General features: G+C 34.5%; 3 protein-coding genes across 12 annotated transcripts; 1 reads left to right on the top strand and 2 right to left on the bottom strand.

Annotated features, from left to right (window-relative positions):
* Positions 1–19,582: 19,582 nt before the first annotated feature.
* Positions 19,583–21,158, top strand: LOC103494973 (probable ribonuclease P/MRP protein subunit POP5). Of its 2 annotated transcripts, none has more exons than XM_051083121.1 (3): positions 19,583–19,960; positions 20,049–20,181; positions 20,952–21,158. In XM_051083121.1, the coding sequence occupies exons 1-3, from the start codon at positions 19,853–19,855 to the stop codon at positions 21,098–21,100; spliced, it is 390 nt and encodes a 129-aa protein (XP_050939078.1). In that variant the 5' UTR covers positions 19,583–19,852; the 3' UTR covers positions 21,101–21,158. The 2 variants fall into 2 exon arrangements, with proteins under 2 accessions (XP_050939078.1, XP_050939079.1); XM_051083122.1 differs by having other exon boundaries at positions 19,584–19,960; positions 20,084–20,181.
* Positions 21,159–22,268: 1,110 nt separating this feature from the next.
* LOC103494974 (protein-tyrosine-phosphatase PTP1) lies at positions 22,269–36,137 on the bottom strand. Of its 5 annotated transcripts, none has more exons than XM_008456377.3 (9): positions 35,690–36,137; positions 34,788–34,884; positions 34,573–34,655; positions 34,285–34,425; positions 32,324–32,458; positions 24,043–24,188; positions 23,827–23,968; positions 22,816–22,896; positions 22,269–22,702 (listed from the first exon to the last, which is right to left on the bottom strand). In XM_008456377.3, exons 1-8 carry the CDS (start codon positions 35,876–35,878, stop codon positions 22,828–22,830), a joined length of 1,002 nt encoding a protein of 333 aa, XP_008454599.2. In that variant the 5' UTR covers positions 35,879–36,137; the 3' UTR covers positions 22,269–22,702; positions 22,816–22,827. The 5 variants fall into 5 exon arrangements, with proteins under 5 accessions (XP_008454599.2, XP_008454600.2, XP_008454603.2 ...); XM_008456378.3 differs by having other exon boundaries at positions 22,811–22,896; positions 35,690–36,135; XM_008456381.3 differs by having other exon boundaries at positions 22,269–22,694; positions 22,811–22,896; positions 35,690–36,135.
* Positions 36,138–51,951: 15,814 nt separating this feature from the next.
* Positions 51,952–54,513, bottom strand: LOC127148800 (uncharacterized). Of its 5 annotated transcripts, XR_007819929.1 has the most exons (4): positions 54,341–54,510; positions 53,853–54,069; positions 52,938–53,100; positions 51,952–52,781 (listed from the first exon to the last, which is right to left on the bottom strand). XR_007819929.1 is itself a non-coding variant. In XM_051083120.1 (3 exons), the coding sequence occupies exons 1-3, from the start codon at positions 53,044–53,046 to the stop codon at positions 52,292–52,294; spliced, it is 339 nt and encodes a 112-aa protein (XP_050939077.1). In that variant the 5' UTR covers positions 53,047–54,513; the 3' UTR covers positions 51,952–52,291. The 5 variants fall into 5 exon arrangements, 1 of the variants encoding a protein (XP_050939077.1); XR_007819931.1 differs by having other exon boundaries at positions 52,938–54,069; positions 54,202–54,513; XR_007819930.1 differs by lacking the exon at positions 52,938–53,100 and having other exon boundaries at positions 54,341–54,509.
* Positions 54,514–72,089: the final 17,576 nt, after the last annotated feature.

Here is a 72,089-nt window from a genome sequence, read left to right as displayed (position 1 = left end):
ATGTAAAACAGAGAGGAATATTGAAGAATTTTACGCTTACCATGAGATATCACACTTCTTTTTCATAGAGTTCACTCAACCTTGTGTGTTGAAAAACTGGAAATCGTGCCTATAAACAAAAGTATTGTGTACCCATGTAAGAGACAGAACGAGGATATAAATTTGAAAAAATTATTGACAGATAACTTTATAAAAAATAAGAAGAAGAAAAACTAGGGCTACACAATAAATCAACCAATTCAAACTATCTTACATTTGGAAATAAACAAAACATAAACTTAACGAATTACAAAATATGTAGATATAAAACATCAGATTAATTCCAACTTAGTTGTGTTTGTTGGGCTAGACATTGAATGTGGCGATTGTCCTTCAGCAACCTAAAATGTCAATAAAAGTAATAAAAAGGTAAGTAAAATTATTGAAATAAAGAACTAAGATAATGAATAGATCACAAAAAATCGCAACAAAGTTAAATAAAAAAATCAATATCTTTTTTATTCTTTAAATAGCCAAGTAAACTAAAAAAAGCCAAAGAGAAAAAATGTAAATGTTGCGTACATATTGATAATTACTACACGCATCATAAGAAAGAGAAAATATGAACAATGCCACAAATAATGCCAATTAAGAGAAGAATTAAACCAAAACTGTAATTTAAATAAAACCCTTGAAAAGACAGCAGCAACCAAAATTGAAATCTTAGAAGCATATACTTTAACTAAGCCAAAGACAAATACACATTAATATATTTTTTAAGAAATGCTTCAATCCAATTAAGATTTAAGTTCTTCAATATTGAGAGCCAAGTTGTAATACACTTAAATTTTTTGTATCAATGGCAGTATTCCAAGCAAAAGAAACAAGAACAGTTGTCAAAGTTTACAATCAACATCCATTTGTTGCAGTGCATAGAAGTGTAGATTATCTGAGCAGAAAAAAAAAATACATATAAAAATACGAGTATAGAAAAATGAAAAATCAACAATTGAAATAGAAAAAGAAACACTTCATTAAACTAATGAGGTATAAGTAACTATAATTATTAAACCTAAACACACAAAGAACAAAATATCCAACAACAAAAAAACGAATACAAAATTATCCATTTACCAACCTAGACAAATGTGACATGGCTATAGATATGAGGAAGCAGAGGAGTTAGATGCAGAAATATAACCTGCAACCAAAATCAAACACAATGCAATAGAAATGATCTCAAGCCTCAAGGTCGGATGGATTATGTTTAAACCTATGGGGCTTCCATTGAGTAATACTCAGGAAGTATAAACCTAAGTTTTATATCACAATGTCATTCTCAAAGACTTAATGTGTACTACATATAATTGAAATCAAGAAATTAGGTGAACAAAAAAAGAAAAGGAAAATAGAAGTTTTGCAATTGAGCTCAAGAAGTTCATTTCACTCACATTATGTCAACCTTCATTTATGGGGAATTTGTCTGCATTAAAAAACCTACTTCTTAAAATATGAATATTTCACTAGAGTTCAAAAGACATCAACAGTTCTTAGTGACTAGAAAATTTTAAAGAGAAGTTATAAAAAGAACATTACCAAACTATTCCTTTTTTGAATATTTTGCTCAATTGGTGGACAAAAACTAATGTTGAGTAAAAGACACTTAATAAAAAAAATGTAGGGTATTGACAACCAAGCAAAGAAACAAACACATACGAGAAAACCACCCAACTTCATAATGACACAAATGTGTCGGACTTCAACTCTAACTTTATTTCGGGCATTTCATCAAGCAGTATAAGAGCATACAGAAAACATTAACATTAACAACAACCTACAATGTTTTCTTTTTTTAGGTAGTGATCGAGATTCCAGAGGTTAACTTGCTGTAGCCAGTTAGTCAGTTTGTCTAGTAAGATGTGGGTTGTCTTTGTCCATTGACGATTGGTATAATGGTTTTAATTGTCAAGTTCAGTAGAGTTTGATTACAACAAGGATTTTAACTCACATAGTCTAAATATATAGGCTTAATTATATAAGAAGCTTAAAATTACAATTCTTTTACATAAAAGGCACATTGAGTCTCAAATTTACACAAAAGTAAGGTCGAAATGACCAATACTACCTATCATTATGATTAATATTATTAAAAAATGGAAGAAATTTGTAATAACACAGATATGGAAAAAAATGAAAATAGTTTTCTTATTTAGTTAATTTCAACTTCGACTTGTGTATTTATTATTCTTTTTAGTTTGGAGCATTTAATGTGAGATAATACATTATATTTCTTTAATTGTATGAAATTTGATTTATTTAATATGAGATAATACATATTTATTTTTTTAATTGTAAATATTTGGTTTATTTTTTATTTCCCATATAAATTCTAGGGAAACTTACATACATGTAACAAAATAACCAACTATTTACGACCCGTTTAACAAGTCCATTAAGGCAAATTATTTTTTTTCAGAATTCCTTATTTGCCCTTGATCTTTTATAACGATCTTTCAGATCTGGCGTTCTTCTTCTTCCCGATTTTTACATGATCGTCGTTTTCGAGTTATTCATCTCGTCGTTTATATATCTTTCATCTTGATCATTCTTTGCCTTCTTTATAATTTTCGACAACATTCGCTCTCATATAACATCGTTTCTCTTCTTGTGATTTTGGACAATCAAGATCGTCTATATTGCTCTGTTGTCTCAGTGATTTTGGTTTCGATGAGTATTCTAAATATTGTTTTTCTTTTAACTATTTAGTTGATTATAAAATTTCGTTGACAATTATATATTTCAGCGTGAAGATAGAATGTTTAGAATATGTATGTATTACTGTAAGACATCCTGTTTTTGGTTATAAAGATCGATGAAGATTTTGATTATTGTTTATATCGATTTAAGAATTTATATTTCAATAAGAATGTCATTTTTGTTTCTTGTTGTTTGTAAGAATTCAAAGTTTTTTTTTTCGTTTTGGACTTTTAAGAATCACTGTAAGAAATTTTTATTTCATTACGAAGATCGATAGTTTGAAGTTTTTCACGATAATTTTCATTGAATTACTTGATCGTTTACCTCTATCAACATCATCGTTTAGCAATATACAGACGATCGTTTTGTTATATGAACATGATCGTTCATCTTTATGAACACAAAGATTTTTAATATTTTGTATGATTAGCGTCCTTTAAATGATCGTGTATCAAAATCAATAGGATGGTTTAAACGATCAGTATCTTTAAACGATCGTGTATCAAAATCAATACGATAGTTTAAACGATTAGTGTCTTTAAACGATCATCTATAGCTTATTCCATACGATGATTTAATTTATTATATATGATCGTCTATTGTTATTAAACGATCGTTTAGTATTTATTAACTATTTTGCACGATCGTTTATTATTCTCTTACTACATCTAAATACTTAATTATATTTTCTTTTTTTCCAAATTAGAATGTACTCTATTCCTATTGTTTTTTTTATGGAGGTTAATGGAATGACTGCAATGTTTACGAGAATTACTCAGTGTCAGCTTTAATTCTTTGGTTGCTTTGACATGTGAACAACTTGAATTGGATGAATCAGTGGAATTATTTGTTTTACTTAATTTTGGTAAAACCAATGTTCAAATTGTGGTGGCAATAAAGAAGAACAATGATGTTGCTTGGTATTTAGCTTTTTCTAAAGATGCAACTAGTAGACATCCATTAGTTGCCCATGTAAGTAATAAAATGTTTGGGAATGTCTTCTTCATCTAGTAGTGTACGGGAGAATGTTGATATGTCACTGAATATATGTTTTTGTTCTTCTGTTTCAAATGATGAAGTTATAAGAGACATCTCTTATTATTTTGATTTGAAGGAAAAAAGTTTATTTGAAAGTAAAGAAGTGCTTTCAAAGTGTTTTTGCATAATAGCAATGAAGAATAATTTTCAATTTAGAACTACTATATCAAATTTGAGGTCTCTTGAATTTAGATGTCTGCAAGAAGGCTGCAAATGGTATGTAAAGGCATCTCGTTATAAGAAGATGATTTGTGGATGCTACGAAAATATACTGCTGACCATGATTGTTCATTGAGTATTGCCCAAAGTTCTCACATGCAAGCTTCTTCAATAGTAATTGTCAATTGTTTGATAGATGATTTTAGATTCATGTCTACTGATCGTTCCATTTCTAAAGAGATTGTGCATAAGGCTCGTACAAATCATGGAGTTAATATAAGTTACCAAAAAGCTTGAAGGGCGAAAGAACATATGATAAAGATATTACACGGTTTGAATCGTATGAATTGATTCCAAGATTTTTTGATAAATTGGTTGAATCTAACCCAAGTATGATCAGTTTTTTATATCAAATTTAAATTCATTTGCAGATAGATGTGGATAGACTAATATTACATTCTATATAGGCGATCTTTTACCTTTATCAACATCATCGTTTAGTAATACACAGACGATCGTTTTGTTATATGAACACGATTGTTCATCTTTATGAACACTTAAATTTTCAATATTTTGTATGATCAACGTCTTTAAACGATCGTGTATCAAAATCAATACGATGATTTAAACGATCGATGTCTTTAAACGATCGTTTATAGCTTATTCTATACGATGATTTAATTTATTATGTACGATCGTTTACTGTTATTAAACGATCGTTTAGTATTTATTAACTAATATTACAAGATATCTAGATAGACTAATATTAACATCTTTCATATTCTTTTTGTTCTTTTTTGTTTGTGCTGATTGAAATGTGTTTGTAATTATTATAAGTTTTGCTTTATGGCTTTTGGTGCATCAATTGAGGGGTGAAAATTTTGTGGATCTATTATTTCTGTTGATGGGACATTTTTCAAGTGTAAGTTTGGTGGCATTCTATTAACAGCATAATCACAAGATGGTAACAATCAAATCTTCCCTATTGCTTTTGCCATTGTAGATTCTAAAAATGATGTATTATGGACATGGTTTTTTAAGAAGATACGAGATAGTTTTTCAAAGCGGGCTAATTTAGTCATTGTTTCTTATAGGTATCTTAACATACTTAAAGGAGTTTTAAGAGTGTTTTCTGATGTTGAGTATTGTGTGTGCACAAAACATCTTTTAAGTAACTTGAAACTCCATTTTAAGGATCCACTACTTGATAAGTATTTTTTTAGCTATGTTTATGCCTACACTGTTGAAGAATTTGAGTACCACATGAGATGCATGGAGTCTGTTTGTCCAAATATCAAAGATTATCTTAGTAGTGTTGGTTTTGAGAAGTGGTCTCAGGCATATTCACGTAGACGAAGATATAAAATGATGACATCAAACTGTGCAGAAAGTGTAAATTCAGTGTTTAAAGATCTTAGAGAACTACCTATGGCTAAGATGCTTTGTTCAATTAGGGATGTATTGCAAAAGTGGTTTTATGAACGAAGTAAAGCTGCTTCTACAATGAATAGTCATTTGACTTCTTGGGCTAAGAACGTTCTGCGTTTAGAACATGAGAAGTCAAGAAGATTATTGGTAACATTTGTCTGTTCCTGTCTCAAATAGGCGCTGATTGATTGCTATCTATATATATCTGATGTATAGAGATATTGAAATCTATTTATTAATATTTTATTAATTGTCTTTATTTGTGTTATGTATTAGGTTGATCAAATAAGTATGATTGAATACCAAGTAACAGATGGAAATCAACAGTTTATTGTGAAGTTAAATGATGGATGTTGTAGTTGCCGAGCATGGGATGTTGAAGAAATTCCTTGTGCACATGCTCTTGCTGTTCTATGAATTCTTAATTTAGATATATATTCTTATGTATCTGAGTTTTATTATAGAGAAACACTATCAGTAATATATAATGGTTGTATTCAACCTGTTGGATCTCATTTTGATTGGAGAGTTATAGATTCTATAATGAAAATATTCCCTCCAGTCTTTAAACGGCAAGCTGGAAGACCAAGAAAACAAAGAATTCCATCTTTTGGCAAATTTATTAGTTCAACTAGATGTTCCAATTGTAATCGTAAAGGACATAATAGTAGACTTGTAAGCAAGGTTTGAAGAATTAATGAATATGCGTACTCTCTCTTTCATTATTATGTATACACGTTTGATATTAAATTTAATGGAGAGTTAAGATCGTTTAGACTTTACTAAACGATCGTTTAAAGATATATGCACAATCTTTTACATTAGTGTGATACATATAAACGATCGCTTAATATTATTCACATATACGTTTAGGAAATCGGTTTTGCTTAAGTGCATGGTGGTCCATGATATTTTACATGAGCGTTTATGGTCCATGATATTTAGATATTAGTGTTGTTTATATAAACGATCGCTTGAAAATATATATATAGGATCGCTTAATAAATATTATTCACATGTACGTTTAGAAAATCGTTTATGTGTATTAAGAAGATCGCTTAGACATTACTAAAAATCGCTTAAAGATATATAAACGATCGCTTAAATATGTATAAACGATCTTTTAGATTTTTCTACACGAATGTTTTTATATCTTTATACTATTGTTTAGTAATATCTATCTAAACAAGTACAAACATTTAGTCAAAAATCTAGTAAATATATATATTTTTAGTACAATTACTTTAGGTCGGAGAGATTCTATGGTTCAAATCTCCACCTCCTAATTTTGCACACAAACAAAATATGAAATTAAATCTCAAAATTCACGAATTATTTGATTGTATATACAAAAGTTTAGTAAATACAAACATTAAATTTAAAAGGTAAATACTGTACATGTATATTTAATAAAAGAATTTATTTGACTAAAGTTCTAATACATATTGTTGTCTAAATAATTTCATATTATCCATAGTCAGACGATCATGGTCAGCATTGGTTATAAGGCATTCAATAAATTTAGCACAAAAAATTCCACAATCTAATGAACGACAAGTCTGTAGTGTGGTGTTCAATCTCACTACTCTCCAAGGGCCATATTTGAAGCGTTTTGAATGCACATGTACTCCAACTGCAATTGCCAGTGAGGGGATGCATCGTGCAGACATTTCAAGAGTTGCATCAACAACTTTTTACTCAATGTAATTTAGTATTGAGTCGAACACGTAGATCTTGCACTCTTCATATTAGCTGCAACAGCCAACCAGTGTTTTTTTATGTTGATGCAGCTAATCAGGTATTTGGCATCTCCTCACCCTTCTTTGTCTTGGAAATCACCAACAGCAGAATTAAAGAAGTAATTCAAATCTGGATCTGTCCATAGTTCTAATTGTGCTATTATGTCAGTCCATTTAGCTTCCTGATTGTCTGCTGTGAACACATGATTCTGAAAAAGTCGTCGTTTTACTATGCAGTGTTCTTTATTTATTCCAGTCTTGAAGAACAAGTAAAAAAATTTAGTCAAAGTATAATTATGGAGTTTAACTTCTATAGAAAAAATAATAATAAAGAATAACTCACCATAAACGATGAATCTAGTACTCAAAAACTATTTTTGCAGAATTTCTTGTTTTGCAACATTTTGTTCTGCAAGTGGTACAACAACAAGTCCATGGTCTACAAAAAAAAAAAAATCAACGATCGTTTAGCGAATAGAAGGGACAGTTTAAGTGATCGTGTATTATATATAAACGAACGTTTACATATTCTTTTTCTTACTAAGCGATCGTGTATTATATGTAAACGATCATTTACCTTTTTCTTACTAAGTGATCGTATATTATATATAAATGATCGTTTACATATTCTTTTTCTTACTAAGTGATTGTGTATTATGTATAAACGATCATTTGGTTAGATAAAGTATATTTTACTCGATCGTGTAGTTTTATATGTAAAATGAAATTTGGAAAGAGTACTTGTGTCTCCTATTATCCATGTGTTTTCTTCAAGCTTTTTGAAAAATTCTTTTTTCCTTGTTGTGTACACCATTGTACTTTCTTCGTGAGTTGTCTTTCTAGATCTCTTCCAAATTAAGTATTCCTTCCACAATTTTGGACCCATTGGCCACACAGGATTATATCTATCTACATCTTACAATTTGACATCAGTAGATGTTGTGGGTGGATTAACTTGTAGATCTTGATCAGGCAACTTCTTTTCAGCTAATTTGCATAGCTTTCTCTTTTTCATTGGTTTAGGTTGTTCATTCATTTCCTATAATGCACAATATTAAGTAAGGAGAAAATAAAAAACAATAATAATTGATGCAAAGTACTTAAGAGTTCTTTTATATACATACCAATATAGATTCTAAACCAATTGTAGAACTTTGTTTTTCTATTACCAAAGTAACTGCTTCATCATTTTTTTGAATCTCAACTTGTTGTTCTGGTTTTTCCTATAATGTATGATATTAGACAAGTAACAAAATCTTAATTTAAAGAACTACACAACTGTTGTGTATACATACCAATTGAGATTCTATTTTTTCAGTTGAAGTAGATTGATGCACATGTTCCTCAGTTACTTGTTCCTTTTCTTTTTCTATCTCAATCGAAGTAACTAGTTGATCATTCTTTTGTATTTCCTATAATGAATAATATTAGACAAGTAACAAACTCTTAATTTAAAGAACTACACAACTGTCGTGTATACATACCAATTGAGATTCTATTTTTTCAGTTGAAGTAGATTGATGCATATGTTCCTCAATTACTTGTTCCTTTTCTTTTTCTATCTCAATCAAAGTAACTGGTTGATCATTCTTTTGTATTTCCTACAATGAATAATATTAGATAAGAAACAAACTCACAATTTAAAAGACTACACAGTTGTTGTGTATACATACCGGTTGACATTCTTTATTTATAATTGAAATTTGTAATAGTTGTTCCAATTGAGGTACTGCAAGATGTTGGAGAGTACTTGATGATGGTAGTATCTCACAAAATGGAAGAGGTTGGCTTATAAGTAGAAGGGTAGTAATCATTTCTGGCAGGTCTTTTTCTTTCTGACTTTGAGTATTTAGATTATCTGATATATCTCTTATAGTCAGTAGCAAGTCTGCATCCCTGTCGTCTATGCTTATATCACTACCAGATTTCTCTTGATGTTGCCTAAACAAAATGAGAAAAAAAATGAGAATAAGAAAAAATAAAATTGTTACTTATTTACAATGTAAGCAATTTTCAACAATATAAAGCAGTAAACAATGAATGAAAGGTTAACCTAAGTTTTCACGTTATGATCTTGAGTATGTTGTTCTTCAACATATGGCTGGTCATTGCTCATCATATCTTATCTATTCTAATGATCATCATTTTTGTCCATGTTGTCTTGATTAAATCAATCATGAAGATCATCTTGGAAGTGATGAGTATCATTGTTGCCTTGATTTTGATTTGAATTTTGATTCTAATAAATAAATAAAAATGAAAACAAAATTTTAAAAAAATGATTGCTAAACGATCGTGTATAAAAACATAAACGATGATGTATAATACCTAAACGATCGTGTAACTATGATAAACGATTATTGAAATTTGATAGGTGATCAAATATTTTAGTTACACGATCGTTTACTTAAACAACTAATAAACGAAATAATTTCTGAAAACAAAGTTTACCTGGAGCAATCTCTCCAGTATTTGTTTCATTTCAGACATCTCCAATGACTGCTTTCTGATTGTGCCATCCATCCTACCGACTATAGAAGTTAACGTGGATACATCATTATGAACTTTTTTGATGTCCTTCTTCAGTTTTTTTTGTAGGATTTTGAATGACTTTGTTGTGCTTTGTCATTGGATCTGTGGCTTTTCTTCTTGGTCATTGGATGCATTTCGCACTCATCAGCCACTGTTTGTCTTTTTTTGCTTCGGGGTGACAGTTGTGAGATGAGGTTGTCTACAAGTTCTTGTCCAATGATTGATTGTTTGTTGTATCTTCAGGAGTACTGTTATCATTGTTGTTAACATCTGGCATGGACTCATCGTCCTCCATTTTCATGTTATCATCCCCTCAAATTCGACTTTCCATGAAAGCTTTCTCTTAGGTTGATAGCTTGAGTTTAGCTTGAACAACAGTCTGCAATGATACAATCATAGAATTGTTAATACGTTGTATATCAAACAAGCTACTAAACGATCATTTATAAAATAATATGATACTCGATATGGTATTTGACATAAATGATATTGCATTAAGCTAAACGATTGTATATGTTCAATGAAAACGATTGTATAATTTTGTTAAACGATCGTGCAATTTCTTTAAACGATCGTGCAATTGTTTTAAATGATCGCTGAAAAGTTTTACTTACATTTTTACTGTCGAATATGTTCTTCTCCAACATCTTGAAAGATGGAGCTTGTGTGCAATTCCATCTTAGTATTCTAGGGATTGATCCCTTACTGTTTTTTGTGGCTAGGTTCTCACTTGCAGTTGAGAGTATTTCATAAACCCACACCTAAAACATTTAAACAAACATGTTAAACTTTGATGTTTAATTTGTATTTAATTAAAGTGTATAAAAAAATAAAAATTACCTGAAAAGCAAGTACGTAACCTTTTCTGTTGTAGTATGCCACGACTTTGGAACTTCTTGTCCTCTTTAACTCGTATGCTTCTTTTTTCCCTTGTAGAATTGTCTTCAAATTGTTGTGCAAACAAGCGTAGAAGAAAGTTTACCAATCGAAGTTCTTGAAAAAATTTTCATCATTAACTTTTCCCAAAATATTCATATCGAATTGTGTTTTTTATCCTTCCCGACCATCACAGTTTCGATAAAAAGGGTCAAGGAAACCTTCATAGCATCTTTATTATTTGTAAACTCGAAGTTTTTGAAGATTTTTTCAAGCTCCAAGCACATTATTATTTTCTTGTTCTCTGATCCAAAGAGAAGGGTTTGTAGGCGCTTATTATCATAGTCTTTCTCCAATGTTACACTGGTTGACCACAACCAGGTTATGATATTGAACTCATTTTGGGTGAAACAGACATTCTTCCCCAAAATAGAAAAACAGATTCCATTTGCGTTGGCTTCTTCAGGTATTTGCCTCAGTAAGAAGTGATGGATCAACATTGAAGACCATGTTGACATTCAGTAGTAGACCAAAAATTGATTTGTGGAACATCTTTAGTTGTTCCTTGGTCAGCTTATCTTTAATAAGACTGCCAATCTTGTGCACTTGGCATGAGACTGTGGCAGGAAAGTATTTGTTGGTTGGTACAACCATCCTGAAAATAATGATCATAATATATTTCGTTAGTACACAATCGTTTATAAAACATTAAACCTTAAACCCTAAAATTAAACTATCGTTTAATTGATGTAACAGATCGTTTAGTCCAAACAAAAAGATTGTTAGTACACGATCGTTTATAAAACATTAAACCTTAAACCCTAAAATTAAATTATCGTTTAATTGATGTAACAGATCGTTTAATCCAAAAAAAAAAAAACATTCGTCATATAATTAATCAGCAAGTAATGATAAATTGAAACATTTAATTATCTCTAGAATAAAAGTTTAAACAAATCTGAAACGCTTGAGAATAAGAATTTATCAACAGAATGATAGTTTTCAAGATAGAAGTGGAAACGTTTGAAATATAAAGAGGACGAAATGTAACATTATAGTACGAAAAGTTCAGCAACAAAATGGACTGAGTTATACTGAAACATACCTTTTGAAGTTGAAGAGAAAAACGGACTAAGAGAAAAATGGAATACGAAATCTTTCTAAGAAAACAAAGAAGAAGGCGAAGAGCTAAGTGATGAGTGCGTTTGTATATTGCGAAGTGATAGAAAATGAAGAAGGCGATATGTATATTATTGGTTTTTACCAAAGTGGCAATATTGTAAATTTGCGTGTCTTTTTTAAAATGTCGAATTGCATTCATTAACATATCAACGCGTATTTTTAAACTACATATGTAAACGATCATTTACGCTTATTTTTTAATATACATACATACATACATACATACATACACACACACACACATATATATATATATATAAACGATCGTGTAATTAAGTCAAGCGATCTTTTAGAAGATGTAAACGATTGCATTGTTAAATGATCGCATTGTTAAATGATGATGTTGTACAATTAGACGATCATGTAGGATATCATTTATAATATGTTGTTATACATTTTACATATCAACGATTTTATCATACAATTTACGCGATCGTGAAGTATATTATTTAAGCGACTGTGTAGTTATTTGATTAAAAGATAGTATTGATGAATATAAACGATCGTTGTAATAAATCTAATTGATCCATTTATACGTTTTACAGGATAGTGTAGGATATAATAGTGAAATGGAATACAAATTTCTCAAGTATAAAATAAAGAAATTTTCAAAAGTTAAACTTAGAAATTTTAAGCTTTACAAACACTGTAAATCATCTCTAAAATTTTGAGAAATTTGTAGGTCGAAGGATGGAGCAAAATATTCAATGCATTCTTGAGTTGACATTCTTTTTATTCTGTTTTCTTCTTATGTTGAGCTTGGTTATCTTCATATCAATTTTGAAACTTTTGTCTTTTTTTGCTGACCACCATTATTTTCCTTTTGCTTTTCTTCAATTTCTCTTTTGTTTCCACTTCTTCTGGTGCAGGCTTCTGACTGCTATCAGTGTCAATTTCTTCTTCAGTTTCGTTATTATCAATGTCATCTTCTTCTATCGACTTTTGTTTTCCTTTTGATGTATCTTTTGTATTTTCTTCCCCTTGTTTTTCTATTTTTTGTTCTTCAACGATTACAATATTTCTCAATTGAATCTGGCTTCATTTTGTTTTGTCTTCCTTGCTCGTATTTTCAACTTCTTTTTCTTTTTCTCCATATTCAACCGTTTGAATGTAAAAAGAGAATGTGCTGTCAAAATTATTGTGCAAGAAAATGTAGACAGTCGTGCAATATAAAGATTGTTTAAATATGTATATACGATTGTGGAAAATATATAAACGATCGTATAAAATATATACACGATCATGAAACCAGTTGAGTAGCAAAGAATTAAAATGTGTGAAATATATAAACGATCGTTTAATATAATCAAACGATTGTTTAACATAAATAAACGATCGTGTAATATAATTAAACGATCGTGAAACCAGTTGTATATTAAACAAATTAAAACTTGTGTCAATACGTGTGCTTTTAGTGTTCCTAAATAAATAGACCAGTTGTTCTTTTCATATTCTTCATCTATCTGCAAGCACATAAAGTAAGAATGTTCAACGACATCATGAAGAAAACACATCCAGACAGAGTTATACTTTAGTTGTTATTAAACCTGCGGCAATATTTGTGTTTTGGATGTTTCTAAATCTGTAGTTGCTATTGTTTCCAAGCTACTTTGTGTTTCCAAAATGACAGTTTCCTGTAAAGAAAAAGAAACAACATAATTGTGTTTTATTTGGAAATTAAGGAATATTAAACAAAACAAAGGAGTACATAATGAATAAGGCACTAACCGTAGGGCAATGTGTTGTTGCATACTTCACCATTGTATTAACATCTTCATCAAGAAGATCGAGGCTACAAGTAGAAGGTCTATTTTTGTCCATAACTTTTGTGTATGCAATTTCTTTCTCATTCTGTTGTTGTTGAAGTTTGGCTAATGGTGGTGGAACATTCAAGCTTCTCATAACCATTATATTGTTAACATGCTTTTTATATATTTTATTCCTTGTCTTAATAATATTTGTTATGTTTCTATTTTTTCTTGATTTTTTCTAATTTCTCTTATTTCATGTAAGATTTTATCTGTTTCATTGTTTCTTTCCATTTATTCCTCTTTTTTTTTTCTGTTGCTTTGCCTTTTCTTTTCTTTCTTGCCTCTCAATATTTTTGAAATATCTCAACGAATAGAGACGACGAAGAGAGAGACAACGGACAGAGACAACGATGATGGATAGAGAGACGACGGAAAGAGATGAAAGTGTCGGCGTCGTCGGTTGAACGGCAATCGTGAGAGGGAGGGTATCGCAGCAAAAGAGATGAGAAATCATCGTTTGAGGGTATCGCGCGCAGTCGTGTGAGGGGAAAAGAAGAAGAGAAATCGTTAAAGGCTCGAAGGAAAATATTTGGGCCGGACATAATTATTATTTTCTATTTCCTACTTTTTTTTTTGTTTTTTTTCTTCAATAGCTGAATTTAAAATGGGCTATCATCGACGGTTATTATATTAAAGTGTCTTTTGTTGTAGGAAAAATTTAGGAAAGAAACCTATTTTAAAGAAATGTTTTAAGGGAAAGTTAGGTAAATGTAACAAAACGCCAAAGTATTTACGGTCGTGTAACAAAATCCATAAATTTAGCCATTTTTTAAATATTTCAGGTTTGCCCTTCCATCTTTTTCTCTTTCATGCGATTTCTTTTCATCTTTCTTATTTTTCTCTTCGATTTCTTTCCATCGTATTTATTCTTTTCCTCTCTTTTTTTCTGTTGCAATTTATTTTCATCGTCTTTCTTCATTTCTGATTCTTTTTTATGTCGTTTAATCTTTCCATGTATTTCTTCTTTTTGCTCTTTTTTTTTCGTTGTGATTTATTTTCATCGTCTTTCTTCTTTTTCTTTTCTTTTACGTTGTTTAAATTTAGGTAACCAAATCTAAACGATCGTATATAAAAAAAAAAGCAAAATCTAAAAGATCGTGTATAAAGAATCTTGAAAAAAAATCATTTAGATTGAAGTAGCCAAATGTAAACGATCGTGTAAAAAAAGTACACAAAGATAGTGTAAGAAATGCTTTGGAAACACATAGCATGTGTGATTTTCAAGTTCTGCACTTTGGTAGAGTAGGCCCTAACACTATAATGTAAAGAAAAGATGAGTTGTTGAATCCCCTGACTTTTATCCACCTCACTTTGCCTTTGATGGTCAATCCTTCTGGGAGTAACGGAAAATATAAATCCACCTTTGATTCGCTCCACATATTTGCAATGTGGAAGTCAATTGCGAGTATTTCATACTATTCAGTACTCAACTCAGTGTTCAAATTGCAACCGAGCAAAAGGCGGAGTAGGGAAAGGAATGAGACACATCTTGCGACAAAAGCTACTCAAAATGAGGGGAGGAATGAAAAAGGAAAAAGTGAGCGGGCTTCTTCTCATTCTTCTTTGGCACCTACGGTAGAGATCGGAGGTATTTGGCCCCCAAAAGGGATTGGGGTTTTAGATCCTCGGGAAATCCCTTTTCTTAATACCCCTATTCTCCTTTCATCCGGAGCAGCCGTAACTTGGGCTCATTATGCTATACTCGCGAGGAAACTCTTCCACAGCAAGGACGGATGAAACTGGGACTGACTCCCCAGGGGACCACGGACTCTGAATCAACTTCCCGCTACCTGGGCCGATTCCGGACCCCTCGAAGAATGCTGCTAAACCTTTTTCATTCCTCCTCCCGAGTAGATCGAAGCGATATAAATAGAAAGCATGAATCAAGCTGAAATCCAAACCTTTCGTGGGCAATAGGGAAAAGGAGTGGAACGTGGCTCTGACTTGGGTTGTACGTCTGCTCTTGGAAAAGAGTGAGTTTGGGATTAGAATGGTCAAAAATCTAGCTCTTCAATCTAGCAGATTAATTTTGAGCGAGAGATTTGACTCTTTTATCAAGGAGCCCCAAGATTCAAACTAAGAAATTTCAGCCTCTTAAGTCGGAAGAAAGGTCACTGAAAGAGGAAAGGGAATTCCCATTTAGAGCAACAATCTTGCCTTGACTTTATCCGGCTTTCTCTTTTGTCTTCTTCTTCTGACTTTCATCTCCTAGGCTTTCCTTCCGCCTCAATGAATCTGGGTGGGCTTGATCCTAGGTTCTTGCTTCAGTTGCTTGAGTAGCAGAAGAACTTGCTTCCAGGTAGGTTCCCACTTCAACCCTTGTTCAAGGGATATGTGGAGATCCATGGACAGTAAGATAAGCTCAAAAGGAGTCGGAGTCAAAGGTCGGGACAAGTAGGGGAAACTGAAAGAAAAGACTATCCATCGATCACCACGAAAATCAGCCTTTAGGCTCTGGCTCTTCGACCAGAGGCTGTAGCCGTTCTTGTCCCTCTTTCAAGGGCGGGCAGTAGTGCTTTTAGTTGTCCTTGCTTTCCTTGACTAAAGCTTAACTCAATCAGATAGTTCACTCAAGAATCTCATTAATTTCATTCTCTCTCTCTCTCTGGTCAAAGATGAATTCTCCGCGGGCACCCATTGCTGCGAGACCCGATTGAGGAAAGCGGATTGACCGCTCCGTGGGTTCTGTTCATTTCTTTGATAGGCTTGATTCTTTCATTGCCTTTTCCCGTCTTTTTTCAAGCAAAATAGGACTTTTTCTCATCTTTCTATTTAACGATAATACAGAAAAAATTCAAGATTTTGAATGATTTCTTGCTACTTTATAGGCCCAAAACCTTGCATTTTCTGGGAATTCACTCTAGCACAAAGATGTCAAAAATCTAGCTCTTCAATCTAGCAGATTAATTTTGAGCTTCTTTCATTCTCGTTAATGAGCTTCTTTTCTTTTCCGCAATATTTGATTTAGTAGGTTGAGTAGTGCCTCCCCTCCGTAGTCGTCACCACCTATTGTCATTTCAATCCTTGTTCAAATTCATAGCATATCGACATTGATGATTGGTTATACATTTTTCTGGCTACTGTTCATTGTTAGGTGATATATCCTCATTTATCTCATTGTCTTCCCCTTCTGTTCTCCTTTTTGGTTTCTAGCATTAAATCAAAACAAAGGTTTTGTTTTTGTGCTTACTATTCTTGTCATTTAGGAAAAATTATAACCTAACAACGGTCTTTAGGTGCTTTCTAAAGTAAATGTCAATATTTCCATCTCTCGATATCGAAATGATCTAATACGAGAGATTTCGAATCTTCAGTGTACAAAGGTTAAAAACTTCTCTATTCATTTCAATTTGATATGACCATATCTTTGTGTACAATTGTTAGATTCACTATTGTCAAACATCAAATGTTGAATCATTTCAGGGATGGTTATGGTAAATCCAAAAGTTTGTTGCTGCCGCCTCTGCTAGCTTTTCCAATGAATGAATGATGCACTAAGTCACAGGGAATTTTTTTTTCCTTATAAGTTATAATTTCTTTGTAGGGACCCTTGCAACTCAGCCTCCATTTCTTTATGACCCCTAAATTAAATTATCGTACTATTGCCAATTTAGCTGCTGCAGTGTTACCACACTGTTGATGTAAGTTTGATTGCGTGCTCCACTTAATAGTCTCTGGGTCTAGTTTAATATTTCTTAAGAATGTGACCTTTTTACATGTATCAAGCTATGAAGTAAAAATAGAACATGCATCTCCCCTAGAACCTAGGAAACACATTTAAATTTATAGATTAGAGATACAACATTTGAACATGATTATTTCCCTATTCATTATACTATAACCTGGATTAAGTTTCGCTATCTGAAACCTCTTTCCATTTTTAATTTTGTTGATTGATAAAGCTTATTACATACAAATGACGATCAAAAGGGTCTGTAGACTGTAAGAAGCTAAAAGACTATCTTTACTATATCTTCTGCATAGGTTGAACATATTTTTCTCACGATGAATCTATGAGCATATTGAAATAATTGAATATAAAGGTAGTTAGGAATCAGGTGCTTGAGAAATTAGTTGTGTCTTCTTTTTGTTAGATTTTGAACTAGGACTCCTGAAAACAACATTCTTTTTAAGGATATGTCGAATTTCAGATATTTTGTAGGTATTATGGATTTAGCATGATAGAAATATCTGGGAGTTGTTAATAATGCTTAGGCCAAAGTCTTGGTTTCTTACCAAAAAAACAAAACAATAGCTTAAGCTGAAGTGGGCAGTTAGCTTTTTAGTTTCTATCTTTTCCTGGTACGAGGAATGTCAAGTCTGTTCTGCTTCTGTTGAAAGCTATGTTAGAGATCTTGTATTGTTGATTCTCTTTTTGTTGCTTAACCTATTTATTAATATTTGTGATATGAAAACTCAACTAATTGGAATTAAAAACCCAACTATTTATTAATATAAATAATTAAAAAGAATTGAAAATTTACCGGAAATTAGGTGCTTGTGAGATCCAAGTGGAAAGATGCAGCCACAAATATAAAGGTAGTTAGGAATGAGGCATCAAACTATAATCAAAAACCCCTAGTTAGCATTCATTTTAAGGTCTATGGATATCAACCAAGAATGATGTTTAGCAAGAAAACTTAGAAAGAATAACAAAAAAACCAATTCCCAAAATCTTTTAAAGCCACTAGTATAAAACCGGAAACCTTCTTCTACCGGTGGCATTGTGAACATGAGATTGTATAAACAAACAAATATATGTTCTGCTTGGTTAAGCCTTGTTTGGTTTGGTTGAGCCTTGTTTGGTTTCGTCTGTTTTGCTTACAGTTGTGAATCTCACTGTGGCTTCTCTTTTTGGTTTGTAATAATATAACATGGCCATGTTGTCTCTTCGTGTGGTTTAGCCACGCTCTTCTTTGGAGAGATAGTAAGGCTACACGACATTCCTAAAACAATAGTCTCCAACAGAAATACCAAGTTACTTAGCCATTTTTGGAAAACTTTGTGGAAGAAATTCGACACCACCCTGAAATTTAGTACTACTGCACATCCACAAACTGATGGACAGACAGAGGTAACTAACTGATCATTGGGGAATTTGATTTGATGCCTAAGTGGAAACTAGCAATGGGATATAATTCTTCCACAAGCTGAATTCGCTTTTAACAACATAAAGAATAGAACCACAAGCAAGTGTCCCTTTGAAATTGTATATACTAAAGCCCCGAGGCTTACCTTTGACCTAACTAATCTACCGAAAGAAGTGGAACTACAAGAAGAAGCAGAAAACATGGCTGAAAGAATCCAAAGACTTCACACAGAAGTCCTAGAACATCTAACTAAGACTACAAAATCTTACAAAAAGGAGAAAGACAAGAAGAGAAGGGAAGTTCGTTTTCAAATTGGTGACCTATTAATGGCCCATTTGAAGAAGAAGAGGTTCCCAGCTGGAACCTATGGAAAGTTAAAAGACATGACAGATTGGCCCGTGTAGAATAATAGCTAAATATGAGCCAAGTGCCCACAAGCTTGAGCTGCCTGAATGGATCAACATCAGCCCAGTTTTAACCACTGCAGACCTGAAAAGGTACAATGCACTTGATTGGTTCCAGCTTACATAGCAGACCCAACTGGAGGACGAGTTTGATGCTCTGGGGTGAAATGATGTAATTCAAATAGCTTAAACCTACTGCTTTACTAGTTTACTGTTTTAGTTTGTTAGAACTACTTAGTTACTAAATAACTAACTTGTATTAAGTTTTCCTCAATAAATAAAGATCTTCTCTCACATCGAGAGATAAGATTTTTATTCGTTTTAAATGTTCATGAAAGAATTTGATTGATTTGATAGGGCTATCCAGATATGCCATATTTTATTTTGGGAATTGTTTCTTGTGGTTGGTGGGGGCGTGTGCTAATGTGGCATCGTTGGAGAGAAGGATAACTGAGTGTTGCAGGGTTGAACAAGGAACCTAGTGATGTATGTGTCATTAGGTTTTGTGTTTCCTTTAGGCTTCAACTTTGACTGTTTTTTTTTTTTAAAATTATTCTATAGGTACTATCTGGCTTGATTGGGACTCCTTTTCTTTAGTGGGGTTCCCTTTTAGGAGGTTGGATTTTCGTACTCTTGTATTCTTTCATTTTTCCTCAACAAAACTGATTGCTTATTTTAGTTATCTTTGACTCACTGCTTTTATTGTGGAAGATTCAGTTTTTGAGATTAGATTTGTTGCCTTTCCTTTTAGGCATAAGTCGTTACTGAAGTTAGAAGGTTCAAAGCAATGGTGAGGTTTAAAAACCGATACATGGTGTTTTAAGTTCTCTTGGATCCAACGAAAAACCTTAAAACAGATGATCCTATTATCATTACCCAATATAATGTTTCAAAAGCAATCAAGGATAGTATTCTTCTCAACTTCGGGGAATGTGGTTTTGCTTCCGCAATTGGATCTTTTCAAGGTAGATAATTTCTTCAACTTCCATTTGTGTTAACATCATACACAGAAATTTTTATATGGCTTGCCTTCTTGGTGTTTGTTTAGTTAAGTATGTAAATCCGATCACGAAGTTATGTATTATTAGAGCCTCCAGAGAGGACTACCAGAATGTGTGGGCTGCAATTACTATGGTGAGGAGTATCAGCAATTGCCCCGTTGTATTCAATTTACTTGACCTAAGTGGTAAGTTTATATTCAATCTAAAAGCTTCTATAGAAAATTGGTTTAAATTATTATGTGACCACCTATTTAAGAATTGATATCGTATGAATTACCATCCCTTATCAATCAAATATGGCAGCAATCTTTTGGATTAGAAAAGAGAGAATCTAGTAATCATCATGTATGGACATGTGATCAATAACACCAATGTGCAGTAAAAATTTTAAGTGGAAATGGGTTTAAATCATGATAACCAGATCTGAGAATTATTATCAACAACCAAATGTATTTGACGGTCTAATGGTTGGCTAAGAGCAGTCGAGATATGTCCAAGTTACTCAAGAACTCACTAATATACACACACACATATATATACATGCATGTATACATACGTACACACACATATATATTTTTGGGAAAACATTTAACTGAAATTTTTGGGTGTGTATCTGCACAGCATTCTTTTACATAGTGACGAAAGTTGCAAATGGTAAAAGGTAAATGGAAACTGCAAAAGTAAATTGTTTTTTGCTATACCATTTTCAAATAACCAATGAAAGGCGTTGTTTCCAATAAAAAAAATAATTATTATAATAATCAGCTTTTTTGGTTTTGTATACCCTATGATTGGACCCTAATGTCCAATTGGATATCTTCGGATTATGAAATTGTCTGTCTTATATATAAAAAAAGACGACCAACTGTTCTTATTTTACCTTTTCCCCTCTTGAAGGGAGGGGTTTGATAATATGGTTTCTTATATGCGGCGCCAATGCTTTTATCTTTTACAGGAAATACAAGGGCTTGCAAGAACACCGCCTTAAGGCTCGACGGATTAAAGTTTGAGCAATACAAACTTATGGTTGGACATTGTCTTCCAGATAATGTAAATCTGCAAATGCAGAACTGTCTCGAGAATATTGCAACTTTAGAAAACTGATTGTATTGTTGCCATTTATATGAAATCCATTTCAACATAATTTTAATTAGATAGTTTACTTGAATCCCACACATCATTCCCCTTCCACTCCCTGCCCCTTTGTATTTTTATTTCATTTGATCTTTTTGCAGTTTTTGACCGTTAGTTGTTGGAGAGAAGTAGCTCAATGAGACAGTAACATGATTGATGGGCGGGCTTGTTGAATAATTTGTTTTTCACTTTAGTCCTTTCTTCCTCTTTTTTACATAACATTAACATTTTTATACAAAGCAAAAATATGAGTTGAAAGAACAGGAAAAATAGACGGATCTCTCTCTTATCAGTAATGGAAATTCTCTTACCTTACCAAAGAGAGATTATACATGGATGGGACATGTTTTTCCTATCTTTTCTAGAGGTCCTAATAAAAAATCAAAGACTTTATTCTATTTGAGAGGAAGTTTCATTGATTTTTATTTTTCTTTTTTGGTTTGTCAAACCACCAAACACTATGTTGACTAATCTAGCAGATTGATTTCTTGAGACAGAATCTTTTCATCATTGGTTTGGACACGCAAATAAAAGATCAAGTTGGTCAAAGAATTGCCACGACTTTGATTAATCTATCAATTAGAGGCTGAGCTAGATTGAAATACACCTTTAGAATTTGATCATTAAAAAGTTGTGGAAGTTTTAATTCGGAGTAATCTTGTGTTAACATCCTTTCTTGTGAAATTAATTAAACTATTAGGCTATATTAAACTATCAGGTATTAATTTAGCATGACCTGCTGCATGCAAACAACAATAATCTAAGTCAATTCTCATTTTGTACCCAACATGTCGTTAACATGATGTGATAGACATAATACATTTTAATTTTAAGCTCCACTCTCTTGAGTAGCATCCAACCAAATCATCCTATGTCATGTCAACCTTCAGCACTCTTGTCCACAAATATAGACTAAGTTTGTAATTTTTTTATACAAACGTGAGAATGAAAGATCAAATCTTCGATCGGTTCAATTTCGAAAGAGAAAAGTCGTGGCAATTACAACCTAAGCTTACTTTGGCACATGATTTGTAATTTAATTTTATAACTAATGACACTATAACTCCAATCCTCTAAGTCTATATGCTTTTATGTTAAAAGCAGAATCCTTAAAATCAAGCATACTCAAGAAAGGCCATTGTCAAACTGAAGGAGGTAATAAACTCGTAACGGTGCAAGGGAGTTCCAAAAAACCCAAGAACAATGACTTGGGTGGCAAATGTTAGCCACAAAATATTTGAAGCTCAAAAATCCAATGCCTGAATTCATAATGGTTCAGTTCTGTTCAATTTAAGCAATTATTGAAATGCTCGATGCTGAGCACCATAAGAGAATTAGTGGTTAGCACATTCTCTGTAACGGAATTAAGATTGTTCATAATCGGTTGTTCAAGAAAATCAACTTCCTGGAAGCACAGCTGCTGATTTCATGAATGCTGAGAGGTAAAATCGAGCAAGTTCTTTATACATCTAAAACAGTGAGATCCCGACCCCACATATAGTCCATCTTTAGTCTGTCAGTCAAAAGATTAACGAGCAGTTGCAATTGGGTTGGAAACGATATCCTGCAGAACTTTATAAAGGGAGGGGGAACGTTAATATTATTTATTTTTTAAGTTAAATGTCATAATACTAAAAGAAACTAGAAAACAAGTTATGAAGATGGCATCCGAGAACTAACCATACCGTTTCGAGCCTCTACTGTGAAACAGCTATAAGGTCTTCTAGTTCATCAACGATAGTTCTATAGCAGAAAAAGTATTGATCCTAATAGACACAGGACTTGCAAGTTTGTTATGAGTGGAAAAGGAACTCCATGAAAATGATAAAAGTAAAAAAAAAAAAAAAAATCACAAATCACAATTATTTGTATGATGAAAAAACATAATTAGTGTACGAGAAAAAGTTATGAAATAGGAAAAACAACATGATTTAGAACCAAGTGATTCTTGCAAGAAAATGAGTTTGAGGGATCCAAGCAAGTCAGCAGCTCTGAATGCTTGCAATTCCAGGTGACTTTATAGGAGAATTTTGGATTCCTTCGAACTTCAATACGGTGGTGGACTAAGAACCACATGCATGAATACTACAGACACAATAACACATCCTTTTTCCCTAAAATTTTAGGACATGGAACGGTAAAAACACATTCATTAAAACATACATGTTCAAAAATGTTTATTATTTTTAAACAAGATCCAAATTCAAAGTCAATGATTTTATGCATTTATATGCTTGAAAAATTAGTTTGATGTATTTCGCTCGCTATCAAATTTTATTATTTTGATCATATATGTGTCTATTTAGTATATGCAATCAGTCTTTGGTGCATGTTTAACTAATACTGGTTCTATTTTGACTTTTAGCATGTCTACATCTATTACACTAACAAATGTTCCAAACATGTCAAACAACTATCAAAGTGTTCAAGTCTCTAGCATGTGTCGAACATTGACACGTAGCTAAACTAAAGTGTTCGTTCGTGCTTATTAGGTGGTGGTTTAAAGAGGAAAACCAGTTCAAAATATGTAACATTTTTACATTCCACATAAGCTTGTTTATTTGTTTGTTCTCTCTGTTTCTGAAGAAAAAGAAGGAAAGGAGAACGGCCTTCATGGTTATACCAGCGCAGGAATAGTGTGACATTATGCATGTACTTCTCAGATATAGAGAAGGATAAAAGGTTAGTTAGTTTACCAGTGTTTGAACCATTCCAATTCGCTGGGACCTAAATGAAGAAATGGTACTGACAAGATCTAAAGCAGACATGTCTCCAATAAGGATTCTCTGAATTGTGTTATGAATTGCACAATATGTTCCGGTTCTTCCAATACCTGCACTGAAGAAGTGAAATAACCTCAGATAAAGTGAACGAGCACTATTTGAATGTACCATGATGAACATAGGATATACCTGCAGTGCACCACTATTGGGCCAAGATCGGGAGGTAAATGATACAGCCTCTTCAACATTTCACGAACAGCAAGTGTGTCATTAGGAACTCCATGGTCAGGCCATTCTGGGTACTGAATATGTAGAACAGCCACAGATTCTTCCGACTACAAAGTCGATGGAGAGACAAACGTGACTAGAGCTCAGTGAAAGCACAGAAGAGGACAACAGAAGGATCAATAAATAGTGTTGGAGAAATCCAAAATATAGAGTAACACTAGCGAACTAAGTATAACTTAACTAACACTACTGGCAATTACAATGTAAATAAACGTGTACACACTATATAACAATAATTTCCAAACTAAAAGAAATAAACTAAATGGAAAAACAGTGATTATAAATTACAATAACCAAACCATCAAGATCTTGAGAAAAGTTCAATATTACATGAGGCCCGCTTACGAAGCTTGTCCTAAAGATAATTTTCACTTTGCAGAGAAGTGATTGTCTCAACAAGATAAAACAAATAATTAGAGTAAAACAACCTCAAACTACCTAAATCTAATAGAACTTTCAGATACTTACTCTTAACTCAACTTAACAATCTCAAACTACCTAAATCTAGTAGAACTCTTGGATACTTACTCTTAACTCAACTCAAGATCAAAAGAGGAAAGAGAAGAGAGACCATCAAAATGGAATGGGAGAAGAGATAAATTGTTATTCATAGGAATCACTATGGGTTGGCCTAGTGGTAAAAAAAGGAGACATGGTCTCAATAGCTAACTAAGAGCTCATAGATTCAATCCATGATGACCACCTACCAAGGAATTAATTTTCTATGAGTTTTCTTGACAGCTAAATATTGCAGGGTTAGGCGGGTTGTCCCGTGAGATTAGCCGAGGTGCACATAAGCGAGCCTAGATACTTACATATATAAAAAGAAATTGTTCTCATACGCTAATAATATAGCTACTCCCCAAAAATAAAATAAAATAAAATAAAAATAAGCAGCACATTGAAACAAAGGCCAAACATAACTCAATTGAGTAGTTACTTGCAAAATTAAAACAAAATTAAAAGTAACTACAAATTCAACAAATTTAAATTCCAGATGTTAAATTTGTCAATGAAATATCCATCCATGTTGATGTTTCAATCACTTTGAAACTTTTGACGTTAAACAACAAATTAAATGAAATGAATTTAATTTGCACACACTAAATTCGTCCATTTTCGTTTTTCACTTTCTTTCGACAATTGTAATAACATCTAACGAATAGAAGTAAAAGAGGTAATATTCTAGTGAGAGAGGATGCACTTGATTTTCTTAATTTCTCAAAATTTTGTAGGTATCAGACCAACAATATACGGCCCCTAATTCCTTAGTTTTGGTATATGTGGAATACTCCTGAAGCAATTCAAAACCAAATATTCATTCAACACACACTTTGCGACAAACTCTTTAATTGCCTTAAGGCAAGAGGCGACAAGAAAAGTTGTTCGACCGAAGCAACGCAAATACTATTTTTGACAATTATAGATTAAGAAAAATACTTGGATTTTTAAAATGTTAAAATGTAAACAAGATTAATAAGAAAAATTAACTAAAAAAATATTGAAAAGAAATATTTGAGAAAATAAAGGAACAGAAATGCTTTATAAATGGGTAAAAAGTAGTTCTTGAGTAAAGGGGGTAGAAATTTTGCCATTTGGCGGTTCAGTTGGCATGCAGCCAACATTACTTTAATTCCAGCAGCCAACCCTTCAACTCTCTTCTAGAAAATTTAAAAACATCTCTTCTTATTTCCAACCAATCTTCTTCCTTTCCATCATTTTTGATAAGCAACCGATGGATGGCTAAGCAAAAAGATGACTTCTTCCATTTTCTTCAACTAATTCTGCTATTCATTTCTTAATTTTCTTTTGTTTTTATTTAATTATTTGTCCTCTAGATGGCTAAGCAACCGACAGGGAGGGAATGGGGGATAAATTTCTCCATGTTTACTAGATGAGGACAGGGATAGGGATTATATTCCCCGATCCCATCTCCACCCCATTTAATGTATATAACCGCACCCCCTTCATTGTCAGAATACCCATAAAATGCTCATAGTCCGACACCCTTCATGGCTTCACATTATTAATAATTACAGACCCAAATTTCAGCTTCTTCAATCTCAAATTCACACAATTTCATTCCTTCACCCTCAATATTTCAAAGCAATATCCATCTTGACCTTCAACCAGTTCTTCAACATTCATGCTGTCGCCAATTTGAGAATACACACCCATCAATTTCACACCCTCGACCTTCACTTCTTCGATTTTAGTCACTAATTTCAAGATATCCAGTTGTCGCCAGCATTTCTCCTCCCTTTACAATGGGGAATTTCCCATGTGGGTAACCTTGATCCCCGAAAATTACCCCCGGGGAAACCCCAATTCCCACAAAACTAGACAGGGAAATTTTGTAGGGATGGGGATCGAAAATGTGGGTTGGGGGGTTCCTATCCCCACCCTGCCCCGTGAACATCTCTATGTGCATGCCAACCTTGAGCACATCATTTGTTGGCCACGGTGCCTCTAACCTGGTTTGTCACCCAGCTACCTGCAAACACTTCAATTTCCCAACCTAAACAACCCTCCTCTTTTTAGAAGTTGTCGTATTTGATTATTTTCCTTCCATCATTTTAGGAATATACTTGAGCATTAAGGAGATCTGTTAGATCGTTGATTATTATTTGTTAGGGAATTTTATTGCCTTTTAGCTTTGGAAAAAATTTTAATCTCTTAATTGTTTTAGAGATCTTATTTTTCCATATTTTGTCCCAGGGCGAGAATTTCCTTTAATTGTTTCAAGCATTGGTTCAATTTGATGAATAGTATTGAAAGCAATAAACATGAAACCAAGGCTTAAATGAAAATTCAAGTACTAGAAGAAAAACCACGATATTGTCGTTCTTTTATTACCACGATATTGTCGTTCTTTTATTATTTTCTGATAAATAATAGGTACAATGAGGGAGAATAAATAGAATCCACAATGGAATAAAAAAGGAAAAGATTTTAGGAATTAGGGTAAATCTTTTCCTAAATACCCTATGGGCCAAACCCACTAATTCTAACACTCCTCCTCAAGTTGGGACGTAAATATCAATGAGGTCCAACTTGCTAAAACAAAAGTCGAAGTTCGGTCTGAGAAGCTCCTTGATGAGAACATTAGAGACCTGTTGGCTCGAAGGTGCGTACGAAATGCATATGCTCCCACTGTCAAGTCTTTCTTTAATGAGATGTCGATCAATCTCAACATGTTTAGTTTTATCATGTTGAACTGGGTTGTTAGCAACACTAATAGCGGTTTTATTATCACAAAAATGATTTAATGGTGTCTCAATCTCCTGATGAAGATTAGACAAAACTTTCTTAAGCCAAATTTGCTCACATATCCCCAAACCCATAGCTTGGTATTCGGCCTCAACACTGCTCCTGGCCACAACAGTTTGCTTTTTACTCCTCCAGGTTACAAGATTGTCCCAAACGAAGGTACAATAACCAGAGGTAGACTTTCTGTCAACAACAGATCCTGCCTAGACCGAATCAGTATATGCCTCAATGGTTTTTTTGTCTGTCTTTCTAAACATCAAGTATCTCAGAATTTTGTTGACAACTTCTGTGTTCCTCGTAGGAAAGGAAATATCACAGCAAAGAAAATATCAGGACGAGTATGAGATAAGTAAATCAATTTACTCACAAGGCACTGATATTGTTATTTATCAACTGGAACTTGATCATCAGAGTTTCCTAGCTTACAATTGAATTCAAAAAGGAGCGTCAGCAAGACGACATCCCAACAAACCTATCTCGATTAGCAAATTAAGGGTGTATTTTCTCTTAGACATAAAGATGTCTTCTTTAGATCTGGTCACCTCCATTCTAAAGAAATATTTCAAATTTCCCAAATCCTTGATTTCGTATTCATCACTCATTCTCTGCTTTAGTTGACTGATATATGTCTGAACGTCTGCAGACAAAACAATGTCATCCACATAAACTATCAGAACTGCAACATTTCCTGTCTTAAAAACCTTTGTAAACAAAGTATGATCAAAATGCCCTGTCTGTACTCTTGAGACTTGACAAAAGTAGTGAACCTATCAAACATACTCTAGGTGACTGTTTCAGACCGTGTAGGGATTTATGGAGTTTACATACCTGTTGAACAAACTAGGCTTCAAATCCAGGCGGGGGCTCATGTAGACTTCCTCTACTAGGTAACCATTCAAAAAAGCATTCTTAACATCCAACTGGTAGAGGTCAATCTCTATTCACAGCAACAGATAGCAAGACTCTAACAATATTCAACTTAGCAACTAGAGAAAAAGTTTATGAATAATCCACACCATAGGTTTGAGTAAATCCCTTTGCAACTAACCTTGTGGTGTGTCTATCAAGTATTCCATCTATTTTGTATTTGAGAGAGAGCACCCATTTGCACTCCACAATTTTGTGTCCCTTGGGTAGAGCACAAATCTCCCTAAGTTTTATTCTTTTCAAGAGCCTTCATCTCTTCCAAAAGGGATGTTTAGTATAGGACCTGGTACCTTTTCTCATAGCAATGGGAATGTCAAGAGAGGGATCATACTCATCAAGTTTCCCTGTTTGACCCTATTCAACTTCATTATTACAAGTTTTTGCTCTAACCATAGTCTTGTCACCACTGTTTTTTTCTTCCACATTTTCAAGAACAACATCAAACCTGTCGTTCTCACTCATCTTATTATTGATACAAGGTTCAGTAGGGTTTTCCATACCTTGATCTTAAAGAGGTTCAGAGTCTTGGGTTGGAGCCGACAGCTGATTAGTAGTGGGCTCAACTTCCTTTTTGAGATTCCTTCTGTAATACGTTTTCCTAGGAACTTAGTTGTGGGTAGGACAATGAGACGAAGGTCCAAGTCAAACACGGTAATAGGAGTAGGTTCGATAAACTCTAAGGTACAGTTAGACTCTTCACTCACACTCTCCCCATGAAGATGGTTAACAGGAAAGTAGGGTCGGTCCTTACTGAAAATAACATCCATAGTGATGAAGTATTTCCTAGACAGAGGATGAAAACATTTATAACCACGCCGATGAAGGGATACCCAACAAACACACATGTGTGAGCCCGAAGGGTAAATTTGGTCTGATTAGGGTCGAAATATGGACATAAGCGGTACACCCAAACACGCGAAGAGGAACCTCAGAAATTAGACGAGTATAAGGGTAGGACTTCTTAAGACAATCTAAGGGAGTATGAAAGTGGAGGATACGAGAGGCATTTTATTGATTAAATAAGATGTTATAAGAATAACATCTCCCCACATATATGAAGGAAGGGAAGTAGATAGCGTAAGGGAATGGGCTACTTCCAGAAGATGACAGTTTTTTCTCTCGACCACCCCATTTTGTTAACGAGTGTAGGTACACGAGTTTTGGTGAACAAGCTCCTTGGAGGCTAGGGATTCAATAAGGTTACGGTTTTGGAATTTCCGACTATTATCACTGCGAAGAATTGCAACCTTTGTGTGGAATTGTGTTTCAATAGTGTGATAGAAGTTTTAGAAAATAAAGAAAACCTCAGATTTATCAACGATAAGATAGACCCAGATAAGATGGGTATGATCATCAATGAAAGTTACAAACCACCGTTTCCCAAATCCTCGGTGACCTTGGAAGGACCTCAAACGTCACCGTGGGTAAGAGTAAACGGTTGTGTGGATTTATATGGTTGTGAGGGAAATGAAACCCAATGTTGTTTTGCCCAAATACACACATTACAAGATAGAGAGGAGACATCAATTTTAGGAAATAGATGGAGAAACAAATATTTCATATAATAAAGTTCAAGTGACCTAACCGAAAATGCCACAACATGAGGTCATGTTCAGGAATGCTAAAATAGGAAGATAGTAAACTAGTCCTAGAGATACTACTACCAGAGGTATCATCATCAAGGATGTAAAGTCACATGTTATGCCGGGTAGTGTCAATCGTCTTCTCTGAGTCCAAGTCCTGAAAACAAACATATTCAGGTAAGAAAGTAGCTTTACAGTGCTGCTCACGGGTAATCTTATTGATAGATGACAAATTGTAAGAAAGCTTAGGCACATGCAAAACATTCTGGAAAGAGGGACCATCAAAGAGAATTATTCGTCCTTTGCCAGCAAATAGGGCTAAAGCGCCATTGGCTATCGAGATTTTCTCATTAACGGCAAAAGGGATATAAGAGACAAAGTGCTCCGAAGAACCTGTCAAGTGATCTGTAGCCCACGAATCTAAAATCCAGGGATTCTTCCCGTCAACATTGATAAGGCCAAGGGACTGAGGCATACTTGACTGAGCAACGGCACCCAGAGTAGGGGAGCTAGTTTGGCTTGCAATAAGGCCAATTAACTGAGAGGTGCTAGCAGTCTCACTAACATAGGCACGTCCTGAGTTTAGTTTGTCATTGGAGGAACGTTTCTTACATCTTGGGAAATGACCGTAGTGTTTCCAACACTGATCCTTGTTGTGCCACTGTTTCTTGCAGTGCTTACATACCGAGATTGGTTTCCCACTATTCTTCTCATTATCATGGGTCGAGGACCGAGCACTAAAGGCAGCAGCAAAGTCAGTTATATAATCCAAAGGCGAATTAGGGAGCGAAATTATCGAGATCTTGGAATGCATCGGCAACTCGGTTGATTTGGAATGTGCCAAAGACTCGTCCACTTCAACCCCTGATATGTTATGAAGTTGGTTAGTCTCGTTACCACAAAAAAAAAAAAAAGGTTGTTGTAAAGGGTCGATGGACAGCGGCACGTGAACGAAAACAGATTTGACAGATTTTACATATTTGACAAATTTGATAGATTTACAGATTTGACAGATTTGATAGATTTACAGATTTGATAGATTTACAGATTTGACAGATTTGATAGATTTACAGATTTGACAAATTTGCAGTGAAGGGTTGTGGTCTGGAGGGCATGGGTGGTGTGTGGGGCTGTGGATGACCGGAAGGGTAGGACGGTTGGACAAACGACGACACGTAAAGGAGGCTGGACAGGGAGGTAAGATGGGCAGACGGTGGCGCTGGGCCCATGCACCTAACAGGAGCTGCGCGTGAGGTTGATCTGGCCGGAGGGCTGCGCGAACGACGGCAAGGGTTGGCCTATTGTGTAGATTGGCGGCTTCTAAATCTGGTGGACTAATTTTTTCACGACGGCGACGACGACATTGGCGGCTTCTGGTTTGGTCTAGGTTTCTCCTAAATTGTTTTCTAGGGTTTCATTGTTACTTTGCTCGGATACCATATCGAAAGCAATAAATATGAAACCAAAGCTTACGTGGAAACCTGAGTACCGGGATAAAAAACACAATATTGTTGTTCTTTTATTATTTTCCAATAAATAATAGGTATAATGAGGGAGAATAAATAGAATACACAATGGAATGAAAAAGGATATATTTAGAAATTAGGTAAATCTTTCCAAAAATACCCTATGCCCACTAATTCTAACAAATAGAAATTGAGACTTCAACCATGTCATTTTGTAAGCCTTGCTTCAGTCTTACATGATTGAAATAACCAACCATGTAGAGTGTTTCAACCTTGAGGTAAGAATAAGTTTTTTCTTGGACTTGACCATAAGGGGGTTACAGCCATCTCTCACCTTGAGCTGATTTCAATTTGATATTGTTTTCTTTCGGTTTCTGTACCACAGGTCTAACTGATCTTTTCCATAATTGTTAGCACTAGCACCCATTCCTCTATCTTTTTGTGTAAGAATAAAAACAGATTAGTTAATTAAAAAAAAAAAAAAAAAAACCCACCAGCTTCGTACTATAGAGGAAGAGATGGAAATGCACAGTTTTGATGAATCGACCAGATTTCCAGTGGGAGAGAGCCCTCTAGAAAGATATTGATATTGTCCTTTTTCTTTAGCGTTATTTTTCCTATGATTTGAATCCTTACCCTAACACTTTTTTCTCTATGCCCAACTTTATCTGCTCTTTATTTGTCCTCTATATGTCTCTCTCTCTCTCACAGACACGCACATGCTAATTCTAACTCAGCTCGCCACCTTCGAGATATACCCGGCTGACCCCCTAACTATATGACACTAAAATAGTCCATTCACATTGGCTTTTTGCCCCTAATTTTCTGATCCCTACTTACAGTTAACCATATTGGGGGCATGTATCATAAGTATTTGTCTTTTGATTGGCGTATAGAAGTTATACACACAAGTGGATATAGCATGTAAGAAATTACCTCTTTATGGTTCACCTCCAAATGGCGCAGTATAAGAGAGGAGTTGGAAGATTTTATCCATTTAGAGACAACAATTAGATTACCAAAATCTCTAGGACCATCTTCTGCCTGAAAATAATCTCCACACTTTACCATCTGCAAAAGTTATTAGAAGTTAGGCACCTATAGTTATAACTCACAATTCCTCATGAAAGAAAAGTTCTAAATCACAATGATATAAAACAATCAAGAAAGTTCAGCAGGAATAACGAAATAGTGGTAGAATTCAGTAATGTGATATAAATTAGGAAATTTTGAGTCCCTTATCTCCTTACAATAAGACTATGGTTACAATACGTCAATACCAGAAAAATAAAACATGCCTTGAACATAATTTCTACTGATATTTATAGTAAATTCTACTCACCCTTTCGTATTCTCCACAATTCCCCCTACCCAATTCATTATCTCTTGATTCAATTCCCCATTTCTTGATCCTCACTTTTCTTATTCCCCAGTCCTTGATATTCTACCTTTTCCTTCCTCGAGTGAACTTTTCAGGATTGGGGGCTAGTCCTCAAGGTGAAAGTTTAGAAACTGTGAAGCCACGGTTGCGATGCCTTCCCAAGTAGGAGTAGATGGATTGCCTTCTTATCAAATGAGGACCTCCGACATGTTCTCATTAGTTAAGCAAGTATCTCTAGTAGCTCAATGGGGTTTACAAGTACCATCAAGTTGTTGTCAATTTTAAGAGGAAACAGAATCAACAGCATCATTTGTCCAACAACTATCTGGAGTAGAGAGACGTGAAACACAAGGTAAATAGAAGCAGAGTCAGATTTTGTCAAATGATTAGCCAACTTCCCAATATGAGAAAGTACTCGAAAAGGTCCCATGAACCCAGGAGCATTGCACACTTCAGCGAAGTTCCCAGCTGATGAGAGCGCAACTTCAAATATACCCTTCCCCCACATTAATGTTCTGCCATTACCATTCCCGTGATAAAGATTTTCTCACCCAATCGATTTTCTGCCTTTTTCCTTACGGATATGCACTAATGCACGAGATTTGCATCAGCATCTCCCTTGGGGTTTCTTCTCCAGTTCCACATGCATTCACCGTGGGTCATGGCCACCGTTGATGATTTCCTTCCCTTTCTTTCCATTTTTTTAACAACTGCCCCTTTCTAATCCCTTCGCCACCTCTTCAAGACACTTGTGTCATGCGTCCTTCAAATTTTCATCTCTATCAGCAATTGTCAACAATTTTTCCGTTGAAATTCCGACTCCACCACCTTCAACGTTGTTTCAGCCCCCTCAAAAGGTCCTCAAATATCGATAGTTTATCAGTCCTCCCCTTTGTCTATTCCTTTTTTTGTTAATGACTTCGTTTTCTTTCTATCTTTTTTCCTCTCTTCAGCATTCAGATGATTCTTCCTTCTTTGAGACCATCTCACTCTCTTGACCATCAACCTTCTCAGTATTCTCAAGGACGTCTCTGTTAAAATACCCAATTTATTTGATAAAAGATTTATTTCTCTAACATTTTACCTCATTGTATACCGGCAATATTGGAAATTGACTTGATTTGCTTCTCCATTTGATTCATTAATATAGCCTATATCACCTATAGTTCTCATATGACAAGTTCACAAGGGGTAAAAACAGTAAATATGCACGATGTCAAACTACTCGCTATGTTCATTGTTGCACTCTACTTGTGATGCTTCTAAAGATTTCTATACTTTCTTAGAACTGAAATTTGAGATAAGGAGTTAAGGAAACAACTCAGAGATGCTACTTAAGTTTAAAATAACTCAACGTGTTTAAAAACTTTCACTACACTTAAAATTCAATCGAAACGTCCAACTCTCACATTCAAATAAACAAGAAATATTTAGCAATAGGTTTTAGAAAACGTATAAAATCGTAATGAAATCTTGTGGAAATTAAAATTACCATGTGGTCCATACAGAATAGTACCTTGTAATTATCAACAAGACGAGTAAGCATCAAGATTGCAGGGCATTTATACTGAAATACCATCTCCCAGAAATCCTCATAAGTGTGTGGTAACGGACCTTGTGTGGCAATAAACTTAGAAAGGCTTTTTGAGGAGGAAGTCTGCATATTAACAGTCATTACCAATGTTCAAATAGGCTGGGAAGGAAACTCAAAAGGGATACTTGTACCAAAATATTATCCAAGTAGAAGCATATCAATTATTGTACTTGGCCAAAAAGGAAAATAAAGAAAAATTGTTGTACGTACCGAAATAAAGCTAGCATTGATATAACCCCTTGCAGAAGGTCTGTAATCCTTACATGAGTCAAGTACAACTCTAGTCTCATCAACTGAAATTATTTATACAATATTCCAGCAATCAATTTGGATCAACTACTAAAGCAAAACTTTTAGTTTTCAAATAGAGAATTCAGTATAACAAAAATTCTAGCATAGAGTTTGAAAGCTATCTCCAAACATACAGGGTAATACATCCATGTAACGATTTTTATTTACGTTGACGTTGTCAAGTGCCACAGAGCAACTTCTCCTCATATCAGATGCAGTTATTCTCTTGGCCTGAATCAACAATGACATGACAGTGTATGAGAATTAGAACATAGAAAAATGATCTGCCAACATTCAAGACATTGATCAACTTAAAAACGGTAAAATAAAATCCTAATTACTAACACAACAGACCGAAACGATTAGAAATGAACATGGCGACACTTTTTTTTTATCTAGGACATAGACATAACATTGACATTTTAATTAAAAGATACCGTTTTAAAATGTATATCAATTTTACATAGGAATGAAATTCAAAATCAATAATAAGTTTATATACTGCATGCTTAACAAAGCGAGTGTGATATATTTTGCTCTTAAGACTTATTACTTTCGTTGTATATTGCTATTTTTTCCCTTGATCATGCCTCGCAAATATTTCATATGTCCCGAACAAATGTCATCCTTGTATTCACTTCGAACAACCAGGGCCCGATATATGTCTATACTTCTACGTGTCTATAAATTGTTGAAATGTCAAGTGTCCGACACATGTGTTGGACATGGACAGGTTACTCAAACAAAACGTACGTGCTTCGTAGACAAAATCCAAGTCATCGATACACAAAATTGATAAATCCATAAAATCCATTTAATCTATTCCACAAAACTAGAACCTCATTTAGAAACTTCCCAAGCAAAGCTTAAAAATTCAATTAGCAAGAAAGTAGAATGAATAAAGAGACTCAGGAATATCATTATCTAAATCTTAATACAAACATCCATCATTTGCCAACTTCTTACAGAGATAACCTATATCAAAGAGAAATAACCAAAATCCAAATCAATGTAGCATAAAAAAGAAAAGCTGAACCTGCAATCGAGCGAACTCCTGGTTGATGACATCAGGCTTCTGGAGCCTGTCCGTGAAGGCCTCAAGAGCTTGGGAACAAAGCTTAATCTGATGGGGCGTGAGAGCAAGTGTAGGGGGAGAATCGGGGGAGAAAATAAAAGGGTTGGAGGAGGATGAAGAGGTGGATGATGAGTTATCGGCGGCGGCCATGGGAGGCCGGCGATGATGGCTCCGGGAACGTGTGGAAGTGAGATTCCCCAGCGGTCTGACTTGTAAGGCGGAAGAGGAATGAAGGATGGAGGAAGAGAATGTAAGTTTGGTAAGTTCTGAATCCGATGAACTGGATTTCGTTGGGAATTTGAATCGATGAGTGCGCTTCCTTTTTCATTTCATTTCCTCATTCCTCATTTCATGAGCATCTGATGCTCTTTTTTCTCTCTTTCTCCAATGGAATTCTTCCTTTTTCTCATTTTTAAGGGCTAAAATAAAATAATAAAAGGAGTCTTTTCAACAATATAATATAAAAAAGATCGAAGTATTTAAAGATACACACCGTGTAAAATATCAAAAATGTCTCAATGTATGCCTAATATATTTGCGATGGTTTAAATTTGGTTATTATTTGGTACGATGATCGTTTAGATATGGCTACAATCTATTTTTTTTCAATTCTATGTTTAATTTTGTTACAAGATCGTTTAATTTGGGCCCAAATCTAAACGATTTTTTCTTTCAAAACTTGGTACACGATCGTTTAGATTTGGCTAAACGATTTTTTAAAATTCTTTTGCTACACCATCGTTTATTTTTTTTATACGATCGTTTAGATTTGTCTACACGATCGTTTAGATTTGGCTAAACGATTTTTTTAATTCTTTTGGTACACGATCGTTTAGATTTGTCAAGAAAGACGATTGAAAGAAATCGCAAAATCAGAAAAGAAAGACAATAGAAAGAAATCGCAACGAAAAAAGGAGGAAAAGAAGAAAGACGATTGAAAGATTTAACAACATAAAAAGACAATTGGAAAATAAGAAAGATGATGGAAAGACAATTGGAAAATAAGAAAGATGATGGAAAGAAATCACATAAAAAAAGAAGAGGAAAATAAGAAAGGAAAGAAATTGCAGAGGAAGACGATGAAAGAAATCACAGGAGGAAGAGAAAAAGATGAAAGGGCAAACCTGGAATATTTAAAAAATAGCTAACTTTATGGGTTTTGTTACACGGCCGTAAATAATTTGGTGTTTTGTTATAAGTTTTCCATAATAATTAAGGTAAATTTACTTAAAATGTAACGAAAACAAAAAATATTTATCCAAGAAAAATAAAAGAGCATCAACCCGGTAAAATATTTTCATAATTTTTAGATTTGTCCTTCACGATACTTCTCTTTTTTTTTTTTTTTTTTGCGATGTATTCATCTTTTCTTCCAAATTTTTTCTCTCCTCTTCCAAATTTATTTCTTATATTTTTAAACAATTTTTTCTTTGGTTTAAATCTCTTGTTTCATCTTCACCATTTTCAGCAAGATTATTTGAAGCTACTCCATCTTCCTCATATTCAAGATAACGTGATTTAAAGCTCTTTTACCATCGTTTAAAAAAAAAACTGAATGGTTTACCATGGTCAACACGATCATTTTAAATTGAAGCCATTTTCTCATCGTTTAAAAAGAACTCATGATCATGTTAATATAATAAAATGATCGCTTATCATAGTCAACATGATTGTTTACTATGGCCAGCACGATCGTTTAAATTTGAAGTCTTTTTCCCATCGTTTAAAAAGAATTACACAATCGTGTTGATATGATCTAAACGATCACTTATCATAGTCAACACGATCATTAAATTTGAAGTTTTTAACGATCATTTGCATTGGACTACACGATTGCTTACCATGATCAACACAATCGTTTTTCATAATGAACAAGATCGTTTGTCATGGCGTTAAATTTGAAGTCTTCTTCCAATCATTAAAAAATAACTACACGATCTTGTATTAGTACACGATTGTTTAGAAAAAGATTATTCGTGCACACAGGTGGCCGATTAATCGCGTTTTGACTAGGGTATTTTTGGTATTTCTTGTTGTGGGCATGTGGATTTTTTTCATTTTTAGAATTGTTCTATACTAGATATTTTAACAATTGTTGAAAAACGTACCTTAATAAAAAAACTAATCCAATAAAGTATTCGTTTTCTACCTTCCACCTAAATGTCATAAAAAGAATAAAAATTGGAGAAAAAAAATACTAAAATTACATTAAAATTATTAAATAAAATTTACTTAATAGTTTGATGTCTAGACGGTTAATATCATCATTTCTTTCTTTTGAAAAATTCACCATCAAATTCAAATAAAAGCCTTGTATAGTAGTTTTGAAGTCATGAGAAAAAAAATGATTTCAATTTCCTATCACTTTTCGTAGATGATTTCTCTTTGCTTATAATGCAACCTTCTATCAGACCCTAAACCCTAAAAGGTTAATACTATTTTGGGTTGCATTTATTTTGAAAAGAATATTTGTCCTTTGAGTTTTGCTTCAAAGTCACTTTAACATCCTACGAAATTCAAAAGAAAAGGTAAACAAATTTGGATGAAGTTCATTTGTTAGAAACAAACTCTTTTATTAACCTCAAAACTCACATTTTGGGTATTTCTCTTGTTTTTGTCAATAGAGTAAATATGATTCACATGCTTTTTACCTTCATATATTTCTATTGTTTTTTCTGGGTCCTGGGCTTTTTGTTTTCCAATCCACACACACGAAGATTTACTTCTCTGGAAGCAATGATACAAGAGTAGGATCAATTACTATAACTTTGGAATCTAATTGTAGGATCAAATGTTACTTTGGGATCTAACTGACTAGCAATATGATCACAAAGTATTCTAGTTTCAAATTCACTACCAAATACTTTCTCCACTCCACTGCCACTATTACCACTTGTTTTTGTTTGTGGTAAGAATTCTAAATTTCGTTTTCGTTTCAAATGTTTAGAAGATTTAAGTATTATTGTAAGAATTTTGTATTTCATTATGAAGATCGTAAGTTAGAAGTTTTTCACGATCATTTACATTAAACTAAAAATTCTATATCTCATTATGAAGATCATTTTTGTTTTTGTTTGTGGTAAGAATTCTAAATTTCGTTTTCGTTTCAAATGTTTAGAAGATTTAAGTATTACTATAAAAAAAAATTATTTCATTACAAAGATCGTTAGTTTTAAGTTTTTCACGAATATTTACATTGAACTACACTATCGTTTACCACTATCAACACGATTGTTTACTTCATATCAACATGATCGTTTACTATATTTAATAGATCACCATGGTCAAACGACCGTGTACCTAAGTCAACATGACCTTTTACTGCATTTAATATGATCGTTTACTATGGTCCAACGATCATTTAATATATACTATTTCACTGCATAATCGTCTATTCGTGCATTGTGTTATTATTATTGTTTTGTACATTTCATTCTTTTATTAAGTGATAGATATATATATCTATGTTTATCTATTTCTTTCTATCACTATTATGATAGGTGTTTATTATTATTTTATTCTTTCTATCACTACGTACATAGATGTATTAATTATATCACACTATTGTTTAGATTTAAATTCATTTTTCCATCATTTAAAAAGAACTGCACGATCGTGTGGATACGATCTAAACGATCGCTTACCTAGTCAACACGATTTTTAGCATGGTCAATGCGATCATTTAGACAAGCCCTTTTTCCATCGTTTAAAAAGAACTACGCGATCATGTGAATATGATGTAAACGATTGCGTACCATAGTCAATTTTATCGTTTAATGTGGTCAACATGATCGTTTAGATTTGAAGCATTTTTCTTATCATTAAAAAGAACTACATAATTGTGTTGATACTACCTACATGATCGTGTTTCATTTCCTACACAAGCGCGTATCATAATCGTTTAGAAGAAGAATTACACGCGCATGTGTGATCGATTAATCGCGTGTTGAATGTGGTATTTTTGTTATTTCCTATTGTGGGCCTGTGGGCTTCTTCTGTTTTCAAAATTGTTCTATACAGTATAAATATTTTTCCGATTTGTTATATTTTTAAAAAAACCCGTAAATAATTAAATACATAATTCCCTAAACATTTAATTTTATAACTTTTGGGATGTCCAAAAAACCTTTTGTCCAAAAAAACTTTTTAACTTCCAAACATTGCATCTCTTCAACTTCTTCATTTGAATCAATTTTGATTTTTGATTTGTATCTGAGAAGAACCCCTAGGCGTTGGATCTAAGTACCATGTTAAATAACAAGACCTAAAGAACTCAACCCCAACAACCTTAAAATCAATTTGATTTCAACGCCTAAGATAGGCTAGATCCAAGTTACTTAGGTGATCTAATAAACTAAGGATTGGACAAAGTTAGAAACTCCCATAAACACTTGATCTTCAAAGCACTCCACAAATAAGGTAGATCAATTCTTAATTGAATGCTTCAAATATTCATACATTCTATCACAAGAACACACAATAACAAAATTCTACATTTTAGAATTTTCAAATTTCATTCATCCAAATTCTTATTTTAAATGTGGAAATTACATCCTTATTTTTACTAATTAAAATATTAAATGAAAGATCACAACATTTAATTATATGCCATTTCAATTACTATAATAAATGAAAACACATAACATTAAATAAATACATAATTCCATAAACATTTAATTTTATGACTTTTTAGTTGTTCAAATAACTTTTCAACTTCCAAGCATTGCATTATCTCTTCAACTTCTTCATTTGATTCAATTCTGATTTCTTCGTTCGTATCACAAACTTTGAACATAGAACTTCTACTTCTAGTGCTAATGCCATGGATGACTCTTCAAGTAAAATTTTTATTCCTTCATTATTCCTTTAACTAACAATACTTCTTCCTTGCAAAATAATGACTTACATAAAAACAAGGAAGTGGAGACTTCCAGGTGATATGAAGCATGTAGAAAGGCGTCCAACACAGACATCTCCTTTTAATCAATTGCCGCCTCCTCCATTTCCTAGTTGCCCAAAGAAGAAAGGCAATGAACAACAATTTCACAAGTTTTTGGAAATCCTGAAGCAACTTCACATTAATATCCCATTTGTTGATGCATTAGAGCAGATGCTGATAAACAGAGCTACCTCAATCACGTTTGAGAACTTCCCTTATTTTAGGTGAACCCCCATAACACTAATAAGAATAACCTCGATTAAACAAATAGTTAAACAACTCCAAGAAAGCTAAACAGATTTTGGCTTGGAAAGATTGATCAAATATCAAGAAGAAAGGTGAACTTATTCCTAATTTCAAGATTTCGAACTCTCCACAATCTAATTAATCAAACTAGATTGAAAGTCCTAAGCATGCATTCTAAACAAGAATACAAAGGAAAGCATAGAGCTTGAGAGATAATACTTTATGAGAAATTTCATTCAAATTCAAGTTGTGTTCAAAATGTGGAAACTACAACCTTATTTATACTAGTTAAAAATGTTATATGAAAGAACACAACATTTAATTTTATGCCCTTTCAACTTCCCTAATAAATGAAAGTACATATCAATAAATAAGTACATATTAAAATGTGAATGATTCTAAAAATGCATTAAAGATGTGAATGAATCTGAACATCTAGATTCATTATGACCCTTAGGTGTCTAAGTGCTCATGCTAGAGCATTATTTATTGAAAAAAACTAAAATTATCAAACTCTTCTCCCAGGGAATGAAATTTGAAAACGAATTGAAAAGAAATTGAATTTTTAGTAAAGGCTCCGATACCAATTGCTCGATGCTAACCGCAAAGAGAATTAGGATCGATAGTTTATAAGAAGGAAGCAATCGAAATATTAAGAGCTTAGTGTTTTAAAGCTCGATAATATTTCGCGATGTGCTTTTCAATACAACTTGGAAGTCTATTTATAAACCTCGGATTTCAATCTTAATTGATATAGAAAAAAATTAAAAGATAAGATCAAATCAGATATGACAGGACCCCTTATCTGATAAGATTTTAGAAAGAAGATAAGATTGAATCAGACAGGACAGGACTACTTATCTGATAAGATTCTCTTTGATCCTTAAATACTTAAAACTAAATTTATTTATACAAAAGAAAAATGGCAAACGTTGGAAAAGTTAAGCTTATCTATATTTATTTAATATACATAATGGATATTTACTAATCCATTACCTAACTTTAATAACTAAGCCTATTTATTCATATTTATGAAACTATTTATTATTTATATTAATTATCTACATAATAAGAGAGGAAATATATTAAGATTTGTCGGCCATTGATCCATGGAGAAAATGAAGCATTTTTTCATATTTTGTCCTTTCTTGCAAGTAGTAAATCATGTATCCATTAATTGTATTTCCTACGACGGATTACTGACTGACCAACAGACTCACCTCGCTTCACTATTGCGACTTACGGTCGGGACCATCGAACGTAGTCGAACGCTCTATGAAATACATAATTTCATTTTAGCTCTTGGACTTGGTCTTTTTTTGCGCTTGTTGTTTTCAATTTTTCCTTGGACTTCTGGATGACAGAACAATATTTACAGAGTAAACTAGAATTTTTACAAAGTTTACTCATCAATTACACTAGAAATGAGAATGTTCATTACTTAATAGAAATCTTCTTTTAGAAGATCCTATATTGATCTTTTTTTTAAAACAAGTTTTTGGATTCGGAGTTCACATAGGTTACGAGTCGAGAAATGGATCGTCCAGATCGTATTTCGGATCTGCTTGCTCTTCATCTTCATGTATGGAAGAAGATGCTGACTTTGAAGATGAAGAAATATTTACTGCTGTTGATAATAATCTCTAGAAGTCTGCATCAGTTGTGGCTTGAGCGAGTGCTGCTAAAAGTTTGGATTTATCATTTAAGAACTCAGCGTTCTTTCTTTGATCAATGTCTTGTAGATATCCGTTCTCTGCCAACCATTCCTTTATGTGTTTGATGGTGGCATGTTGAAAATTGTATTTTTCCCACCATTTGATTTTAAGATTTTTAACCAACATCTTGTATTGAGGACATGATTTTGTATTGTAACTCTAACAAAATATCCATGGACTTTGAAAGTAAAGGCAAAACCTCATTGAATTCTGAAAAGAATTCTTTTGAATTGTTCTTAAGAAATAAAAATATGATTCTTGAATTGGAGTTGGTAGAATATCGTCTGTAAGACAAAATTATTCCACCATTGAATAAACCATAAGGGAAAATTAATTTTGTAGGCGTTTTGACAAAAAGAAATAAACCATGAGTGGTTCCTATTTGAAAACCAAAATACTCTATACCAAGCTTTAATGTAATCTTGGTAGGAGTAGGATTGCGGAACAAAAGGTTTGGAAAGGGATTTTTCTGTAAAAATTCCTTGATTCCAATGAGTTGGATTAATTGCTTTGAAAATTTTAAATTTTGAATAAGCAATTTTTGAAGAATCATTTTTGTCTAGGACATGAGTTAACTCATAGTATTTTCTTGTTTTTCTGAGGTCTTCTAGAAGAAAATTAAAGTTCTCTGGAAAGATTTTTGAAGATGTATTTTCTAAAGTGAGACTTTGATATTCAGATTCTATGATAGGGTTATAAACAACGATAGGTTTTTGAAAATAAGATTTGATCTCGGGTCTTGGCACAAACCGTTTATCAGGAGTGACAACCTGTGAATAAGTTGTAGGAGGAGTAGACTCCCTATTGGATGAAGGAGAGGCATGAGGCCTCATTTGAATGACTTCGCCAGAAGGACGGACGAGATTGGTTGAAGGCCTATGTGAAGTTGATGACTCTGTGGGAGATCCAATTCGTATGTCGGATGATCTTGCTCTGGATCGGGTTACCATGGTAAACCCTAAATCCATTGCATATTGATATGCACTCATAGGTGAGGGTGCAAAATTAGAAGAAGATGGGCGATTGTCCTTTAAAGAGGTAGAGTTTGTTCTTCCTCTAGCACTTCCCTTTTTCGTACTCATCGTCTTTCGAGAGAGAGTTTTTAGAAAGGAGAGAAATTTTTGGAGTTAGAAACTCCCTTGATAGATAATCAGCTAAGGGGTTTTATTCTTCTTTTATAGGCACCACTTCAAAATTAAAGCAAGACAGTATAGCTTGCCATCCAGCAAAAATTTGTTTTGAGACAAGATTTTTTACATATTTTTCCAACTCAAATTTTGAGGCTCTAGAATCAGTTTTGATAATGAATTTTTTTATTAATCAATTCTCTTTGGAATTTTTGAACACAAAGAACTATTGCAAGTAATTCCTTTTTACCAATGAGTAATTCTTTTGTGTGTCATTCCAAATTCCTGAATGGAATCGGATTATTGATTCGGTCTTATCTAGACACTGTTTTAGGATTCCTCCATATCTGATATCAGAGGCATCAGTTTCAACAATAAGATTTTCTTTTGACTTAATAAAAATGAGGCAAGAGATTGATTTGACTAAATACTTAATTTTTTGAATAGTTTGGGTGTGTTTGTCAGACCACAGTTTTGGATTTTTCTTTAACCTTTGGTATAGTAGTTTGCAAATGGGCCTGATGTTTTGGATAAAATCAGATACATAATTTAAACAACCCAAAAACCTTTGAAGTTGAGTTTTTTCAAGGATTTGATCACGAAAATTTGAAGCAAACTCAATTGATCTCTGAATGACCTTAATTTTTCCTAGATGGATTTCAAAACTCAAAAATCTTATTTTTGTTTCAAATAATTTGACTTTTTGTAAAGAGACTACCAAACCATTTCTTTTTATAATATCTATAAAAATATTGATATGCTTAAAATATTTTTCTATGCTTGGAGAAAAAACCAAAACATCATCAATATAAACAATTGTAAAATCTTACAATTATTAAAAATATCATTCATAATTTTTTGAAATTTTGATGGGGCATTTTTTAGCCCAAAAGGCATTACATTCCATTCGTATTGTCCGAACGGAACATTAAAAGCAACTTTATATTTATCTTTTTCATAAATTTGAATTTGCCAAAATCCAGATTTCATATCAAATTTTGAAAATATTTTAGCATTTGCAATTCTTTTGAGTAAATATTATTTATTAGGAATTGGATATCTAATTCATTCCAAAACTTTGTTTAAAGGTTTGTAGTTGATTACTAACCTTAGAACTTCATGCTCCTTTTCGGTAGCGTTGTTGACATAAAAGGCGGCACATGACCATGGACTTTTTGAAGGTCTTATTAGGTTTTTATCTAATAAGTCTTGAATTTTTTCCTGCAATGTGATAGCAAGTCTGAATTCATTTGAATCGGTCTACCCTTTGTTGGGATATCTGATTCTTTGAATTCTTTTGAATATAGAAGATCAACTATGCGTTTTTTTCTTTCCCAAAATGCATTTGGTAAATTGGAATAAATTTCTTTTCCAATTTTTAATTGAATTTCTTTTATTCTATTTTGTATTGAAAATTCTTTCAAATTTTCTTCAATCCTTTTGTAATTAATTTCTTCTTTTAGAAAACTAATTTGTTTTTGTTTTCTTTTTATTTGCTCACTTTTCAAAACATTATTTTCTAAAAGTTTACGAGGTAAAATTGTACTGATAAATTCAAAAATCAATTATTCACCAAATATTTTTGTTACTAATCCTTTTTCTGTTATCGTTATAAGATATAATTGAGTAATAAAAGGTGTTTCAAGAATTAATTCTTGGCGAAGATCTTTAATTAAAAGAAAAGATGTTTTGAAACAATGTTCTTTATTACAAACATGTATTTTTTAAAGTTTAAATTTGATATTTAATCTTTTTGCATTTGCTCTAGTAAGAACCTCTATAGTTTTTTCAAAATATTTTGTAGGAATTAAACCTTCTTGAATACAATTTTGATCTGCACCTGAGTCAATTAGTGCTTTTAAGGTAATTTTGAAATCTTCTATTTTTAGTGTAATTAAACAATATCATTTTTGAAAACTTATTCTCGAAATTCAATTAATTTCATGATTTTAATTGCTTAAAAAATCTTTTCCTAAATCTAAATCTTCTAAATTATCATTTTGTTTCATTTGAGAGATTTTTTTTTTAATTTCTAAAATTTCATACTTATGTTGAGAAATTTCTCTTTCTAAAATGGTATCATCATTTCGCTCATCTCTAGTGAATCGAGTCTCAATACCACTTAGGTAACGCAAACAAAAGGCGCTTGATTCATTCATCACATATGCTTTTGTAATAGAATCCTCAAGACATGCTTTGTTCTGAACATATTGTTTCAAAGTGCGTAGACTTCTTTCAATGAGATACATCCAATCGTAAGAAATCGAACCAATAACCTTAGTTTTATATGGTAAATGAATGGCAAGGTGTACCATAACACTGAAGAAGGTAGGTAAAAATATTCTTTCCAACTTACAAAGTATGATTATGATATTTGTTTGCAATCTGTCCAAATCACTTACTTATCGTTCGATAATAACAGTGTACACGTTTTTCGATAAGAATGTTTGAATACCAACAGGTAGTAATCGATGTAATAAAAAATAACAATCGTACATTTTGAGATCTGATACTTTTTCCTTTCTTTCATTCACATTGTGAAATATTAGAAACAAACCCATCAAAAAACTTAACTAATTTTAGGAACTTGCAAAACTCAACTCGCTCGGTGCTAGTCAACGTGTAGCTCGCGTGTGGCTTGACCATTCAGTTACCAACTTCTATCATGTGTAAATCCTTTCTTGTCTTTAGATCTTGTAGGTCCAATCGAGCATTCGTGGTATCCTTGATTTTTCTTTCGATATTCAACAAGGTACCAACCAAATTGTCACAAACATTTTTCTTAATATGCATTACGTCAAGTTTGTAACGTAACAGTAGTCTGACCAGTAAGAAAATTCAAAAAAATATTCTCTTTGTCCAATTAAGAGCTCTCTTTCTTTTCTAATCTTTTATTGAAGGATGTTTACTCATAACTGAAAACTCCAATTGATCTAGTTATTCCAGTATTTCATGCCCATTCATCACCATTGGAGGAGCCTACCTCTACCTTTCCATCGTGTAGCCTACTTCTACGCCACACGTGGTTCTTAGGAAGATAGCGTCGATGCTCTATGAAGGATATTCTACTTCGTATCCCAAACGACGATCTATCACCCATGCATATGGGACATGCCTGGTACCACTTCGTACTCTACCATGATAGGTCACCATACGCTAGGAAGTCATTAATCGTCCACAACAAGGTTGCATGTAACTGAAAGAACTGTCTGGTAAGAGAATCGTCCGTACCCACCCTGAAATTTTATAACTCTTTTAGTTCCTTAATCAATGATTGGAGATACACATCGATTTTCCTACCAGAAGATCTAAGACCGGGTATGAGCAATGACATAAAGAAATTTGCCTCCTTCATGCATTTCTAAGATGACAAATTATAAGGAATTAACACAACAGAATACATACTGTATGAGATACTTATACGACCAAATGGATTAAACCCATATAAAGTTAACCCTAAACACACATTCTGTGGATCGGAAGGAAAATTAGAAAATTCACAATTAAAGTACTTCCATCCCTCCACATCAGTTGGATGTTTCAACACATCATCTACTTCAACACGTTTACCCATATGTCATCTCATGTCACGAACCCTTCTTGCGAGACAAACAAGCATTGTAATCTCGGTACCAACAGAAAGTGGCGTAATACCTTATGCAGAATTTTTTTCCTCTGTTATGATTAGCCTCATACCAAGCCTCGACACATGTAGGACAATGTTGTAAATCACCAAACTCTTTCCAGTACAATACACAGTCATATTTACACGCATGAATAGTCTCGTATATCAAGACCAAGTTACGAAGTTTTTGTTTGGCTTCATAAAATGAACTAGGGATAGTACTACAACACATTGGAAACGCTACTCTTAAGAATTCTAACAACATGTCGAAGGACTTATTACTCCAACTATTTAGAACCTTGATGTGCATCAACTTACCCAAAAAATTTAAGAAGGAAAATTCAGAACAACCAAGGTACAACTCATTACGTGCTTCATTCAATAAGTCCTTAAATATATTTGTTGTATCTTGTTCTATATCTACCCCAATATTCCTCGATATTTCATCCTCTAAAGTTCAAATGACCTTCCTTTGTTTCCTCTTCCTGTTCAATCGGAGCTTGTAAATCATTCAGCATACCAAACATATCATCTTCTTCATGAAAGTGGCTACCACTAGTTCTTTCATCAAAAGGGTTACTACTAGTTCCTTCATCAAAGTTTTATGTACCTCTATTCAAGCTAACTAACTCTTCATCAAAGTTTTCATATCCAAGGGTCAATTCCACGCTTTACACGTGTCATCTTATTGATTCGTCATGCCATTTAGCCAATCCAATCTCAACATGTAGGCTAAATATAAACGGCGATTAAACATTCCCTTGAGACGTCAACCTTATCTTCTTGGAAATCTAAATTCTTTAATCTCCCCACTCTCTATTTATCTTCTCGAGAAGTAACAAACATTTAGTTTCCACAGCGAGTTGCCTAGTCACCTTAGCAGGACACCTACTTCTTCACCACACTCTCTTAGGTGTAGGCACTTCTCCCACATTACTATGCTAAACGCCTAGTTTTTAGCATCTAACACATGTTTCTTCCTTGCTAGCTATTCTTATTGCATTGCTTACCTTATCGCGATAGACTTTTAGACTAAAAAATTTCTCTTCACGTTGCCTTTTCTCCTCTCGTATCCTTCCTCACAGGATGTCCCATGCTTATACTTATATGAAATAACTTCCTAGTAAGGCTCTTTTTCAATATGACTCTCTTTCTCCAGATTATGGCCTCACAATTGTCGCTCGATTGGTTGAGTGCATCTCCTCGCCTAACGTTCTATTACAAGGCAATACTTCCTTTTTGCCTAAAATCTTGCGATAAGACATATAAAATGTGATAAAACAGGATATAGTTTTTTTGTAGTTTGCAAAACATGAGTTAACCAAATCTTCTACTTTTACTTTTTCCCGCGTTTTCTTCTAGTCCAATGCAATAAGGCTTTCTTATTTTACATAAAAGGTTACAATAACTTGTATTTCTACAAGTTATCAAACTGTCACAAGGTGGAGGATATGTATGGATTACCATAACCTGAATGCACCGACAAAGAAATGCCACTTTTTCTCTCCTTTCATTGACCAAATGTTGGATAGGATTGCTGGAAAGAAGTACTACTGCTTTCTAAATGGCTATTCTGGATATAACCATATCACAATTGCACCAGAAGATCAGCATAAAACCATGTTTACATGTTGCTATGGCACGTTTACTTTTCGTTGCTGTCATTTTGGTTGTGTAACGCACTGGAGACATTTCAAAGGTGTATGATGGAAATATTCTCAGTCTGCCTGGAGAGATCAGTTGAGATTTTTATGGATGACTTCTCAGTTCAATGAATTTCTGAATGGCTTGGAAGCTGTGTTAAAGACATGCGAAGAGACATGACTTGTATTGAACTGAAAAAAGTGTCACTTCATGGTAACAGAGTGAATTGTGCTTGAGCACAAGATCTTCCATGCGAGCTTATAAGTAGACCTTACAAAGATTGATATGGTGAGCAAGTTACCAATGCCTTCTAACATCAAATCATTGCGGAGCTTTTCAAGGCATGCCGAATTCTATAGAAGATTCATCAAAGGATTCTCCCAAATTGCCAAGCCGCTAAGCAACCTTTTTAGTGCCAAAAAACCTTATATCTTTGATGAAAAGTACCACCAAGCATTCCAAACATTGAAAGACGTTTTGACTTCAATAACTATTCTCATCACTCATGATTGGTCGCAACCTTTTGAACTGATGTGTGATGTCAGAGATGTTGCGACAGAGACTATGTTGGGTCAAAAGAAAGATAAGGTGATCCACCCAATATACTACATGAGAAAAACCTTGAATGAAGCTCATGAGAATTACATAGCTACAGAAAGGAGTTATTCGTCGTAGTATTTGCGATTGAAAAGTACATGAGCTACATTGTTTAATAAGAATCATGATGTTCCATAAATACCAATTACCAGTCGAAGACATCAAAGATTAACCAATCATTCATTCTGCACATGTACAAGAATGGTTCATCCTCATTTCCATATGCCACATGTTAATACAAGAGATGAAGGACCATTTTGAGTATTGAATGTTAATGTTTCCTCAGTTGAAGCGGACTATTGGGTACACATTAAGCCTCCATGAACCCAACACATTGAAGATCTCATGATTTAGTTAATATCACATTTTTATTGTATTTCCATTTGTTTTAATATGACAAGTTAGGGTAACTATCATTAATAGGTTAATATTAAAGATGGTGGTTGGAAGATAGAAAGCTTAATTAGTTAATGTGTTATTTTGACTTTTTGGTATCTTGATTAATTAGGATAGAATCTTTAAAAGGCTATATAAGGTCTTTATCCTTCCATTTGCAAAAGAAGACTTTTGATGAATGTTATTTGAAATCTCATATTGAGACTTTACCTTAAATTTTTGAAATTTTTGTGATAGAATGCATGTGAATCATTCAATCTAAACTAGATCAAGTTTGATTGTGGAGTAACTCAATTTAGAACAAGAGGTAGTCTAATCCTAACAATGAGTGACATTTCCAAATCTTGCTTCTAGATCCTCTAACTAAGAGGTAATCTAATCCTAACTTTCTCTTGGTTGATTTAAATTAGTATAAGAAGGTATTAGTTTCTTATTTCAAAGGTTCTTGCTACGTTAGTTAATAACTTGAATTTTTGGATTAAGGTTTAGGATTGTCTTATCATTTGGTATCAGAGCATAGGTTACATCTTTGTGGCCCACTCTAGGATTTATTCTTTCTTTCTTTCTTGAAAACTTTTAATTCTAGTTTTTAATTTCATCTTGTCTTTTCATCCATCGTTCTTTATATCTTTGTCTTATTTCCATCTTATTACGTTTTACATATTAAAAAAGAGTTGAGAAGAAAAGGAAAAAATTAAAGAAAAAAGAGTTGTGAAGAAAAAAGAAAGTTGAGAAGAAGAAAAAATTGTTCTTGCAATATTCATACAAATTGGATTAATCTTGAGTTTTAATCAAATTTTGTATAATTGAATTATTACATTAACTATTTCTATGTTTCTATCATTCCCTAGGTCAATTTTGTCACGCCCTGCCCCACATGCTACTTCATGCGACCAAAAGGAGGCGTGCCACCTACACACCCAACACGTACCTCTCCGAAAGATAATGAGTAGAACGCCTAGTAAGCGGAACTTCTCTTGCAAATCCCCAACGCATAGCTCCACTTTGAACTCAAGAGATCTTTACAACTCAATGCAACGAAAAACACTTAAACAGCCAACTTAGCTTAATCGCCTAGCCTTTAATGCTTAAACTCTTTAGCAACTAAGCGATAAGCACGACAGAGATACACAACCCAATACAACGAAAATAGAAAACACAACTTTGCTTTTATTGTTTGATCCAATATTTTACAATTACATCTCTTTTCTCGTAAGACATAAAAATAAAACCTAGTACTCTTCGCATCAAGGTGTTCAAGAGTATAAGAACCCCTTTCTTATTCTTCTCCTTGATCGCCTAGCATCCATCTCGAAGACAAGACACATCCCACACACAAAACTAAGATGCAACCCTCCCTACACATAATAACTCTAAACCGTCCGGGACGAATAACTTGATAAGCTTTCCAACGTCACAATCCATCTTACCTTTCCTTACTTGGCCGCCTCAACACTTGGGGAAGGAAAACTTAAACACGTAAGTCAAAATACTTAGTAAAGATTTTGGAAAACCTTTCTACACTACTACAAAACTGGGTTTACTTCACGCTTTTTAACTGTCAAGTATTGGTTTACTTGACACTGTTTCAACTAATCTAGTGTCAAGAATAAGGGAGGTTTACTTGACAGTTTATAATTGCCAAGTATAATTATACTTGACATTGAAAAAGCGTCAAGTATATAATTATACTTGACAGTTTTCATGTGTCAACTAATCCAGTGTCAAGAATAAGGGGATCTTATTTTTTACAGTTTTTACACGTCAAGTGAAATTATACTTGACAGTTTATAGGTATCAAGTATATAAGGTTTGTTCAAATAAAAAATTATATATTTTAAAATATCCATATACTTTATCATTCACCTGTTTTGAAGTCCAACAATATTAAAATACACATCAATTGAAAAATAGAAATCAACTCAGGCTACACATCAAAGAAATTGCATATATATATATCAAATGAACCATATATAAGTTGGTGATTACATAGTTAATTACAATATATATGTGTAGCCTAAGCATCTAACAATAGCCTAAACTTTTCATTAATGTCAATATATAAACAAAATATATGTGTAGCCTAAAGGTGTACCATATCAAAACTTGTCTTTTACCTTTATCTAGTATCAACAAAACTAGTTCAACTATATCCAGTATCAATAAAACTAGTTCAACTATATCCAATATCAACAAAACTTGTCTATCTAACTTAAAAGAACTTAGCTATCACCATAATTACATGTGGGCACCCAAAAAATAAGCAAGCTCCATTCACACTTCATCCAACTCGAGTTGATTGTATGAGGTCCTTGTATTAATCTATTATGAAACCCAAAATATTAAAGTTAATACAATCATTCCTAGCCAAGGGTGTCGTTAACAACATACACGTAAGAACCCAATAACAAAGCGAGAAACACAAAGGTTTAAAGAGAAAATGACTATTAGGACAGTAGTTTGTGCCTTATCCAATGAGTTGTTCTTGGATTGGCATAACTTTATAAAAATATTAAAATGAAATGGAAAGGGAAAAAATAGTACAATATATAATAGCACCAAAATCAACATTATTATGTGACCTGTAAGGCAGCAGCAATATCTTCATGCATAAAGGAGTCTTCTTTAAGAAGTGTAATTAAAAGTTCAGAAAGCATTCCAATTCTTCGGTGCATACCAGTAGGATGGCAGCAAAAAGCAGGTAGTAATTTCCACAAATTACGAGCACATGTCCGTTGATTTTTACACAACGTAATCTTCTTAACTGTGAGATATTGGAGACGTTAAATGGAATTCAATAACAAACCCAAAATATTTACCTAGAAGAGAATATATGCTGAAGGTAAAATACATTATCCTCTCCCCCAACCTTACATAACCATAAAATTCAAAATCAACCAAATATGGACTAAAAAATCACCTTTACAACTCTCGTCCTGAAAAGATTTTGCAAGGGGCACAATATATTCTAGATAATATCCAAGTGATGCTCCAACAACATGACTATGTAGAACTGGTATCAACCACATGTTCTACACAGTTGAGTTGCCAGGATTAATGGATATGGGAATAAGAGTAAGTATCTTCTCAGGTCCCATAGCAGTTACAGTAGATCCAATACAGTTCCGAAGTTGCAAAGTAAAAGTCAACATTTATTAAGATAAGAAAGTAAATTTTAATAAAAATAAATACACAAATATGGCAAGGAGACATTAAAAAATGTTTCCAAAATGGCTACAATTGACAAAGATCAGCAAAGCCAAACCAACGGTAGCCATTAACATTAGCACAATCAGCTTGAAATTTGACGCAAATAGAGAAAAATCGTGGGTACTTTGTTCAAAAAATTCCACAAATATTTACGCTTCCTTGATCAAAGTTACTTCTAATTATTTCCTAACTATAATCTACACCAACACCTAAACTTGTGATCTCAGACAATCTTATTTTCAAACATTTCAATGGATCCTAAAATATAACAAACACATTTATGATTCTTAAGTACCCAAAACTGAAACTAAAAGGCCATAAAAAATGTACAATACACACTCTACTATTCCTAATAAATAATTTAGAAACATTCCTCAAGTTTACTAATTGCCTTCATCTTCTACTTTTGGATCATTTTCATGGAAAACAAAAATCAAACAATTTAAAAACCTTAATCATAATTGAAAGACTGTTAAAGAGGGATATTCAAATCCAAGGACTTAATCCAAAATTCGAAATTGACCCAAACATAACAATAGAAGAACTCCAATGACTTATAGTCTAATTCAAACACCTAAATCCATTTCGAAAGCAAATTAGAGCTAAGTTACCCATTGAATCCTACCATTGAAGGGCTCCGATCTTAGTTGGTCGTGTTTGAAAGTGTCCGAACTTGCAGATCAGAACTTTATGAACTATGGTAATTCGATTTGAAGCCAAACTAAGTGAGGGTCAATGTCGGGGTTCGACAAAAAGAAGAGAAATGTTGCTGCTAACTACTGAAACATCGTCAATAGTTGCTACACATTCGTCTTGGGTACTTATGCCACCGTTATCCACACCTGAACCACAACCTCCAAAGGAAACCAGTTGTCGCGAGGTGGTTCAATTATATTAATTCAAAAAATCAAAATTAGAAATCTTATTTTAAATCTAATTCAATGTGTTAAAACAGAGGAAAAAAAGGAACTAACCCAAGTAGATTCCTACGGATGCAGCAAAAAGTGAGATAAAAAGAGATAAAAAGAGAAAAAAAGAGAAAAAAAGATTGATGTGTCTCCGATCTCTAAACGATAACGTGAAGCAGACGATTGGAGCGCACGATTGACGCACCTTTGGAGCGAACAGAATGGACTTAAGCTCGAATGTGGCGTCCAAACGGCTGATTGAAGCTTCGGTGGTAGTGCACGAATGAATGACTGGAGCTACGTGAGTTTGGAGAAAATCTAGAAGAAGAAAATCGGGGAAGAAGGAAAATATTGAGAAAAAAAGTGAGGGTTTTTTTTAGAAATTGGGGGGGAAAAAGGAAAATTTGGGAAAATAAAAAGAGGGAAAAGTTTGCTTTTTAAAAATTATGAAAAATATATATTACTTGACATTTAAAAAATGTCAAGTAATTAAAATTAATTTTGACACTTTTAGGGTGCGTTTGAGGAAAGGGTTTGATTTAGGGAAGGGTTAGTGTTAAGATAAAACTAGTGTTAAGTTAAACCTAGTTTTATCATAACCCTTGTTTGGGGAAGGGTTTAAAAATGTAGTTTTATGATAATATGTGTTTGGAGGAAGGATTAGGTGGGAAGAGTTAATGGAGATTTTATGATAAAATGTGTTTGGGGGAAGGGTTAGGTGGGTAGTTTAATGGGGATTTTATGATAAAATGTGTTTGGGGGAAGGGTTAGGTGGGTAGTTTAATGGGGATTTTATGATAAAATGTGTTTGGGGGAGGGTTAGGTGGGTAGTTTTATGAGAATTTTATGATAAAATGTGTTTGGGGGAAGGGTTCGGTGGGTAGGTTTATGTGAATTTTATGAAAAATTTTATTTGGGGAAATTGTTAAATGGGTTGTGTTAATAACTTTTTTTATGTGGTATAATATTTTTTAAATTAGATTGTAAATATGATAAAAAAAATTATTGCATACTTTTTTACGAAACCCTCGAATCCGTCTTATTGCAAATAATTTGTTCTATGTGTAATGTTATTAAATTAGTACATACAATTGTCCAAATTAAAATTAATTTCTGAACATATTGTGAGAAATTTATTACAATTCAATTTTTAGAAAGACAAAAAAATTATTGAATATTTCTAATCGGCGATAGCGATGTTCTCCTATTTTAAACCTATATAAATAGCCTTTATAACGCTTTTGGGAAATTGTGACTATTTTCCTTAATTTAAAATAAACATTAGCAAGGACGAAAATAAGTTCTTTACAATAGGAAATGCATAAATAATCAACATCATAGACAAAAAAATGTAAGAAATTAATAAGCAACCCAAGTCCGTAGAAACATAAACTCTCTCTCTATGTCTCATAGGAGGACTCTACAAAATCCCTCCCTCTCATCCTCAGGCATGAGTACGAAACCCCGAACGTCGTCCATACGAGACAAAAGATGCCTTTGCAATAACGCCCTATCCAAACTCGTAAGTTCTGGCATCTCACGCAATATGCGGAAGAATTCCGTGCACACATGGTTGTCATTTACAAGGTTGCGTGCAGGCCACTCCGCAATCTGCCTGAGTTGCTCGTTTGTTTGGTCGAGCGCCAGATGTATCGCTTCAACATCGAAGTCTCACTGACTTCCCCTCTTCCTCTTGGATCCACTCGATCCGGTCCTACCCTCTGAAGCGCGAGAAGGTCGGGATGCACGTACATCGTCCTGCAAGAGGTCAATCCCCTGGCTGTACACGGGCGGGAACTCCTCGTTTCCATCCCCCATATCAAATCTGACATATCCGCCACCAGGCTCGTTAGACCCGACGTCCGCGAATGTCTCAGCGAACCGACCGGTCGCCCTATTGCGATCGAAGACATATGTAAGTTCGTCGTAATATGGGAATGGTTTGTTCAGGAGTCCCTTCGCTGCAGGATGCGACTGCGAGCAAAAAAAATATCACGTATGAGTACTGATTGAAAAATTGTTAAGTAAATGTACATTGTGAACGTTGTGTGACGTTTAAATTATTTTCCTTACCCTAACCCAATTATCAAATAATTCCTTCTCCACAATGATACATTTCTCTTCATCGTTCCACCTAAAGCCACTGCACGCTGGGCCTCGCATTTCGGCAATGGCCTGGAATGTTCGCTTCAGTGTCTTAATTCTACAATCAATTACAGTTGTTGCTCGGACCTGACATCTAGGTAGTTTCTCTGCCATCATGCGTACCAACTACGCAAGGTAACCTGGGCGGAACGTACCATTATCTGATTTCCATCCCCCCATTGACACCAACTCCATTAAACATTCCACAAGAGTGCCCTCCTCCTCTTTCGTCCAGACATGTCTCGGGGCACGATTTGAGGTTGACATACTAAGAATGAGAAATTAGAAAAAATACATGGAGTACGTAAATAATTTCACAATTTAACAGTAAAAAAAAAGGCATGATACAAATTCATGGCACGCATACATTTCATATGTAACACCTCATATTACTTTTTACAGTACATTTTATACATGATAGAATTTCAACCTTACAATCGAAAACTTGTAATGTAAAATTGTCTTAGCTAAGTGTTACGCAACTGCCAATCGGTGAACATCAATTCGGCTAGGTCATCGCGCCACTGAGACCACTCGTTTGTTGTCTCAATGTACTAAATGTCTTCTGAAGCGGTGGTCGTCGTGTACGTGGAGTCTCCCTCGTCCTCGTCGTCAACGTCCTCGCAATATGTCATTTCTCTGTTGATCAAATTGTGAAGCAAGGCACATGCTAGTATAGTGCGACACTGGACTTGCAGGAGATAGAACGACTTTCCACGAAAAATGGCCCAACGACCCTTGAGAACACCGAACACGCGCTCAATAACATTCCTTGTCGAGGAGTGCTTCATGTTGAAGTACTCCTTTGCATATGTTGGCGCATTTGCAGCACCACGCCACTCTTGCAAATGGTACCGCTGGCCTCTGTACGGGACGAGAAACCCCTCCGCGTTTGGATATCCCGCATCGCACAGATAATAATATCATGTTATTAAATGGTTCGTTTATGACCTTTAAATAGGTAAGTAGGAAGCGGCGGTGTTTTATTATAAAGAAGATATACCCTTTGGCACTTGTAGTCCATTTTCTCGTGAAAGGACATCACGTAGGATCCGCGAGTCTGCTGCAGATCCTTTCCAACCGGCGAGGACATAAATGAAATCCCCTTTCGTGTCACACACCCCAGAACTTTTGTGGCAATTTCTCCCTTACGCATTCTGAATGTAGGCCGATCTCCTGCGGGGATGTTGACATTTATGTACGTCCTGTCTAACGTGCCAAGGCAATTCTGCAGGTTGAAATAAGTGCGACGTACGTAAAGGTCAAATATAGTGAACTTCTATGATGCCCACCTCGAAACACTTTCAACGTTGATCATTGCAGTTACTTGTTACCGGAACAGGTCTCTTTATCAACTCCTCGTACATTCGAAGAACAGCCAACAATACCATGTTAAAATGTCGAGATACTGTCTCACCGGACCGTACAAATTCCTGTTCGATGACGCGGTTCTTCACGTCATGAGCAAGGACGTGCAAGAACATTGCTACTATTTCCTCAACATCGACAATCTCAGTCGACGAAAGACCAGCCACATTTCTAAGTAAATGGCATAGAATTGCAAATGTTCGCCTATCCATCTGCGTGCTCTACCGACACACAAGATCTGACTCGTGTATCATGCGAAAGTAAGCAAGCTCCCTAATTCTATGGCGTGTATCGGGCGGTGTATGTGGGAGACGCTTATTGTTGTTCATTAATAGCTCCAACGTTAGTAAAATCTGACGTTGGGCCAACGTGAATGCAGTTAGGACTCCAATAAGTGTTTGTTCATCCATTACAATGTATGTAAAGTTTCCTAAAAAAACATGTACTAAGTGAATTAGAACAATATCGATATATATTGTGAAAAGATCCATAAACTTAATAATATCCCTATTTACTAAAACCATAAACATAGAACAAAGAAAGTAGATTATGAGTGACTAGAACATTGAAAATGATACATAAAATTAAAGAAGTTGAAAATGGAAGGCATGTAATTAACTATTTCCATGATACATAACGTACGTACTCGAGACGATAGTATTTAAAAAAACCGAACAATAGTACTTAAAGACATATTTTCCAAGTTTATGAAATGTGTATTCCTTTAATATAATTTAATTAGTATCAAAATTTGTGATTATATTGAAAAAAACACTATTAGTAAAAAGTTGTTCATATGCAAATTTATGATGATATTCAAAAAACACTATTAGGGAAGGGTTGTTGATATGCAAATTTATGATCATATTGAAAAACACTATTACTAAAAAATTGATATGCAAATTTATTATCATATTGAAAAACAGTATTAGTAAAAAAGTTTTTGATATGAAAATTTATTATCATATTTTTATCGAATTAAACACTTGTTTTCAAAAATCGATAACATTACTAAAATTATTTATATTACTAAAAATTATTGGTAATAAAGTTAAAACTTTCTACTTATAAAAAACATTGTTAAATGTACTTATTAGGTAGTAGAAAGATTTTATATTTTTTAAATTACAAATTGTTGTTAATTAGTTTGATAGTTAATACGAATTGTTGTTAATATTTAATTGGACAATTAATTCAATTTTTGTTAAATAGAAAATGTTGTTAATTAATTGCATATTTTGTAAATGCAAATTGTTCTTACTATATACAAAAAACAATAGTTAAAAAAGAGGAAGTTAATAAGATACAATATTTAACAAAATTAAACAAAATTTTCTATATACATATTATAAACCGAAACAAAATGTACATTATAAAATTATACAAAACCAAAAAAAAAAAATACAGTATAAAAAGCCTACAAACGGCCATTACAATAGTACCTCTTCAAATAGTAAACTCGTGAATCGCGACGTTCTACATAACACAAACAAGATGGTTAATATTTGTACATAACACTCGATATAGAAGATATGAAAAAAAAATATTACATATACATACCTTTTATGACGACAAATCTTACCCGAAATGAACATTGAATGGGGAAACCGAAACAAGAAGTTTATTTTTAAATTTATAGCCTCATAATTTTGATTCCATTCAAAATAATGAATGAAATTCCATCATAGTTAACAGATAAAAAAAAATAAAGGAGGACAGAAAGGTATAGGAAAAAGATCACAAAAACATAACAGAAAATGAGGACAGCAACCTAAAAGAAAAGGAGAACATAAACATATACGAAAAGGAGAACAGAAACATATAGGAAAAGGAAAATTAAAACATATATGCTAACACAAATGAAGAATCAGCAAACAGAGAAAAAGAAAAAGATAACTTACAAAAGATAAGTTAGAACCAGAGAGAGGATACAAAGAGAGACAAGAATGCAGTGAATGAAAAAAGGAAACGCGGTTATATATAGGGGAAAGATGGGGCAAGTTGAGAGGACTTTAATGAAGCTAAACCAAAAAATAAAGACCAAAGTAATGGACTGCACTCTATCTATCAATAAAAGACAGGGAATCTCTCTGCTACAACTGGCATAAAGCATAGCAAAGTCCAAAGAGTCAAAGCCTATATACTGAAAGCTATACCAAAACCATACAATAAAAACAGATGGAAGAGACAACACTGGAAGGTATACAGAAAGGAAGACCAATACAGTATGAAAATAATATAAGAATGTAACAATACAGAGAGATAAGAATAGAAGAATTGTAACAAAATTTGTAAGAAAGTAGTATGTCAAAACCATACAATAAAAACAGATGGAAGAGACAACACTGGAAGGTATACAGAAAGACCAATACACTATGAAAATAATAGAAGAATGTAACAATACAGAGAGATAAGAATAGAAGAATTGTAACAAAATTTGTAAGAAAATAATATGTAAGAAAAGAATACAAGATAGAAGAATTGTAACAAAATTTGTAAGAAAAGAATAGAAGAATTGTAACACATGGCCGGAAAAGCTAAAGCAATAACAGAGAAGACATGACAACAATACAGAACACATGGCCGAAAAAGGTAAAGCAATAACAGAGAGAAGACATCACAACAATACAGAACACATGGCCGGAGAAGGTAAAGCAATAACACAAAAGACATGGGCGCAATAATACAAAACACATGGCCGGAGAAGGTAAAGCAATAACACAGAAGACATGGGCGCAATAATTCAGAAGATATGGCCGCCAAAGGCAAAGCAATAACACAGAAGACATGGCCGCAATAATACAGAACACATGGCCGCAAAATGTAAACAAATAAGACAGAAAACAAAACAGAATGCAAAGAAATACATACATTACAAAAAAAATCAGTTTCAATTCAAAATTGGAACTCATCATCGACTTAAAAAAAAAGTTGGATTCAAAACTCCAATACCTCCCTACCAAGCTCCATCGGCATCCAATGGCAGAGTGAAGTTTCTGTCTTATCAGTGAAGGAATCACCAAATGCCAAGCGAAACACCCGGCCGCATAATGGAACCGCGAGCGGCAAGGAGTAAAGAAGGAGTCAAAAGCCTAGTTTCCAAAAGGAAATCGTGTTTGAAGCCAACGACGTTAAACGGTCGGCTTCAACAAACACAGAAATCCTTTCGGGAGTGAGAGAGGCGGATGAGAGAGATGCAGAGAGAGATTCGGCGTAACGAAATCGGTTTTCATCGTGAAAACGCAACGGCGGAATGGATTAAAGGATGAAGACGAAACAGAAAGTGTGGGTTAGGATAGTTGAGGGAGAAGACGACAAAACGAACGAAATGGATTAAAAGATGAAGACGAAACAAAACGAAATGGAGCGGAGAACACAGAACGAACAGAAACCCTCGATTCGTTGAGGGAGAAGACGAAAGAAAACAACACGCAGTCGATTCCTTGAGGGAGATGAAACAAATGGAGAAGACGAAACAAAACGAAGGAAATGGATTAGAGGATGAAGACGAAACAAAACGATATGGAGCGGAGAACACACAACGAACAGAAACCATCGATTCGTTGAGGGAGAAGACGAAACGAAACAACACGAAGTCGATTCCTTGAGGGAGATGACAGAAAGAAGAGAAAAACGAAAATATTTTCGATGAAGAAGTGTTGAGGAGAAGATTGAACACGATTTCAACGCGGAAATGAAAGACGGATTGAGGGAAACGACGAAACTGAATTAACGAAAAGGAAGAAGACGTGAATCGGCGTAGGAAGCGGCAGACGAAAACGGGTTAAGGAAACATTACCTTCTCCGGCCATGCATTACCTTAACCTTCGGCCCAAACGGGGGTTAGGGTTGGGCTAACCTAAGCCCACAGTCCCAACCCTAACCCCAAACGGGCCCTTAATGTGTAAGTATTTAAAACAAAAATTAATAAATTATGCATTTTTTCCCTATTTCTTATTCTTGACATTTTTTCATGTTACTTGACAATTTTAATAAAAACTGTCAAGAATTTCAAAACTAAAAGCGTCAAGTATTGCCAGTTTTCTAGTAGTGCTAGGAATACAAGTCAAGCACAAATTCATTTTCATTTCCCAAACACGTCTTCCAATGCCTCATTTCATAAATCACAGAAATCTCATATTAGCTTCTCTTATTCCTTTCTACCAAGAATCTGAATCCCTGCTCTCTCCCTCCAAGCGTACTGTGATTCACTCTCGCCAGTATCTTGTGACTGAGCTACTGTGATGTTCACTCCATCCACAACATCTGGGAAGTTTCCTGATTCATTTCTTGTTGTACCGGTTGCCCACACAACGACATTTACATTAAGTGCACACCACATAATCATTGCTCATTTGATATGAATAAAACTAAAGTTTGCATGCATCCATCACAATCAGCACATAGAAAGCAATAGTTTTCTCTTTCCAAACAACAATAATAACACAGAGAGATACAAAACACATTATACATAACTCAGACTCAAATGTATTAAGAAAACATTACAAAATGTTTAGTTTACTAGTCATCCACATAGGAGTGTTTAGTTTAAGGTCACTCACACAAATGTCCGATCCTCTTCTTTCTCGATCGAACGCCTCTCCTCGCCTAGTACTTCCTCAACACAATTCAACTCATTGCACATTTTTGGCAAAATCTTCAAATAACAACACTTCACTTAGGGCCTCCACCTCTATTTATACTAATCCTTTAGACCGGTTATTTTTACTTTATCTGCTAGTTTTGAGTTACCCCTTTACATGTGTTATCTTACCGACTTGTCACACCATGCAACTAAATCCAAACTCGACAAGTAAGCTTGACGATCAACTCCAAACTAGATATTCCCCCAAGACGCAAACCTTATCCTCTTGGAAAGCCAAACTCTTTCTTACCTCACTACAAGAAATTGTGTTTTTAGTGGCGCAACAAAAACATCAATAAAATGCAAAAACATGTCGCTAGAAGTATTAGCGACGCAGAGCCATTCGTCACTATGACTGTCGTTGAATTCGAATCGTTAAAAGTTTTAGCGACGCAACAATTACGCGCCGCAAAAGATATACTTTTAGTGACGTTTCTGCGTTACTAAAAGCTTACTTTTATTAACATTTATTATGTAACTGTTTATTTTTTACCGTGACGTATTGCAGTGACAAATAATGTTGTCGCTAAAGGTTAATTTGGGACCGTTACAAACATCTTTTGCGACGTATTGAAGTGCACCACTAAAAATTCCTATGTTTTTTTTAAAAACCAATGTTTTTTTTTAAATATTTATTATATAAAAATAGTATCCAATTTATTATATAAACCTGTTATAAAATGTCAAATATAATTATATTGCATCTATTTTGCAATCCAACAATGATATACAATATGATCAACTCAAACAACACGTAAGCAAGAATTTAAGCTTTCCGTCAATTGAACTATTTAAGTTTCTTGAATCAACCCAACTTTCAATCAAAGAACTAACAAATTGCGTATATATTCAACATACATATAGTTGGTCATTACAATTTTAGTTCAAGAAACACAAACTTAATTAAAGAAGCTTGAAACTCAATGACCTTGTATGAACTTGGCTTCAAATACAAACTTGGATTCCACAACCTAAACAAAAATATAACAACGTCAAGTTAAAAATAAGCAATCAATTAGAGCAAACTTAGAACAGATATGTATTCATCTTGTAGCATACTAAATCACTACCAGACCCATTAAATCATAACTAATCAATGAAGAAACAAGGGAGAGAGTTACCCAATTAAAAGAACTCTTAGATAACTCCAAACTCAAAGTCTCAATGATTGTTGTTATCTTCAACTCTTTAAAATCTACAAACAAAATGAGAATAGTATTAAAACTAAGAACTTTAACTCTTAAGTCTAAGAATCATGTCGTTAAAATAGAAACAAAATAAAAATGAAGGTAAAATAAGGAAATTGTGTGCATTTAGCATAATCCTTACACGTCACCCACTCTCTGATCGTGAGAGTCAAACTCCTCGATTTCAACATAGTAAATGCAATGCGATAGATATTTAAAAACTTAAGAAAACAATATAAACTCAAGATAGATAACAAGGGTTAGGAAATATTGCATAATACAAATAGTTTTATGCCGCATGAATTATTATACTAAAAATGTGTCTGAGTGTGTGTGTGTGTGTTAAGAGGTAAAAGAGAAGCAACAAAATTCTTCATACAACATAAACGATAAGACTAAAAGAAATGAAAATACAATAATTGAAACGACAGTACAATATGAATATCCTCAACAACTAGTAAATTGATTGGACCGTCCATACCATTATTCTCTGTCTAGAGGAACCGGTCTCCACTGGCCAATTTCATAATCATAGTAAAAAGTTCAACATAAGACAAAAGATAGCGTTGATCAGCAGACACAGGTTATAAGATTATGATATACAAACACTTATAATTGAGTTAATGTACATTTAAAATAATTCAGCACAATGTTCAGTACAAGATTCTCACACATTTTACAGGGATCAGCTCCTGTGTAGCCGACCGGTTTGGGTATAGGAACTAAAACCTAAAAATTTAAATGGATCAGTTGATTAAATCAAAAGCAGAGTGGAAAGATGGACAACACATACAATAGAACTCAATTGATGAATAAATACCTCACGATTGACGCCAAAAATTGGACAATGGAGACCAATCATATCGTGCCAAACTGTTCTCATCTGGAATAAACAAAAAAATATGTGTAAAGTAATCGAAAAGGAGAAGATAGAAACAAACATCCAATGGAGCCAAAGGAGAATAGGAAAACAAACTGAGTGATACTATCCCATTAAGTGGTTGCTTTTAGTTATATTTTCAATATATGAATCCGAAAAGTTGCAATCATGATATTAAAAAACATTTTTCTCGAATCTACAACTCTTTCCATGAATCCCAAAAAGTTGCAGTTAAAATGTTCAAATTTAAGCTACTGATGCAAGACTTCAGTACCTTCTGCTTTCTTCCTCTTTTCTGGATAACTTAGGCATTTCTTTCATAAAAAGATCAGAACAAAAACTTCTGAGAGTGTCAAGCATGTAAGAATTTCAATTGTTCTCAGAAAGGAGAAAAACAAAATAAAATCATAATGTTCCTCACAAATTCTAGTTACCCGTGCCATTCCTCAGTAAAACCTTTGAACACTTATTTTTTGCAAAATGACTCAAAATCAAGAAAACTACCATAACTTTGGAAAAGGGGCAATAACAAAGATTTAAAGCCCTCCAACAAAAACAAAACAAGCAAATTATATATAGGTAAAAACACCAAAGGAAAAGAATGCTTTCATTCTCTTATCGCCAAAGTTGACAATTGAGGCTTATTCAGTAACAATAATGTAAACATCACTGAATACTAATACGAGATATTATTTGATCCAATTCAATAGTTCATGGGAAGTGATAAGACTTAAAGGTTGAAAACAACATACCAACATAGCCTTAGATGACCGAAATGAGAATTCTTTCCAAAATCAATAAAATGCTCTCTAATTATTAAAAAAGCCAAAAGTAAACTAATTCTAATCCTAATAATCATAAATATTTTCAAGATTACCCAATTTACTCTAATGTTACCACACCCTAATGTTACTACATGGATTTCCTTGAACTTTAAAGCGCCAAGTTCAAACTTTCATTTGCTTTAACGATAAAATTCATCCAAATTTGGATATCTGTAACAAGTCATACATATCTGCTACAACTATGATAAATTTCACTCTTATCAAGTCTAGTCCTTTCATTTGAAAGGACACTAATATCAACCAAAGCTCAAAACCTACAAGCAATGTATAATTTTCAAACAAGCAAAATCAATAAGTTTACCAATTGCAACACAGAGATTCCATCGATAAATGAAGAAAAAAGATTGTATACCACAAGAAATAAGAAAAGGATATCGAGATAATACATGGACAACCCAAACACACAAGGACCAAAATCCAAAAACCCCAAGCCTATGAAAGAAATTATTCTTCTAACCAGAAAAATAATATCTAAAATCTTTTTTAATCAAAAAATAATCAACCAATCTCTTGCCAATGAAAACACTTACCTAAAGCTTGTCGAGACTGCAACTTTTACTAGACAACGCTTCGAAACACCTCAAAAGGCACAACCTAACCTCCAAACACCATGGGTAAACATCATATTGCATCAATACTTAATGGGTTATCAAGTAATATATAATCAATAAAAACAAACATGTAAGATATTGAATTATTATCTAAACACAACTTTCATCAAACCACAATAGTTATAATTAGTTCAATAAACCATCTTTTATGAATATAAAAACTAGTGAAAGTAGTTTCAAAAGGAGAAGTAAAAGGAGAAAAAACTTGAACATAGCTTGAGGTTGAAGAGAAAGAAAACTTGAAATATGGTAGGTCGTCAGCTAATAGGAAAGAAACTTTTTCGTGATCGTGGATTTCTGGTAGAAACGGTTGTGTGTCGCTGTCCGAAACATCAATTTGTGGCCGTTTGAAACAGTGGATGCGTGGTCGGTGGAAAAAAGGGCTTTTTCGTGGTCGTGGGTCACCGATCAAATCAATCGTAGGTCGCCGTTGATGTGGCCGGTCGGTAGAGATGGAGAAGATTGAGGTTGGGGTTTTTGGAAGGGGTTTTCGTGAATATGGTAGAGAGAAAGGTGGAGATAGAAAAGGAATATCACAAGAAGAAAATGGAGGTTTCCCGACGCCAACAAAGACGTCGACATAAAGAACATCGGAAATAAGTGTATTCCCAACGTTATGAACATGGCTTTGGGAGAGGCATTGGGAATACACTTTTTCCCGATGCATCAAACATGTGCCGGTCACACGGCGTCAGGAATAGGCCAAATTAATTTAAAAACACCTTATTCCCGATGCCGTGTGTCAAGGGCATAATCGTCCAAGGTATTATTTACCGATGGCCGTATGCCCGAATACCCCTAAATCACTTTATCTTTATGTTTTGAAAGTAGTTTAGGTTAATTCTTTCATTTAGGTGTCGTCGAGTCACAGTGTGACATTTCGGCTTCTTCATATGCAAGCGTGCCATGACCAAAAATCTCAATATGTACTATAGGGGTACATAACTAGTCCGACCCCCGCCCAAGCCTTGTCGCACTCTTTGCAAGTTAAGCTATTTTCTTTGCAATTGACAATCTTCAATGCTTTCTTTATGATGTTTTCAACTATTTAATTTCTCTTTCCCGTTTTATAAAAACATTTTCTCAAGAACGAGGAGGGAGGCTACATCATACCGCGAGTTTGTCCGCGGATTCCGAATTTCAAACGGCTGACTTGTTGATTGAGCTAAACAAGTGCCGCACAATCGTGTTGAGAAGTTACGATTGTGACAAGTGGTATCAGAGCCAAATTGGCTAATTGACGATAAGACCGAAACATGTCATCATCGAATCCATCGGGCAAGGCCCAGAGACACAGACTTGTAGAGCTAGAGGAACAGATGCTCTACCTAATCGAAGTTCCCGACTCCATCCGCTACTTGGAGTCTCGTCTCGATGAAATTTCTGAGAAAACTAATATGATAGATGCGGTAGCTGGCCGTGTCGAAGGGTTGCCGATACAAGAGTTGTTGGCAAGAGTTGACACCCTAAAGGAGAACACAAATGTTAGAAGAACTGTTAACTACGAGCGTGGAGACAGCTCATCAGGTTTTGCTACCCACATGGAAGAACGTGTCAGCGAGCTAGATAGCTCTCAGAAGACACTACTAGAGATGATAAACGGCATGTCGGAGGATTTTAGAGTCACCCTCGATGTCGTTAGGAATGAGATCGCAGACGTGAACGCAAAGCTGAATCTCACGATGCGAGCAATGGCGAACCAAGCTCCAGCTGGAGGAGCAATTTCGGTTAGCAAAGTAAAGATCCCGGAACCAAAGCCCTTCTGTGGGGCAAGAGATGCAAAGGCTTTAGAGAATTATATTTTCGACCTTGAACAGTACATCAAGGCTACAAACACCGTCACCGAGGAAGCCAAAGTGACATTGGCAACGATGCATCTGTCTGAAGATGCCAAGTTGTGGTGGAGGTCCCGGTACGTGGACATATAGGAAGGGCGTTGCACAATAGATACTTGGGACGCCCTGAAGAGAGAACTCCGCTCGCAATTCTTCCCCGAGAATGTGGAAATCCTTGCTCGGCAGAAGTTGCGCGATCTAAGACACACCGGCGAGATTCGAGAGTACGTGAAACAGTTTGCAGGATTGATGTTAGACATTCGCGACATGTCAGAAAAAGACAAAGTATTCTGTTTTGTCGAAGGACTGAAGCCGTGGGCAAGGGCCAAGTTGTATGAACAAAGGGTCCAAGACCTCACATCAGCATATGCAGCAGCCGAACGATTGTTTGATTTGATCGGTGACTCTCAAGATGTGAAACGTCACCAAAGTTCCTCACCTGGGAGGAATAGGAATAGTCGCCCAAGCTCTCCCAAAGCTATCGGGGGAGACAAACGTTCTGGTAAGGACCGCAAACCTTACCAGTCAACCGCCGAAAATACATGGCGAAGGCCGAATGATCGAAGCCCAACCAAGCGTCCCCTCAGTTGTTTCATATGTCAGGGGCCCCATTTGGCAAGAGAATGCCCGAATAAAGTTAACTTTCATGCGTTTTAGGCCTCTTTAATCGCAGATTCAGACGATAAGTCAAATCAAGCTGAGGATGAAATGGGCCAGATAGATGGGGGCGAAAGGACTCGAATAGGGGCCATAAAGTACATGTCAACTCTCCAGAAAAAGTCAGGGGAGAGACACGTACCAACAAAAGGGGGCTTACTGTATGTTGACACCTGGATCAACCAAAAGAAGACTAAGAGCACAATGGTTGATTCTAGTGCAACCTACAACTTCATAACTGAGACGGAAGCAAGACGTCTAAAGCTTCGTTGGGAGAGGGATTTAGGAAAGATGAAGGCCGTGAATTCCATTGCTCTACCCATCGTCGGGTTGGTGAAGCGAACGACGATAAAGTTGGGAGAATGGAAAGGCCCCGTAGACTTTGTGGTTGTAAAGATGGACGACTTTGATGTAGTACTGGGGATGGAGTTCCTCCTTGAACATCAAGTCATTCCAATGCCCTCAGCCAATTGTCTAGCAGTTACCGGATCTTTCCCCACGGTAGTGCAAGCAGAGATTCGTCAGCCCAACGGGTTTAAAATGATATCAGCCATGCAACTAGACAAGAGTCGCGCCCAAGAGGAACCACCATCTGTAGAGATCCCACTTGGGGCGTTGGAAAAGTCGGGGGAGACAGTCCCCAAGGACACTCTGTGTGTCCTAGAGAAGTGCCATGGTGCGATGCCAAGTAGTTGGCCCAAGCCCTCGTCGATGCGAAGGAGAACCGACCATGGGGTAGAGTCGCCATCAGAGACAAAAGCGCATGCGAAGAATGCTTATCGCATGGCGCCGCCAGAGTTAGCTAGACTTCGGAAACCATCAGAGATGTTGTCAAATACAGGGTGTAGTATACCCGTACAAGCTCCGTATGGAGCCCGCGTCCTTTCCCTGAAGAAGAAGGACAGAAGCCCACAACAGTGTGTTGATCGTCGTACCCAGAGTAAGCTCACGGTCCGACGTAAATGTCTACTCCTCATGCTTACGAGGCGGGTGGACTGCCCACGTGGAGTGAAGCATCTCCCAAAGTTAGATGACCGACCGAGGCAATGTCGAGTAAGAACAACGAAGGCAAAGGGACTCGAGAAATATTATGTCTCTAGGCATGAAGCATACGAGTTCCTCGTGGTGCCGCTGAGTCTTACTGATGCCAAGAGAGGAAAGTGTTGTTCTGTGCAGAGCCAGATGAGCGTGCTGAGTCATGTGGGGGAGTGCCACCAAGGTGGGTCGTCGAGAGAAGAAGACACTCAGTGGAGCGAGAACCAAGAGTGTCAGGTCGCCTTCAATGGTTCAAAGCAAGCCATGATCGAGGGGTCAAGTCTTGGGGTCTCGATGCGACCAAGACTCCTGAAGTCGAAGCCGAGCAACTCAGCTGTGTGCTCGAAGAATACCTGCATCATTGTGTTGATGACAGACAAAAGAATTGGGTTCAACTGCTGAAGGTAACCCAATCCAGTCATAGTGCTCAGACGGACTCTCTGATCAAGAGAAGTCCGTTTGAGATTAAAGGTAAGAGGCATTCTGTATTGCCGCCCGTCGCTGATGACCCTTATGTAGGGGACCGCCCTCAAGTTCACCGAGTGGGAGAAGAATGTAAACAGATGGCCAACATCGCTCGAGTGTGCCTAGAAGAAGCTTCAAGGCCGATGGAGGAGAGGGGAGATCAAAAGCGATACCCTCTCGAGTTCGAGGGGATGACCAAGCTTCCAATTGACGGTGGAACAACGCCGTATGATTATCTGTCAACCTGGACCTGGAGGAAGACAGAGAAGTCGAAGAAGCCCTTGCTGACAGAGTAAGGACTGGCAGAAGACCCACGAGGGAGATACATAAATTCCTGGTGAAGCGGAAGAAGCCCCTCGTGGAGGTAACCAGTGGAGGACCTGTCGAAGACCTTGAAGCGTGGATGCAGAAGACCGAAGAGTTCCAGCTTCGCCAGTTGACGAGGACGTCAACCGTTTAAGTGGGGGAGAATGTCAAGGGCATAATCGTTCAATGTATTATTTGCCGATGGTCGTATGCCCGAATACCCCCAAATCACTTTATCTTTATGTCTTTAAAGTAGTTTAGGTTAATTCTTTCGTTTAGGTGTCGTCGAGTCACAGTGTGACATTTCAGCTTTTTCATATGCAAGCGTGCCATGACCAAAAATCTCAATATGTACTATAGGGGGTACATGACTAGTTCGACCCCCGCCCAAGCCTTGTCGCACTCTTTGCAAGTTAAGCTATTTTCTTTGTAATTGACAGTCTTCAATGCTTTCTTTATGATGTTTTCAACTATTTAATTTCTCTTTCCCGTTTTATAAAAACATTTTCTCAAGAACGAGAAGGGAGGCTACATCATACCGCGAGTTTGTCTGCGGATTCCGAATTTCGAACGACTGACTTGTTGATTGAGCTAAACAAGTGCCGCACAATCGTGTTGAGAAGTTATGATTGTGACACCGTGCAGAGTGCGTCGGGAACGTCATCAAGAATAAGGGGTTTTCCCGACGCATCGGTGCATCGGAAAAACCTTTTAATGAGCGTCAGGAATAATGGTATTCTCGACGCCGCGTGACTGCATCAAAAAATCTTCTTTATAAACGATTCAATTATGTATTTTACAGAACTGAAACCGAAAGGGGAAAGGGAGGAGAGAACCGCGTCGAGGCTTCCGTTTCGTTGTCATTGTGTTTATCACCTTCCGTTCCATCGTCGTTGTCGTCCCTCGTCGCCGTATACCACCTTAGGTAAGTTTAAATATAAAATTTGTTTAGTTTAAATTTATGTTTTAGGGTTTTTTTAGGAGAATTGTTTTAGGATTTTCTTTTGGAATAGATTTTTGTTTGTTAAATGTATTTTTATATAGAATGTGTGTAATTTGTGGTTGAATTTAAATTTGAAGTATTTAGGGTTTATGATTTATAGTTAATTTCAAATTGAATTGGGGGGGGGGGGGGTTATAGTTAAATTGAAAATTGACTTGGGGTATAGTTAAAATTGAAAATTGAATTGGGAGGGGGGAGGGGTTTATAGTTGAAATGAAAATTGAAATTGGAGGGGGTTTTTGTAGGATGTGAAGATTTTAATGATGCAAAAAAGGGGAAAGTTAAAATGTTTTTTCACCATTAAATATAGAATAATACACTGTAAACTAGTTTAAATCCTAGTTATCTTCTTACTGTTGATATTCATAAAGAAAGTAGTAGATATTTAATTACTAGGCTTATGGTATGGTTTATTATATTTGTATATATTTAACAAGGATAAAAAAACAATGTATTAAGTTATTGGAGGAATGTGGAACCAAGCTCTCACAATCTATTAGATAAATACTATTAAAAGAAAAGGATGAATGTGTTGTAAAGTTGAAGTAGAGATAGTGGGCTACATCCTTCTTTTTCACCTTTTTTTATTATTTTATTATTTTTAACAGAAGCTTTCTTTTTTGTGCAAGATAAGTGTTATATCGTTGCTACTTGTGATAGAGATTTGAAGCGTATGATTCACAAGGTATGATCAGATCACAATAGTTGGGAACACATAATGTTGGATTTAGATGTAGTAACTCGCCTATTTTCTTGCAGATTCCTGGCATACCCATCATGTATATAACTCGGCGTCAGTATTCGATTGAGCGGTTGCCTGAGGCAACAATTGAAGGAGGTAGGCTACAACATGTCTAATCCATATAACAAACAATTTTATTTCAGTTCTTGTTAGGTCCTTCGATTTATCTTATTTCTAATATGGTGGTGAAAATGAATGGACACTCTGAAAGAGCAAAAGAATGTTACCAC

This window comes from Cucumis melo, chromosome 4 (genome assembly GCF_025177605.1).
Source record: "Cucumis melo cultivar AY chromosome 4, USDA_Cmelo_AY_1.0, whole genome shotgun sequence".
NCBI classification, from domain to species: domain Eukaryota; kingdom Viridiplantae; phylum Streptophyta; class Magnoliopsida; order Cucurbitales; family Cucurbitaceae; genus Cucumis; species Cucumis melo.
The sequence above is the reverse complement of the archived record's forward strand: the minus strand, read 5'-3'. Positions and strand labels throughout refer to the sequence as shown.

What these genes read in the sequence shown, in the direction of transcription:
- LOC127148800 (XM_051083120.1), bottom strand. Translation starts at nt 53,046, where the DNA reads ATGTGGTTGATACCAGTTCTACATAGTCATGTTGTTGGAGCATCACTT. An exon ending in TCAGGACGAGAGTTGTAAAG is followed by an intron (nt 52,782 to 52,937) that starts GTGATTTTTTAG and finishes AATATCTCACAG; the next exon opens with TTAAGAAGATTACGTTGTGT. An exon ending in ATATTGCTGCTGCCTTACAG is followed by an intron (nt 52,340 to 52,599) that starts GTCACATAATAA and finishes GTTTCATAATAG; the next exon opens with ATTAATACAAGGACCTCATA.
- LOC103494974 (XM_008456377.3), bottom strand. Translation starts at nt 35,878, where the DNA reads ATGGCCGCCGCCGATAACTCATCATCCACCTCTTCATCCTCCTCCAAC. An exon ending in TGGAGGTGAACCATAAAGAG is followed by an intron (nt 24,189 to 32,323) that starts GTAATTTCTTAC and finishes TCGACTTTGTAG; the next exon opens with TCGGAAGAATCTGTGGCTGT. An exon ending in TTGGAATGGTTCAAACACTG is followed by an intron (nt 22,897 to 23,826) that starts GTAAACTAACTA and finishes TGTGTCTATTAG; the next exon opens with GATCAATACTTTTTCTGCTA.
- LOC103494973 (XM_051083121.1), top strand. Translation starts at nt 19,853, where the DNA reads ATGATCCTATTATCATTACCCAATATAATGTTTCAAAAGCAATCAAGG. An exon ending in CGCAATTGGATCTTTTCAAG is followed by an intron (nt 19,961 to 20,048) that starts GTAGATAATTTC and finishes TGTTTAGTTAAG; the next exon opens with TATGTAAATCCGATCACGAA. An exon ending in CAATTTACTTGACCTAAGTG is followed by an intron (nt 20,182 to 20,951) that starts GTAAGTTTATAT and finishes TATCTTTTACAG; the next exon opens with GAAATACAAGGGCTTGCAAG.